The sequence below is a fragment of the Sorex fumeus genome, unplaced genomic scaffold (assembly GCF_029834395.1).
Source record: "Sorex fumeus unplaced genomic scaffold, SorFum_2.1 ptg000047l, whole genome shotgun sequence".
Classification (NCBI taxonomy): domain Eukaryota; kingdom Metazoa; phylum Chordata; class Mammalia; order Eulipotyphla; family Soricidae; genus Sorex; species Sorex fumeus.
Window position 1 is genome coordinate 40655540 of NW_026606104.1, and position 69838 is coordinate 40725377.

General features: G+C 52.7%; 2 protein-coding genes across 2 annotated transcripts in view; both read right to left on the reverse strand.

The window, feature by feature from the left end:
• Positions 1–12703: 12703 nt before the first annotated feature.
• Positions 12704–55565, reverse strand: MYOM3 (myomesin 3). The gene is made up of 36 exons (XM_056123537.1): positions 55405–55565; positions 54880–54957; positions 54211–54370; positions 53219–53376; positions 47719–47814; positions 46981–47069; positions 44843–44887; positions 44211–44351; positions 42912–43073; positions 40937–41078; positions 40043–40242; positions 39169–39222; positions 38697–38824; positions 38061–38244; positions 36228–36399; positions 33933–34054; positions 33445–33632; positions 33092–33218; positions 31623–31801; positions 29819–29933; positions 28134–28290; positions 27693–27802; positions 25944–25988; positions 25284–25420; positions 22948–23092; positions 22413–22472; positions 22052–22119; positions 20644–20754; positions 19004–19091; positions 18591–18629; positions 18256–18364; positions 16637–16800; positions 16428–16464; positions 15969–15991; positions 14353–14408; positions 12704–12967 (listed from the first exon to the last, which is right to left on the reverse strand). Exons 1-36 carry the CDS (start codon positions 55563–55565, stop codon positions 12704–12706), a joined length of 4314 nt encoding a protein of 1437 aa, XP_055979512.1.
• A 10882-nt stretch (positions 55566–66447) lies between these two features.
• IL22RA1 (interleukin 22 receptor subunit alpha 1) overlaps positions 66448–69838 on the reverse strand; it is an 18961-nt gene continuing 15570 nt past the window's right edge. Inside the window, exons 6-7 of the mRNA XM_056122938.1 lie at positions 68432–68553; positions 66448–67359 (exon numbers count right to left, since the gene is read on the reverse strand). Of these exons, the coding sequence (XP_055978913.1) occupies positions 66448–67359; positions 68432–68553 (1034 nt within the window). The remainder of the gene's footprint in view (positions 67360–68431; positions 68554–69838) is intronic.

Below are 69838 nucleotides of genomic sequence, written 5' to 3' on the forward strand. Positions count from 1 at the left end.
AAGGCGCCATCAGGCTGCTGATGCACTCGCCTCTCAGGGACAGATTGACCTGCTGGCGGCACCATACCCCCTATATATTTCTTTTTACTAATCTTTCAGTTCATCAAACACCATTTAGATGGAGTCAAATTTTTAATTTGGTCTTCAAAAATTCTTTTTGAGATCTTATTGCTGATTTTTTTTTACAGAGTTGTAAATAAAGTAGGCAGGTAGATGAGGGAAATGCCCCCATGGTCATGGAATTCCTGAAGTTAGTAAAACCACCCAGCCCTTAGGTCCTCAGGACCCACATTATGGCTACAGCAGCTAAGACCCGATAAGACTTCTTTACCTGTAGCTAGCCCAGACCAGAGAAAGCTGAACCCATCCTCCAAGAGAAGATTGAGCAGGAACAAAGGTCAAGAAAAGGAGTTTCAAAGAAGACCATTCCAACTCTACCCCCTCCCCACCCCCGATCCTTGGCAACCACCCTAGTAATGGACTCTTACCTAGCTAGAAGTCCCACATAGGACAGCTTGGGAAAAAAAACCCTAAAAAAAAAAGAACAACAAAAGAAGGGTTTGCATACATTGTCTGAGACGATGTGCTGTTTGTGCCTATGTGGCCGAGCACATATGTCACCTATATCTCCCCTCTTGAGATGTGGACTGGGACTCTCTCCACCTTTGGAAGCCCATGTTCTCTCTTGAGTGCATTACTCACTTTTTTATCTCTCCTTTCCCTTCCTCTCCCTAAAAGTCTCCAAATAAAATCTGTTATTACTTCACTGCTCATCAAGTGGGCATCAGCTGTGGTTTGATGGCGACCTAGTGGGGTTGGCAGGGCTCTCATCCATGCCATGCACGGGCTCATCACAGACTTTATTAGTCCTTCCCAGCCGATCCCAGGGTGGCAGAGGTGGGTCAGGAGAAAGTGATCCTCTTTTTCCTCTCCGCCTCACATAAGTCACCTGTGGGGGCTCACCGACTTTAGGAAATACTGTCAGAAACTTCAGGAATGGGTTAGTCTGAAAATATATCACTATTAGTGTCACAGGTCATGAAGTTGTTTTTTTTTACATTTTGGCTTCCCCAGAATAAATGGAATTACAGAGTGTGCATTTGGTCAATGTGTGTGTGTGTGTGTGTGTGTGTGTGTATGTTTGTATGTGTGTAGTTTTGTCTCATAGTAATGTTGCCCAGAGAGGTATTTGGCACACTATGATTCATTTTTAGTGTCATTATACCTATTAAATACTTCTGTAAGGGTGTCTGGTCCCATGGGTCTTTGTGTGAAATAGGCATCTTATTAGGGATTGATTCATGTACTGTTAAGAGATTGCAGGCCCAAAACGGAGTCACTTAGGCTATCTCCTATATTAGTAAACCAAGATTTAGTTCTTTTCTTTTTTGATTTTTTTGGGCCACACCTGGCGAGTATTCAAGGCTTATTCCTGATTCTTCACTCGGATCATTTCTGGCAGGCTTGAGGGATCATATGGTGTGACAGGATCAAACCTGGGTTGGCTGCATGCAAGGCAAGAGCCCTATCTGCTGTTCTATGGCTCTGGTCCCAAGACTTGATTCTTAGCTTTCATTTTCAGTCTCTCCCAAGAATGTTCTCTTAAACTAACCAATGTGGTCAGTACCAATGAACTAATCTGTTTGATATACCTGCTGTGGTCCCCAAAGGACGGTGGTCTTATTGTGAACAATAGTTCTTCGCTATTGTAATTTCCTTGTCCCTCCTACCTATAAAAAAGAGTCTCACTTGTACGGAATTCTTAGGAATTCCTTTTTATCTACTAGATAGAATGCATTGTTTAATAAAGCCACTGTGATCTTTAAAGTTTACTCTGTTGAATTGTGCTTTGTAACAGTGCTTGCACCATAAAAACCCCTGGTATTTTATGAGATCAGGCAAACAAGGTCAGGCCCTTCTCAGAATGAATCAGAAGTTTTCCTTTGTTGGTCTTCAAAGGAAATCTACCAACAAGGGCTGTAAGTGGAGGACAGTGGAAAGGGACACGTGGAATGGCTTTGTGATGCTACAGATAATAGTTTTGGTCTTGTCACTCTGCCACTTAAGGAGTGGCTTTGCCCTCAAGTGGGAATGACTCCTTGTCATGCGCTGAAGGGAATTTAAGCTCTGTTGGATGTTGGTTGCCATTATTTACAATTGGCTAGTCATTTTGCTCCTAACACTCCCCCATACTGATCTCAACTTTAGTCATCACTGTTTCCTCATCGAGTCTGCCGGTGTCCATACCTTGCTCTTTCTGCTGTTCCCCTAAGAATGTCTTTATTTTGTTTTATGAGCTACACCAGTGGTGCTCAGGGTTTACTCCTGGTTTTTGCACTCATGAGTTACTCCTGGCAATGTTTGGGACCATACGGGATGCCGGAGTCAAATCTAGGTTGGCTGTGTGCAAGACAAGTGCCCTACCTGATGTACTACAAAGGATGTCTCTTTGTTTTGTTTTGATTTGTTTTGGGGTCATACCCAGCAGTGCTCAGGGGTTACTCCTGGCTCTTGACTCAGGGATCACTCCAAGTAGTCCTTGAGGGTACCATATATGGTGCAGAGATTGAACCTGGGTCAGCTGTGTGCAAGGCAAATGCCTTACCTGCTATACTATCTCTCTAACCTCCAGATTTTAATAAATTAATTATTTAATTTTTGGTTTTTGGGCTGTGCTCAGGAATGACTTCTGCCTCTTCCCTCAGGAATCACTCCTGACAGGGCTTAGGGGATCGTATACGGTATTGGGGAATCAAACCCAGGTCAACCACATTTAAAGCAAGCACCCTGCGTACTGTACTATCTTTCTTTTTTTTCATAATTTTATTTATTTATTTTTATTCTTATATTATTTATTGAATCACTGTGGGAAAACTTACAAAGTTTTCAGGTTTAAGTCTCGGTCATACAATGATCAAACACCTTTCCCTTCACCAGTACTCATTTTTCACCACCAAGAACCCCAATATACCCCCCTCCCAATGCCTGTGAGGCAGATGATTTCTACTTAACTTTTCTCTACATTGATTACATTATTGTTTAGAATTTTCCCCCCCAACAATCAGAATTGCTGAAAAGGCATTGTGAAATACTTTGTTTTCTATAGTTGGTTATGAGAATCATATAATGATTTTGGATTTCTGCAAAGAGCCAGATAATTATGAGATTGGTTTCTGTGCATCTGGTGTTATGGCTGTGCTGTAGGGCCCATCGTGGGGTGTAACTTGTGACCTCGGTAGGGCATGAAGGACGAGCCAGTACCGCCCCCTTCCCATGAGACTGCAGTTGCCCTGTCACTGCCGGCTCATACCTGGCTTTCCTATAAGCTCTGAGGTGGCGGCCACCTTGCTGCTGGGGGGGTGGGGTGGGGGGGGGAGGCAGAAGGGAGCAACACCCTTTCCCTCCCGTGGAGGCATAGTGCTGTAGTTTAACGCATGATCCATTCACTTTTCTGCTGCAAGCTGCCGGGCTCTGGATTAAGTTCTATTGCCTCTGGAGCCATGGCCGTGCCAGAGTGCCGCTCATGGGGGGGCAACTTGTGACCTTGGTAGGGTGTGAAGGACGAGCTGGTACCGTCCCCCTTCCCATGAGACTGCAGTTTCCCCATCACCGTCGGCTCACATCTGGCTTTCCTATAAGCTCTGAGGTGGCAGTCACCTTGCTGCTGGGGAGGAAAAAGGTGGAAGGGAGTAACACCCTTTCCCTCCCGGGGAGGCATGGTACTGTAGTTTAATGCATGGTCCATCCACTTTTCTGCCCGCAAGCTGCCAGGCTCTGGATTAAGTCCTTTTGTCTCTGGAGCCATGGCCGTGCCAGAGTGCCGCTCGTGGGGGGCAACTCGTGACCTCGGTAGGGTGTGAAGGATGAGCCGGTACCACCACCCCCCTTCCCATGAGACCGCAGTTGCCCCGTCACCGCTCATACCTGGCTTTCCTATAAGCTCTGAGGCGGCAGCCACCTTGTATGCGATCCAGATGCATTTTTGCCAAAAGCTACTGGGTTTCGAGATTTGTTTCTGAGTCTCTGGGATCATGGCCGTTAATCACCTTGATCAGGAGCCAGAGAGGCCATTAGTAGGTGGCGACTTGGGGTCTCGTTGGGATGGGGAGGAAGGGCCGGTTCCACCCCCATCTGGTGAGGCCCCACATGTCTCATCACTGAGGTCCCAAACCTGACTGTCCAGTGGCCTCTGGAGGATGGCTGTCACTGGGCCGCCAGGGAGAATAGGCCAAGGCACAAAACCTATTGCCACCTGGAGTGGCCCAGCGCCAGTAACCTACTGCAGGAACAGGACGCATTTCTGCCAAAAGTCTTTGGGTTCCGAGATTCATTTCTGAGTCTCTGGCATCATGGCCCTTAAGCAGTTCGATCAGGAACCAGAGAGGCCTTGCTTCCAATTATATAGCTGAGCCGGAGATGGTTTGTGGGTGTGTCTCCCACACACCTAACTTTTGGCCGTTTACTTTCTTGCTAAACTTTACCCCAAATTTTGGGGTCTGGCCAAAGGCACAGCAGCAATTTTGGGGTATCTGAAAGTCTGACGGTGCCATCAGGCTGCTGATGCACTTGCCTCATAGGTACAGATTAATCTGTTGGCGGCACCATACCCCAGACTGTACTATCTTTCTAGGCCTCCAAGATAATATTTTAAAGCAGCTATTAAAAATATACTCTTTGCTATAAGGGAAATATATTTGTAATAAAAGTGATACAAAAAAATGGAAGTCTAAGGAGACTTTAAAGACATTTAAGTTGGGTGGTGGAACATTGCATGACTGAAACCCAATCATGAACAGCTTTATAAGGCTCTGTCTCACAGTGATTCAATAAAATAAAAAGTTAAAAAAAATAAACATTTATGTTGGGACCAGAGAGATAGTTCAGTGAGTACAGCATTTGCCCTGCATGTGGTCAACCTGGGTTCGATCCTGGCATGCTCGCCATAGGGTCCCACCAGGAGTGATCCCTGAGAATGGGGCCCCAAAATGAAATAAATAAAAGAAAATTGTATGTATAAATATATAAAATAAATTAAAAAATTAAGTTTGGGCTGGAGCCGTAGTACAATGGGTAAGGGCATTGCCTTGTATGCAGCCCACCTGGGTTCCATCTCCAGCATCCCATATGGTCCCCCAAGAACTGCCAAGAGTATATGTCTGAGTGCAGAGCCAGGAGTAACCCTTGAGCACTGCTAGGTATGGTCCCAAAACCAACCAACCAACCAACCAAACAATAAAACCCCAAAATTTCAGTCTTAGGGCTAGAGACCTAGCGTAGATTAAAGCACTTGCCTTGAATTATTGATGACAAGCAATATAAAATAAATTATTGAGGGCCTGCTATGAGGGCAGGCTTACGGGGTGGTTGGGAAAATTGGAGACAATGGTGGAGGGAAGGTGTAACGGTGGGATTGGTGTTGGAATAGTGAATGCCTGTAACAAATAATAATGAACAACTTTGTAAACCACCGTATTTATATGAAATTTAAGTGGAAAATAATAAAAAATAATAAAGCACTTGCCTTGCGCACAGTCAACCAGGGTTCAAACCCTGACTCCTTACGGTCTGTAGTCCAGTTGAAAAATAGCTATGGTCAATCAAAACCCAGCCACCATCTGTATGTATAGATGACACTTTCCACATCTAAATGGTCCAGGCTAGTATGCTGCCAGAAGTGAAACAGCTCCTAAATACACAGGTGGTGAATTGACTTTTCACCTCCCAGCACTGCCTACCAGCTTCCCCACTTTTCCTGTGCATTGTCTGTTTTCAATATTGGCCCAGGAATTCCTCTTCTAGAATCTATCCTCAAGAACTTTTCAAAGATGTGGCCAAGATTTGTAAACTCGGATGGCCAGCCTAGTATTACGAATGGTCAAAAAACAATTGAAAATGATTTCTGGCAATATAGGAATAACAATACATGCGAGGCACACAAAGGTTTTGGAATACATTCTGAAAAGAAAATGCTTTTGATCTCATGGCATATGCAAAATTCAGAATGTAAAATTCCACACAGGATTTCTGAACTGTTAAGACAAGCAGGAAGCAAGACCAAAAAAATGTTAAGTGGTGTGTGAGTCAGAATTGTTCTCAGCACCAAGAAACTGCCCACCTGGCATCCAATGCTTCTAACACAGATGGGGGTTATGGAACTCTGAAAAGTCAACTGGGGGTCAAAGGACCCCGGTGCACAGTGTGGTGCTGGCAGGGCCGCACATCTGGAAGCCTCTTTTCCTTAAGACTCTAGTAGGCTGCGTGACTGGTCCCAGGTTCCATTTCATGCCTGGGCAGGAGGGAGGTGAGTGGGAGCACCATGTCTGAGATGTGTGTCTTTTTTGATCAGGAACATCAAGAGACAACCAAGGTGCCCCAGCAGATTTCTACTGAGAACTCTGGGCCAGAGCATGTCCTCTGGCTGCCTGCGAAGGCTCTGGGTAAGTGGAGGTTGCCTCTCAGCTAGAGAGTGGAGGTGCCCATGGCAAAGGGGCTGGACTGCAAAGTGAGATTCTAAATTGTGTCTTTGACTGAGTTGTTTCTGGATATATTTATTTTTTAAAAAAGTCATTTTGCCTTGTCCAATTTTTCCACAAATATTTAAAACTAAATAAAAATAAATACAACAGATGCTACTTAAAATCCTTTTGTGGGCTGGTGGGCTCTCTATCAACCCCCTGGCCACCCCCACCCCCCGAAATGTGCAGAAAGAACTTTAGGATTCTATGGGCTTGACTGACTCTAATACTTTCCTCAGTTGATGGCCTGTACCCTCCGTCTCCCCAGGAACCTTTAGGAATGGGGGTGGTGGGAATCTGTCACTGGTTTTGCTCTTCTGGGGGTACTGTACTCATTGGCAAGTTGCCCTCCTCAAATTCTTACTGCACTTTTCCCTTAGCAGATATGAAAAAGGGTTAAATATTCCAATTATGTCATACGCTGAGTAAAGCCAAGTACAAGACTTGGATTTTACATGTTGCTATGACATCTAAGTTCAGTAAAGCCTGTGCTAAATGAATGCAGAGCCAATGAATCATTGGTTATTTGTAATTGTTCACACTACTGCCATTACTTGATAATTATTTATTGCGGGCATCTATGTTGCCATTCATTTCAATTAAGATAACTGGAAAACTAACAGGGAATATAAACTGCCTGCTAGAGAGGAACTCTGCTCATTTGCCCGTATTCACTGTCCTTGCCTAATTGCTAGTTACATTAGTAGTCTGGTTCCAGATGAATAGACATCTGAAGATTTGTTCCCATGGGGTTTTAAAAATACATGATTATGGGAAAACTTCAAGAATGTACAAAAGTGAAGAAACCATATACAGAATATTAATATGAACCTCCATGTACCCATCTTTCAGCTCATGAATTGTCAATGTTTTCCTCCTTTTTCTTTTTTTAACTGACGCATTTGAAAGCAAACTCAAGGGCTCATTTTACCGTGAACATTTTCTATAATTGGAATGAAAAGGCTTTTGTGTGGCCCTGTTTCTCCTTAGATCCGCGAGTGCAGGAAGCATATAAAATCCGCCCTGGGCACGGGGATTTCTTGGAGACGCAGGAGAGGATGGGGCACATTCCTCACAGGCTGTGCAATTTGTTTTGTTCTCAACCCAGATACTCCTTCACTAAAATTCCTCCAGCCCAAGATTTATACTTTTCCCAAATGCTGAAAATAAAATATCTGGCTTCCTGGAGCTAGAGACATCTGGGTTATGTTCCTTCTGAAAGTATTCTTGGTATAAAAATGTCACCCAACTTGCAGGAAGCAATCTGAAAATTTTCAGGCATTGAAAGAATTTCACTGGAGCTGGGTCTTAGGCTGAGTGGACAGAGGTTAATGATTATAGAGGCGAAGCCTTCCTGCTTCCTGGCACGGCTCTTGCTCCCTAGACTCTTCCTGTTCCTTAATGCCTTAGGCCTAGGATTTCACATATGGTTTTGGTATGTGAAAAGAGGCAGAACGGGTGTGGGGGAGTGGTGGTGGGGTGATAGCGTTATGAAAACCCACTGGCTGGCTGGCTGTCCTCTCTACATTTTTCACATCCTGCCCAGAAACACAACATACTGGGAGATTCTCCAAGAGTCTGGGAGAATCCTGGAACTCTGCTTGATGACAGGTTCTACCAGAGAAGAAGAACAAAGGTCCTGACTTTATGAGACCTGGTTACCAGGGACCAGGTTGGAACCACTGAGATGTTTTCCAAGATGAGTCCATGGGAATTGTTGATAAGGCAGAGCCAGAGCGGTTAAGTCAGTGGGATACTACGGGTGGACCAGGTAGGAGTGGAGGCCACTGGGAAAGGGAGACGATGGAGAAAGCCAGTATTCTGGCTCTAGCAGGCAGATGAAGTGAGGGCAAGGGGTGCCAGCTCCCACTGACTCTGGGCTCAGGACCTATGAACTAAGTCAAGAGGAAAAGACCCTCTGGGGAGGTGGTTGATGAATAACTCTGAGTTCTTTCAGCTCAGAACACTCTGGACACAAGATTTGTGCCCCCTCCTCTCCGCCCCCACCTACATACCTATAGCCAGTTCTTCAAATCATCAGTTGCTTACAGGTCCCTACAACTCAGCTCCATTCTGACACTAACTCTAGAGAACTAGTGTCTGATTCCACAGGTTTAAGAGTTTAGTTCCATGAATGTGCCTTCACTTTAGACACTGGTTTACCAACTGTATTTTGACTGACTAGCTCTACCCTAAGGGTTCCCATCATTGCCTCCTCAAATTGAGTAAGTTGGTAGAACAACTCACAAAACTCAGGGAAATACCCTACTATCATATACTGGTTTGTTATCAAGATGATGACAAAGAAGATGAATGAACATCCAAAGAAAAAACACACATGGGGGTTGGGATGGCATGTGGCAACCCTTGACCTCTTCGGGGGCACCACCCTGCTAGCACCTCAGTGTGTCTACAAACTTCAAAGTCCCCAGACTTCATGGCTTTAGTGTTTTGATGGAGATTTTGCTCCTGAGGTATGGTCAATTGGTCATTAGGGAGGAATTCAGCCTCTACCCCTCTCTCCCGTCCCTGAAGGTGGTGGGATGGAGAACATGTGGGAAACGTCTGAAAACTCTAACCCTCTAATCATGCCTTTCTGGGGACCAGCACCCACGTGAAGGTTTCTGAGGGCCTCCAGTTTCTAGTCAACCCATTAGCATATAAAGACACATTGCTCTGCAGATTCTATGGGTTCTAGGAGACTTGTGACACAAGTCCTGACAGGAAACTGGATCAAAGACCAAATATTTATTTATTTTGCATCATAATATCCTTTGACATGGTTCCCCGTACTTTAGTCTACCTGATTGGTACTGGAGGCTTCATTGGGACCTTCATCATCTCTGACCCATCCTTAGGACTGACCAAAGTCTCAGTAAATAAGACCTTAGTGGAAAAGCTGACCTAGCCTTGGGTATAGTATGGTAGGAGCAAGGGCAAAGGAGGGGAGTAAATGCTGGTGATGGGGACTCAGGAAGCACGCCTGTCTTCTGAAAATTCTATCAGGGAGATTGGACAAAGAGAAATAGTCCATATTCATTCCAGCAGGGATCATTTCCTACTCTGAAACTGACTTGTCATCTAATTCTGTAGCTTAACTTATCTCCAATGTCTTTTGAGCAGTTTCTTTGCATGGAAACCCACTGTCCACCAATAGGGGCATTCCTCACAGCATGCATTGTCAGGGTCAACAAGAGGGTTAGTTTCTCAGAGAAGAACTTTCAACAAATTACTGCCCACTTAATTTCCAGACTGGGTTCATCACAGCTCCTAAGAAGAATATTTTATCCCTCTGACAATGGGTTAAAAAAAACTTCATGAGATTGGAGCAATAGTACAATGTGTAGGGTGTTTGCCTTGCATGAGACCACCCAGGTTCAATCCCTGGCATCCCATATGCTCCCCCAAGTAATTCCTTAGTGCAGAGCCAGGAGTAACTCCTGAGCATTGCTGTGTGTGACCCAAAAAGAAACAAAACAAAATGAAACAAAAACCCTTCATTTACCTATCTACTCATTCTTAATCAATTTTTCAAATGTTATTGAGAATATTGGCATGACTCACCTCTAGGTTCTTGACTCTAGATAACCCCACAAAGGCAACACAACAAAACAGAAATCCTTTCAAGCAGAACCCAGGGAATCTTGTTTTCACCCCAACTCTGCCATTCACCCTTTGTGTTCTCGGTGGCTCTCTGTACAGAGAGGGGTGTCTGTAGAGATTGATGGAGAGGAGATGCCCCATAATTGTCTGAACATTGTGCCATATGAGTCACTATCATTATCAGGACCTCTGCCTGACTTCCCATGGGGGTGACTGCAGGAAGGGGAAGGGAAGGTGCTTTGTACAAAAATGAAGTCGATGACCTTTTTTTTTTTTTATTGATGCAGGAGGGAAATCAAGTCTCTTCTGTGAGATTCCAAGCACAGAGTAGGAGAGTGGGCTGAAGGGAGGGGTTATCTTCACAACATCATCCCAACAAGAGAAAATCAAAGGAGAATCAGTTCCGGGAAGTAACAATAAAAATGTTAGTGTCAACTGGAAGTGTTTTCAAAAAGCGACATTTCAGCCTTGTGGTATTATACACGAACACCCGAGGCCCAGAGGAAGGGAAGAAAATTCCCAAGATGGCACAGTGAGTATGTGACTTCAAGTACAGGTGTGTTGGGTTTCCAAGACCCAACCTGTTCCCTGTTCCTGTTCCCAGGAAACAGTCAATCACCTACTTCTATTTTTTTTTCCTGATACTGGTGGTTTGTTTTGAGATCACACCTGGCAGTGCTCAGGACTTACTCCTGGTTTTATGCTCAGGGATCACTCCTGGTGGGACCATATGGGGTGCTGGGGATTAAACTTGGGTCGGTCATGTGAAAGGCAAATGCCTTACTTGCTGTAGTATTGCCTTGACCAACTTCTTTTCTATGTTGTGGAGTTTCTTTTCTTTTTTCTTTTTTGTTTTTTGGGCCACACCAGGTGTTACTCAGAGGTTACTCCTGGATCAGCATTCAGGAATTACTTCTGGCAGTGCTTAGGGGACCATATAGGAGGCAGGAGATCGAACCTAGGTTAAGCCGTGTGCAAACCAAGTGCCCTAGCCACTGTACTATCTCCTCTGCCTGCTTCTTCTTTGAAGTAAGTGCACACCATTGTACATTGACTGTGCCCGTAGCTTGAAACATGGCTGTGCCAGTTACCCATCATGCTGTCATATGTGTGTTGGTGGGAGCTATACAAGTGATTCATTGCATCCTTTAATTTAGAAGACTGTTTAGAAATCAGAGGTAGGTGTTGTTCATAGTATTGGGAGTATAGGGAGTTTTACTTTCTCTTTTATTTAATTGCCAAGTTTATCAACATTTTTGCAACAAACATCTATAATTTTATAACTCTCATCTCCCTTTCAAAAAATTTACAACAAACATCTACAAGTTTATCACCTTCATCTCCTTCCAATTTTTTTTTAAAGTAAAGGAAGTGGGAGGGAAATGCAGTGCCCAGTTTTGTACTGAGATCCATTGGGCAAGGCCCACCAGTACCCATGCCACAGAGACCTGTCCAGCTTTCCAGCCTGGCACCCAAACTATGTCAGTGTCACCGCATCTCTGTGTCTGCTGTCATCATACCTGAACTTGACCCATGCCTGCACCCCAATACCCCTGTCAGGGTCCAACCCCTGTTCTGCTAATTCAAGAAAGGTACATTAAAGCCTACCCTCCCCCATTAGCACCAACTTCTATCTCCCTACTCAATCACTTGTGCCTTCTATTGAGGCCTGCTTTCGAATCCTTGTCACCTCCTTTTTCCTGGACTAACCTGTACCCAGGTCTGTCTCTCTTGTCGGGCTCTGGTCAGGGCCTGCATCTTTGCCATCTCTGTTTCCAAAGCTACGCCCACTGGGCACATGCCAATGAATGTTTGTGGAACATAAGTGAATCAAAACTACAGTATCCTAAAAAAGAAAGAAAACAAAAATGACAGTGTCCTAATGAAGGGGTAGATAGTGTGATCGAGCCACCAAGGAAACTGTTTGACGGGCTGGTCCAGGGGGGCTTAGGCTAGAAGGGACCTTGGAACTGCTGATGAGCACCTGTAGACAGGGCTCATGAAACTGCCCCAAGATTTTTTCATCCTGTAGGAATTCCTGAAACTTGGCTAGAAGCTCCTACTTCCTCATTCCACTTCCCCCCTTTCACTTTTGGTTTTCTTTTCCTCTCAGCCTAGGTCTCTTCTCCGTGAACCTTTCACTGCCAACAGTGGTATTGTGATGGCGGTGGGGATTTTGTAGCATTATAGGCCTTTCCCTATTAAATGCCAGGAAACACCTGTTCAGATATTGTCCCTTGGGGGGCCAGATTGCCTTCTGTTGAGAACCACTGGTATGGGCCTTAGAGGGTTTTCATAAACAATCCGCAGGAGTAGGAGTTCCTACTTGACAAGTGAGGAAAGCAACACTCTCAGAGAATTAAAACTGAGCACCGTTTCTCATTCTGAATTTGATATGGATGCTGTTGTCCCCTGAGAGCCCTGGCCAGGTCCCCACCTTTGCTCTTTGGTGTATCACCTCCAGCCTTCCCCTCTGTGTCCTGCTTCTATTTTGTCCCCTTCCTCCCCCGGGGCATCCCATTGTCCCCCTGGTTGGCCTTACTGGCCCATGTGGACCAGACCTCCTGGTCATGGCGAACAGCCTCTCACATCTTCTTTAGTGCCTGGGGCTCCTCCCCATGTTTGAACACGCCTATGGTGACCTGGCCTGTCTCTGAACCATACTTGTTCTTGACAAAGATGCCATAGCGCCCGCTGTCCTCTGAGTTGACCTTCTCGATGGTGATGGTGACCTCTGACCCCTTCACCTCCATGTGGTAGCGGTCCAGAAAGTGGACAGGCTGGTCATTCTTCAACCAAGCGATCTCAGGGGCAGGGTCTCCTGAGATGACGCAGGTTAGGCACAGGGTCTGTTTGAAAGGACAGGAAGGGAACGCTTCGTCATGGGCTTGTCATAACCCTTTGCGTTTTCCTTCACTCCCCAGAGAGTTCCAGAACAAGTTGTTCCTTGTGATAAGTTCATCTTTTGTGTTTTTATTGTAACCCATAAAGGGACAAGGTTGAGAGAAAGACCATCCCATCTTTAGCTTTTCTACAGAAATTCCAGTTAGACTTCCAGGCCATTATGGGCTTCTGATCTGACCTGGAACACCCTGAACTTTGCTTTATTGCTTTCTATTGCATATATGGTATTTTGAGTTTGCCATGCAAACAAGGATTATTGCTTTAGAGACAGACTTAGGAATGGAAAGTTTCCTCTATCCTCCTTGATTTCTTGGGCCACACCCGACAGTGCACAGAAACCACGCTCAGATCCAAGCTCAGGGGACTGTCCTGGTAATGTTTGGGCGCCATGCAGTGTCAGGGATTAAAAATGTACCACCTGCATGCAAAGTGTGTATTTCATCCTTTTGTGCTACCTCTCTGGTACAAATTGTTATGGTAGGTTTATTTTTTTCTATGTCTGGTGCTGGGGATTGAACCCAGGGCCACACACATTTAAGGCAAGTGCTCTTCCAGTCAGTTATGTGCCCAGCCTTGGAATTGAAAATTCTAAAAAGAAAAATGATTTGGAGGAGGTGGTACACCTGGCCTTGCTAAGGACTTGTTCCTAGTTCTATACTGAGGGATCACTCCTGGCAAGGCTCAGGGGACCATATGTGTTGGTGGGCATTGAACCCAGTTCGGTTGCATTCAAGGCAAGCACCCTACCTACTGTTGCTCTGGCCCCTTGAATTGAAGGTTCTTGAACAAGTTCTTATGCACAGCATTATAGTTCATTGTGTAAATATCAGAACCTGAAACTGGCTCGCTGGGTAGAAATCTCAGCTCTGCTTCTTCAAGCTGTGTGCTACATGGGTAAGGCCCTAACTTCTCTGAGTCTGTTTCCTTAGCTCTAAAGCATGATCGACAAATTCTCCAACACATGGTTGCTTTGATTGGTAAAGAGTTAAAATAGGTGATACAGATGGAGCAGTACTTGACACAGAGTGAGTTAGTGCCATAAAAACAGACAAACATTTTCTAGGACACCAGACACACTTAATTTCAACCGAAAGGTACATGTAGGGACCATTTTTGTTAAACTTCTGTGGAAACTGAAGTTCACAGACATAAGACTGTGATGTCCAGGGCCACCGAAGGAGAAGCCAGATTCAAGGCTTTCCCTCCTCGAAGCTAGCCAGAGCCCGCGCCTGTGGCCTGGTCTCATGGTACTATACGCTCATGGCCTTTGCTGGCCACTTACGGGACCTGTGTAGGCCTGCTGGGCAGTCAGGGCTGGGGGTATCCATACCTTATCCTCCATGATCGTGGCTACATCGGGCAGACCCCTCACCACTTTGGCACGATCTGGAAGGGAAAAAACCCGAGAGCCCCAGTGACTAATGTTTTCTTGCAAGTTGCTCCCTGAAGCAAGTTCCCCAGTGTGAAGGTTTCATTTTCAGGTGATGCTTCTTTTGTTCTGTGGTCATGAGAAACTCTTTCCATGCTTCTGTGCTTTTGTAGACAGAAACTGGGGGGCACTCTGGGCTCCTGTCATTGCCTGGACTTGGAAAGGAAGCTCAGCACATAAGAGGTCCAGGAAGCAGGAGGGACACCAGAAAAGTGGATGCAGGAAGCTGCTGTGGGTGGGCAGGAGAATGTGGTCACAGGTCACAGACACTTGATTAGTTCCTCAGGCTGCAGGTGAGCCAGTGGGACCAGGGTAGGGGTTTGAGGGTTTGAGGCTGGAGGCAGTGAGGACCTTAAGTCTCGGAACAGCAGTGCATGAACCTGGAGCAGAATGGGGTCTGTCCACGGGAGGTGGTGCGCAGGATCTACATGGTTTGGGGAGGTACAAGAGCTGGACACTGTTATAGTGATGGGTCCCAGACCCTTCATAGTGGAGTGCAGCTACCATCTGCTTCCCTTGTCTTCTTGGACCCTAAGCCCAGGGACCTCTGTGCATGGCAGGTTGGAGGGCTTGTAACCATGGCAGGTACACCAGACAGGGGGTTCAGGCTGAAGGGCTCTCCTGAGCCCCTTTCCAAGGGCCCCTGCCTAGACTGCTTCTTACTGCACAGAGGACCCCGCTACTCCCTGACCCCTTACTATCTTGTCCTCTTGCTCTCCACGGACACACAGGAAACCCTGGTGACGGCAAGGCCGACTGCCTGCTCCCAGTGCAGGCCCAGCCAGTAGGTAGTGCTCCCCATGTCTCTCCATGTCTCCATGTCTCTTTGTGTCTCTCCCTATCTCTTAGTGTCTCTGTATCTCTCCGTGTCTCTCTGTGTCTCTCCACGTTTCTCCGTGTCTGTGTGTCTCTCTGTGTCTCTGTATCTCTCAATGTCTTTCTGCGTCTGTGTGTCTCTCTGTGTCTGTGTGTCTCTCCGTATCTTTTTGTGTCTCTCTGTGTCTCTCCGTATCTGTTTCTCCATGTCTCTGTGTCTCTACGTGTCTCCATCTCTCCATGTCTCTCCGTGTTTCTCCGTGTCTCTGTATCTCTCCATGTGTCTTTGTGTCTCTCCATGTCTTTCCGTGTCTCCAAGTCTCTCCTGGTGGTCCTCTCTCTCAGACACTCCTTCTGATCTTCATGTGGCTGGGGCTTTTGATGACGCTGGTGCCGTGCCCCCTTCTGGATTTGGAGCTGAGTCTCGCGTGAGGTGAGGCCCCGCCCTGAACCCTGATGGCCAGAACCAGCATCAGCTCTGAGGCCTCTCCCCAGCTCCCTTCCCTAGGCTCCTATCTGTTGGGTCCAGCCGGCCATCTTCATGCTGCCACTACCAAGTCTTCCGCGCAGAACTGCTCTGTGACAGTCCAGAGTGGCACAGACCCGGCGGGGACCAGGATTTCTGAGCTGCCTGGAGGCACATGCTGCTGGGAAGCACCCTCCAACCCAGAAAGGAAAACACCAGGATATGGGGCACTCACTCTTCTCAATGATGGCTGCAGCCCTGAAAAACACAAGCAGGAGAAGGGTTCAGTCTAGCTGGACTGGGGAGGGGAGGGCAGGTGAGGGAGGGGAAAGGGGGAGGGGAAGGGAAGAGGGGGAAGGGAAGAAGGGGGAAGGAAAGAGGAAAGGAGGGAAGGGGTTAAAAGGGTCAGGTGGGGGAGGGGGGAGGGGATGGATGGTTTGATGGGGGAGAGGAAGGTTAGGTCAGGGGAGATACAGATGTGGGAGGAGAGACAGATAGGGGAGGGGAGGCACAGGTAGGGGAGGGGAGGGTCAGATGGGGGAGGAGAAGGGCAGGTTGAGTTATCAGGACATCAGGGTGGCTGTGTGCACTGTTCATGCCACATCAGCAGGGCCGGGGGTCACACACACACACACACACACACACACACACACACACACACACACGCGCACGCATGCACGCAAAGGAAACTTACTTCAGTCTCTGATGTTCAGCCACTGCATCGTCGAAAGCTGCAGAAAGGAATGGGGAGTTGAGACTCATCCTCGCAGTGCCCAGCTGGACACTGAGGGACATTCCCTCCCTCCTTCCCCCACCACATTCTTGCAATGTCAGGATTGGGTGGGGAGGTGGGAGTGTCTCCAGAGGACCAGGGGACCTTCAATCAGGCAGTGCGTGGCTCACCTTGACCCGAGAGGTCTGCCGAGAGCTGCTGCACCTCCTTGCCGGCTGCGATCTCCAGGGTGTATTTGCCTTTGTCTGCATCTTTGGGGTCCAGGATGTGGAGCCAGATCTCATTCAGGGTGGTGCCAGCCCTCACCCGGTCCCCACTCTCCAGACGCTTCTCTCTGAATGGAAGCAAAGGCCAAGCCACAGGGGCTGGAGTTGGGCACGGGGATGGGGCAACCCCCTGACCCCAGGCCCCTCTCCTGGGCTGCTTCTGGAGGGTCTGGCTCCACACCCCGCCATGTATTGTTGGGGTGCATCTCCCAGAATGGGTTCACTCTGGCTCTGTGCCGTGTCCTGCAGGGTGGACTTAGAGGAGACAGCACTCAGGGCAGTGGCCAGCGGTATCCCAGGAGTCACTGCCTCCTCCCAGGATTTCTTTCAGAAACCAGATTTGCTTCTTGTGTTTTGCTTGAATATTACTCCTAGGAACCCTTGGCCCGGGTCCTGTTGTTGTGCAGTCCCCAGTGTGACGCCTTAAGGACTGGTGTCAGGACTCAGGACACTGGCAGGGGAGTAGACAGACTCCCCGGCTGTCCTGGACAGACCTGGCTTGTCAGGGTCACCAGTGACGTGTGTCAGGCTGCTCCAAGGCCAAGGTGGGTAAAGCATGAGGAGCCCTGGAAAATTCCACTCTCTGGTTCTCACAGGGTCCTTCACCCTGGCTGAGACTCACTGTGTGTCCCTCCAAAGCCCTGGTCTCAGGCAGGCACCATGCCCACCACCCCCCCCCCAGCCTGTACCTAAGGGTACCCTCCCCACCCAACTCTCTGGGCCTCCCTCCTTCCTGCATCCTCCCCCGAGACAAAGATCCTTCTGTGGCCAGGGGTAGTGGGCTGGGTCAGGAAAACAGAAAACAGCCAGGGGGGCTGTGAAAGAACAGGCTCTGCCTCTGGAGAGAAACTCCTAGAAGGGGCCTGGGTATGCAGAAGAGAATCCTCTGAAACATCTTTTCAGCACCCTGATCTTCCCAGCCCCTCCATCTTAACTCTCTCTCTCTCTTTTTTTTTTTTTTTTTTTTTTTTTGCTTTTTGGATCATACCTGGCGATGCACAGGGGTTACTCCTGGCTCTGCACTCAGGAATTACCCCTGGCGGTGCTCAGGGACCATATGGGACGCTGGGAATCGAACCTGGGTTGGCCGCGTGAAAGGCAAACACCCTACCCGCTGTGCTATTGCTCCAACCCTTCCATCTTACTCTCTTGCATGTCTTAACTCCAATGCAAAGAGCCCACCCAGTCCCTGAGTTAAGAGTTTAGAAGAGGTTTCCTGCCGTTCCTGGGCTTCCTATAGAAGGATTCCCCAGGCTCCAGCTTTCCTGTCCTTCCCTTTCCTTCCCGTCCTTTCCTTAGATAACATTTCTGCTGAACTGGACCATCTTTCCCCACCCTCTGCTATCAGTCTAGATTGCCTGAACTATGACGAGGGGACCTGCCCTAGAATGTTCTGGGGGTCTGACAGCCGGTGCCAACCCTTCTCTCTGCAGGGGGCAGAGGGGCACAGGACCTCGCCGAGTCTTTTCCCTTGGGCTCTGTGGCCTGGTGGGGACCCCTCCCACCTGTCTGGGTCCACCTACTTGTGGAACCAGGAGGTTTTCATGTACTCCACGTTGAAGTACTTGACCTTGGTGACGAGCCGCACGCCCTCCTCCGTGCCTTGGATGGCCAGCGGGGTCGCAGAGAGGGCTGAGGAAGCAGAGGGACAGTGAGTCTTCCCCCAAGGATGCTGTTCGGGGGCCCAGCCAGTTAGCTTTGGGTGTGTGTGTGTTGGGGCAGTGTTGGTGGAGGAAAGTTTCTGTGTTTTTAAGGTTGGACATGGAAGCCCGCCCCAGGTTCAAGGATGCCCCCTGGAGACCGCTTGGCATCAACAGGATCAGGTGGGGGTGGGGTGGGGTTGAGGGGTGCTGCTTACCACCAATCCTGCCCAGCTCAGTGAAGACGGCGTCCAGGGCTGGAGGGAGAGGGAGAGGATGGCAGTAGGGGTTGGGGAGGCCTGGGCAAAGGGCTTCCCCAGCTCTCAGAACCGCACAGGGGAAGACAGAGGGGGAAGGAGTGGTCAGTGGGGTTGGGGGATCAGAGATGGGAGCTCACCTGCTGGGCTCTTGCAGGTTGAACCAATCGGGCCGAGGGGCCTGAGCATACCATTGAGCATGGGCATTGAGACCCTGCAGACCAGGGCCCTGCCACTCCCTGGCTGTGCCGCCTTGGGCGGGTCACTTAATTCTGTGCCCCAAGTGCTATGTATGGGGACCCTTAACTCTACCACCAGATTAGTTTCTGTCTTTTGGGCCAGCAGCTTCCCTTGCTCCTCTTGTCTGCACCCACCTTCGCCCGTGAGGTCCAGGATGGTGTTGTCCTCCCCTCGCTCATCCGAAACGACTGCTTGGTAAGTCCCCTTGTGCTCAGCGGACATCTGGAAGGAAGGGTCAATGCTGGGAGGCATTGACGTGGGTTCCAGAAGGAGCAGTGGGTAGCAAAGGGCCAGGGCTCCAGCCTGCCTGAGCTCGTGGGCTCCCAGGCAAGACCTGGCTTCCAGGGCCTCATTTTACCCGTCTGGAACGAGCTCCTGAAGGCTCCTTCTGATGTAGGCAAGTAGATTAGGGAAGCCTCCCCCCACCCCCCCCCAACCAAATCATGGTAGTGAAATTTCTGGGAAGTAATAAAGTCACCAGTTCTAAGCCTGACCCACCCTGTGGATACAGACAGCAAGATCTGTAAGATCTTCCCCTGCAACAGACCCTGAGGAACCTGGACCCCTCCCTACAGAAAGGGCCTGAAGGAAATTACTGGAGAACTCTCAATTCCTTCCTCAGCTAGCCCAGACCAGAGAAGGCTGGATCCATGCTCTGAGAGATCTAGCAGGAACAAAGGTCAAGAAATGAAGTTTACAAAGGGGACCATCGACCACTCCCATCTCTGCCCCCTTAGCAACAACCATAGCAACAGACTCTTATCTTGCTAGAAAGCCCCACTTGGGGGCAGCTTGGAAAAATCCTATAAAAGACACCTTTGGTGGGGAGTAATAGGACAGTGTGGAGAGTGCTTGCCCTGCATGTGGCTGACCAGGCTGACCTGGGTTCGATCCTTGGCATCCTATATTGTCCCCTGAGAGAAGCTTGCCTTTTCTTTGAGCAAGACCTCTCACTTTCTGTCCCCTTTCCCCTGCCTAAGATCCTCCAAATAAAATCTGTTTTACTTCCCTTCTCATCTACTCCTGAAATTTTTTTCTGCGAGGTGTGACAAGAACTCCGTATCCCTGAGTAAGGCCTAGGATTGACTTTTCTTTCCTGCAATGAGCAAATCCTCATCGCAACCTGAATCCTTGGCTCCCTGATAAATCAGGTGGTGGGGATCAATTCCCATGCCAAGGGGCTTTTGACCGGTGCTGAGCAGGGGCTCATGGCAGACTTTATCAGTCCTAGTCTTTCCAGCTGGATCTTGGGGTGGGAGAGGGGGATCAGGAGAAAGTGACCATCTCTCTCCTCCCCAACTCACATAAGCCACCCATGGGTGCCCACTGACTTCCCTTCTGGTTCCAGAACCCTTAGATTCCAAGCTTAGGGTTTGTCTGGGACTGGGGTCTGGTGGGGGTAGGAGCTGAGGGCAGAAACAGATGCCATCATTTGGGGTATCAGGCAGCTGTTGTGGGGGCCCAGAGCCCATGACTGTGCTTGCTGAGCAGGGCAAGCCTCCCCCAGCTTCCTTGTTGCTGGGGGTGGGGACCCTCTGCCTTTCTCCTTTTTTCACCCCAGGACATTGGGGGCCTTTCTGGCACATGCTTGTGATCCCCAAATGAAGCTCGGACCAGCACATTTGCAAAGCAAGAATTTGGGGGTACACTCTTAAAGCAAGGTCCAGAGGGCAGTGGGACCCTCTACTGTTGTTGTTATTATTATTGCTGTTATTATTATTGGTTTGGGAGCTACACCTGGCAATGCCCAGGGCTTACTCCTGGCTCTACTCACCTCTTCGATGCAGAGAAGCCCCGCTCCAGTCTGGGGGTCGTACTGACCTTCTGGCAGCTCTTTCTTGTCGAAGAACCACTGGAAACGGGTCTCCTTCTTGGTGTTGGTCACCTGGAAAAGGCCGGTCGGGATACTCCATCAGAGATTCTCCTTTTTTTTTTTCCTTTTGGGTCACACCTGGTGCTCAGGGGTTATTCCTGGCTCATGCACTCAGGAATTACTCCTGGCGGTGCTCGGGGGACCATATGGGATGCTGGGAATCGAACCCAGGTTGGCCATCTTGGCTGTGTGCAAGGCAAACGCCCTACCCGCTGTGCTATCGCTCCACCCTCAGAGCTTCTCCTTTTTAAGGGTAAATTCAGCTCATCTGATTTTTAAGAAACAAATGTGATTTCTTTCTCTAGCTCTGCACACATTTATGTGCTCCGGTGAAGTCTTTGTCACTGCCTTCCTCACACAATGGCCTCTTCTACTGGCTTTCAGACTCAGTTTTCACTATTGGTATTTGCTTTGCCTATTAATCCCTTCTCCACTCCTTTTTTGACCCTGGAAAATATCTGTGTGTCTTGAAGAGTCAAGTTAGATCTCCCTTCCTCCAGGAAGTCCTCCTGAAGCATCTCATCAGGTTAACCAATCACATCTAAGCACAATGTTTCTTTTCCAAGTATTCAGCTTTGAAACATGGGGGCCTAAGGAGACCACTTCTTCACCTTGTGTGCCCAGTGTTGCTGTAGGTAGGTGCTTTGGGAAGCCCCACATGTATCTAGGATTCTAGGGTGACTAGAAGAACCATCAGTTTTGACGTCACACAGACTTGGTCAAGCCTGGGCTCTAGACACCACATCTAGCCCTGAAATCGCGAGCTTATGTTCCAATTTCTCATCCATAAAATGAGGATATGATGCTGACTTATTAGGGGCAGATGAAACAGTACAGCAGGGAGTCCCCTCAAATGCAGATCTCTCACTTGCTCCCAGCCCAATAGCCTTCCCCTACCCCCAGCTCTCCAGAACCCCCTTTCTTGGGACAGTGGAGAGATCAGGCTGATCCAACTCACTAATTCTGATCCTTGATTTTTAAGGGTTGATGTTTATTTTCTGGTTAAATACAACCCCTTGGGACCAGAGAGATGGTATAAGAGTTACTGTGCTCGCCCTGGTTCTATCCCCAGCACGGTCCTCTGAGCATCACCAGGAGCAGCCCTGCAGCCCCAGAGCATTGCCAGGTATGACGGGGCCCCTGAGGACCACGGGGTATCTTGGGTAATTTTCCCCCCTCCCCCCCTATAATAAGCACAACTTAGGCGGGCTGCTCTGTGGCCTAGGATCACAGGCGCACATGGTGTGAATGGGAACGGGGCATAAGGACAGTTACACCCCCTGGGGTTGGAGGCAGAGTGGGGATTTGCCTTGCACGTCAGCAGCACTTGACAGTCCTCGGTGACCTTCCACTGCAGGAACTCCTCGAAATAAGGACCTGGGAGGGCAAAGCAGACAGGCGCTGTCAGAACCGAGGCCGGGGCGGGCCGGGGCGCCACCTGGTGGCGAGCTGCGGCAGGCCGGCTGGAGGGGCGGCTGTGCAGCGGCGAGTCAGGCTCCCCCCAGCTCCCGCGTCAGGGCCGAGCAGTCAGGCTTCAGGCACAGGGCTGGGTCGAATTGCAGTGACCCTCCTGGAGGTCCCCAGGGACTTACGCACCCCACTACCGCTGCCCCCCAGCTCTGACCACCGCCGGGTGGCACCGGCTTTGCAGCGACCCCGGCAGCCCTTACCCTGTTTTCTCTTCCAGTCTCTCCTCTTGGCATCTGCCTTTCTCAGAAGTTTGTCAAAATCTGTGAACACAAAGGGCCTGAGACGGGGAGCGCAGGCCAGACGAGGGCAGCACAAGGTCTGAAGGCCAGTAGCCCTCAGAGCTGGGCGTGCTGCTGGGGTGCAATATAGGGGTGCAGTATGGTGTGGGGACGTGCTGCGGGGGTGCGGTGCAGGGGTGAGCTGCTGGGGTGCGGTTTGGAGGTGCAGTGCAGGGCATGTGCAGGATGCGGGTTGTAGGGTAGAGGTGCGGTGTGAGGGGAGTACCGCAGGGGTATGGGGTGTGATGCCAGGTGAGGGGTGCTGTATGGTGTCAGGGGCATGCTGCAGGGGTGCGGAGAGTGTTACGGGGTATAGTGTAGAGGTGCGGTGTGAGGGGTGTGGTTCCGGGGTGCAGGGTGTGATGCCGAGTGAGGGGTGAAGTGTGGGGGTCGTGCTTCAGGGGTGTAGGGTGCAGTGTGGTGCCGTAACACAGCGGGCAGGGAATGAGTGGCTGACCGTCATCCACTAGTGTCAGCGTGATCTGGTTTTTGGCCTTTCCGTCTTGGAGCTGAGCCGTGTAGGAGCCTTTGTCCTCCTCAGACAAGTTCTGGATGATCACTTCCACTAGGCCCTTCTCTCGGACAAAATTGATTTTGCGGTTCTGCAGAAAACAAGCCAGGAGAGTCAGAGTCTGCCCCATCCTTGCCTTTCCCGGAGATTGGAGCAGTGGCACCCACATGAGGCTGCTGTTTGCCTCAGAACCAGACCCCTTAGAGACCATGGGGAGCCCAGGATAACCGTGGCTGCTTCTGTCCACTGGGGTCTCTCCACGCCCCCCCCCCCAGCCCCTGGGGTTGCCCTGGGGATTGGTCAGCTGGCACAGGAGAGTCATGGGTGCTTAAATTGAAGTACAACTAATAAGTCTCCAGCTCTATGGTGCCATGTTTTGGGGTTAGTTTTTATTCTTTCACATTTGATTAGGAAAAACATTCACAAAAGGAGAAAGAATGGGGCCAGAAGCACAATGGGCTGAGGGCATGCTTCCCCCACCCCTTCTTTTTCGGCTTTTTGAATCACACCTGGCAATGCTCAAGGGCTATTCTGGCTCTGTACTCAGGAATTACTCCCGGTGGTGCATGGGGCTACCACAAGGGATATCAAATCCGGTTCTGGGTCCAAAGAGTGCAAGGTAAACGCCCTACCTGCTGCACTATGGCTCCGGCCCCTGAGAGCATGCTTTGCTTGCAGGAAGCCCAGGTTCTTTCCCATCACTGCCTGGTCCCCAAGAGCACCACCAGAAGTGACCCCTGAGCACAGAGCTGAGGTAGTCCCTGAGCTTCCAGATGCAAGTTTTTAAAATTTTGTTTTTTGGGTCACACCTGGAGGTGCTCAGGGCTTATCCTGGCTCTGCACTCATCATTCCTGGCAGGGCTTGGGAGACCAATGGGGTGTTGGGGATCAAGCCTGGGTCAGCTGCGTGCAAGGTAAGTACCTTACATGCTGTACCTTACATTCTCTCCGGCTGCTCCAGATATAAGCCATGCTTTGAAACTTTTGTTTTTCACATTCAGACCTTCTTTCCCTCTGGCTTCATTTGGACATAAGATTTGAGGGCTCCACTTAACTTAATTTTTCTCTAGGGGCAACCGTTGTCCCAGTGCTGGACAATGAAGGGTCTGGACTTTGCCACCCTTCCTCCAGCATGGACAAAGGTCATGCTTCATTGCTTAAATAGAATGTTTCCATCTGTATTCTTTTTTGCACCAACCTGATCCAGGGATGAGCAGTCCCATTCTACAGATGCAGAGACAGAGACCCAGGGGTGGCAAGCCCTGCCCAGGAACACACAGCTCATGGGGGACAGAGATGAGTCTGAACCCTTACTTTGAGTGCTATCTCCTTGCTCAGGGCCATTTCCTGAACATATAAAGTATACTCTGATGGGTCCTTTTCATCTGGAGGTGAAATTTATCAGGAACACAATCTCATGATTGATCTTTATGACATTGAAATGATCAGATTGGTAAGTCGAAACAGGTGAAGATAGGAAACTTAAATAGCTCAGTCTGATACAATTTATCAGCACATATGCTGAAGGCACACCAGTATAATATCATTCCCTGCATTTTTCTTTTCATGAGTGGCTAAAAAAAAGTACCCTGCCATGTAATATCACAAGGTAAGATGTGAAGAAATAAACGTGCTGGAAATAAACGTGCTGTTCATTTCAGGAATAGGTGCTCAAATGTAACTTCAGGCACACTGGCCTGATTTATAAGGAATTGGTTTGAATTTAGGAGAAGATCCAAAGCCATTATGTACAAGAATTTAAGCACTGGTAAAGAGGCTAATAAAAATAAGAATAAAAATGCCCTATGCAAAGTGTATTAAAGCTGGCATCTCAGAACTACAACCTAGAACATAAGCATGAATATAGATTTCCCATATGAAGAGTGGTGGAACATTCAAAATTGTGGGGTAAAGGCAGGAGTGATAGTACAGCAGATAGGGCACTTGGCTTGCACGTGGCTGACCTGGGTTTTATCCTTGGCAATCCATAGGTTCCCCTGAGTCCTGCCAAGAGTAATCCCTGAGAGTAGAGCCAGGAGTAAACCCTGAGCACATTAGTATGTGGTCCCCCAAATTGTAGGTAGCATGGGAAATTCTTTTATTTGTGGGAGTGTCTCTGTCCCTGGAGGTCACCCAGCCTCTGGGCCTCCCAGGCCCAAAAGCCAGAAGTTCTTTCCTCCACCTCATACTGGGGCAGTCAAATTATATGATCATCATCTGAGCTGACCACTAGGGGGAAGTGTTGAGTTGTGAACCAGCTCCCCAAGCCCAGAGCCAATTACCGGTGAGCTGAAGATCTCTTTATCGTTGAAAATCAGACGCAGCTCAGCCGCTGGAGATAGCTTTTCTACCTCCAGCCAAAGCCGCACCTCTCCTTGCTCGAGGACGTCCACGTTCCAGCCGGAGATGAGCTTGACCACTGAGGGCAGAGGACAGGACTGGTGGGTGGGGCACCAGAGGGCACCCACTTCCTTCCTACCTCGCACTGTCCTCCAGTGCACTCACCGCCTTGCCTTTCACTCGCAAAGTGACATGGGGCTGGGGGGTGGGGTGGGGGTGTTTCTAGATGGAATGAATCCCAGGCATGCAGCCCTTCAAAGACTCAGGCGGCTTGTGCCTTCCTGGGTGGGTGCTAGGAGTGGAACCGAATGCTGGCATGCACTCTACCACTTGAATTGTGTCCCTGCTCCTGGGACATCATCTGGAAGAGCTGCTGGGTGATTCCCCAGGGGCACCTGAGTCTGTGCCCCTGGGGCTCCTCGTAGCCAATTGAGAGGAGCAGAAGTTTAACTAAGCCCAAATCTAAGAAAAAAATTATGCTCACCCGCCTCAGCTCCCTGCTGACTGTCCTCTTCCCTCTCCACAACCACCTGGCCGGCCCTTCCAGCCCCGCTGACCCCCCAGCCATCAGCTTCCAGCCATGGGGCTCGGAAACTACTCACCTGGATTTCGGATCTCGTGGCTCAGCTTCTTCAGCTTGTTCAGCTCTGGGATGGGGAAGCGCAGGGAAGAAATCCCAGAGAAAAAGAGGCAGAATTTGTGAAGTCCAGAGGAACCAGCCCCAGCCAAGAACAAATTCCTCCTCAACTTGGGGTTTTTGCTTGGCAGGGCAGGTGATGCACAGGGTGGGCCATGGCCCTGAGAAAGCTGTGGGGCTGCCTGCTGGCCTCTGCTTATGCTCCCTGTGCCTTCCTGCCCCCCTCCAGAGAGCAGCACCCACTGTGTGTCTGATTCTTCCTCTTACTAGTCCCCGCGCTGGGTTGAGTACAGAGCAGTACTGGCCTCCTCCCAGCCACGCTCTCCCTGTCTCACAATGGGTGCTTCGTCTGGAAGTCTCTAGTATACCTCTGCTGGATGCCATCATCTGCTAAGGGCAGATGGTATTGAGTTAGTCCCTCTTGCCACGCTGAGCTCTAGACCTACTATGAGCTCCTGGTACACAGTGGGTGCTCATTAAGTATGTGTCACAAGGATGAATGGACCAGACCAGAGCTCATGCCTCAGTTCTTTTTTTTTCCTTTTTGGGTCACAACCGGCGATGCACAGGGCTTACCTCTGGCTCTGCACTCAGGAATTACCCCTGGGGCTGGAGAGATAGCACAGCGGGTAGGGCGTTTGCCTTGCACGCAGCTGACCCAGGTTCGATTCCCAGCATCCCATATGGTCCCCTGAGCACTGCCAGGAGTGACTCCTGAGTGCAGAGCCAGGAGTAACCCCTGTGCATCGCCGGGTGTGACCCAAAAAGAAAAAAAAAAAAAGGAATTACCCCTGGCAGTGCTCAGGGGACCATATGGGATGCTGGGAATCAAACCCGGGTTGGCCGCTTGCAAAGCAAACGCCCTACCTGCTATGCTATTGCCCTCATGCCTCAGTTCTGCTACAAGCCCCAGAGGCCTTAGCAGGATGAGACTGTATTTATGGTTTTATTTTTTTAAACCAACTTAAAAAAGAAACCCAAATCCCAATTCTCATTACTCTTGTGAAGAGCTTCAGTATTCATAGAATTATGTAAGGACATTGTTGTAGGTGGGACAACCAGGGATTATAGCGTCCCCTTATAGATGAGGAGATTGAGCCCTAGGGAGGTGACATAATGTCAAAGAGCCCTTGAATGGTGGAACCTGAGACTCTCCAGCTTGTAAAGAAAATGCAAGCGACTCATTGCAGTCAGCAGGGAAGACAGTTGTGCAGTTCCCCACTGCCAGGCACTGAGCCCTGCATTGGCCTTGGTTCAGTTCCATCATCAGCATCGAGTGTGGACGAATGACTGCGTTGACACGACATCTGCTCACTGGCTTGCCACAGTCCCTACCACTCCCTATTGCTGGCCTTATTCCCCACAGAATTTGCCATTTGCAAATTCTCACTACAGATGCAAAGTTTCCTTAGGCAACAGGAAGCATCTTTGTTTTGATCAAAGATAGGAGGAGGAAAGAGATGAGGAGAATGGGAACCCTGCCAGCTGGGAAATTTTACCTGTTGAGTCTGCTCAAGGAATCCTAGGGCTTCAGCAGTCCTTGGCATGTGGCACTTGCCTGGTGGCTATTCATGAATTGACGGACTGACTGGAGTGGGTTGGGCACCTACATCTCTGTTTTACGTATGGTTTTTCCTTTTCACCATTCCCTAGGGCCTGTGCTTGGGATTGGATCTGGGCGTGTGTTGTGGGGGTAGAGTGAGGTGGGGGTTACCTTCCTCTGTCAGTGTGTGACTTGCGGAGATGTCTTCATCAGCGTTAGTGACCACGACTGAGTAGGTGCCCAAATCCTGCAGGTCAGGCTCCTTCAGGATGACCTTGGACCTGGCAAAGAGAGGAGAGCATATGGCACTGAGCTCTTCACCCGCAGGCCCTGGAAGGGAGCAGGAAGCAGAGGGGGCTGCCTGACCAGCCCTCCTTGGGGCCCTGTGCCCAGGGCAGCTCTGCCTGCACCTTCCACAGAGCTATTTAGCTGAATCTCCAGACAGGCTCTTACTGGCTGCACTGCCCATGTCCCTGTCCTCCCCCCGACCCCCGCAAAGTGTCTCTTTGGGTAGGCTCCAGTGTAAGAGGAATATGGGGGGGGGTGTCTGCAGCCAACACCCCCAGCACTGGGGACCCTGGGCTAACTGAGCCACTTCTAGTCTGTACTTACTTGTTTGCCCCATCTTGGATTTGGACCCTCTGGGGGTCCGGTGGGCCCTTGTAGTCCTTGGACCACTGAAACTCGGAGGAGTCTGGGGCTTCGGGGGCTTCGAAAGCCAAGTAGATAAAGCCATCTTCATCCACCCCAACCTCGATCTCCTGGGCCCCTGCAGGGAGGAATTAAAGGGGCAGCAGAGGCTCAGAACAGTAAACTTGATCACACCGCACCCCTGCTCGCCCGCTCACTGGGTCACAGTCACAGCCCCCAGCCTCTGTGGCCTCCCCGTCCTGCAGGATCTGGTTCCTCAACTTAAACGTCACTGCCTCTGAGGTGCCCTCCCTGGCCACTCTGCTGCAGCCACTGCTGCCCACAGGTCACCCACTTTTATCAACTTCAGAGCGGTTCTCCCTGTCTTCAGGGGGGGGTGTCTGCTGCTTTACTGTCCCTCCACCCCGCCTCCTTCACTCTGGGGTGGAACCAGGCTTTCCCTGTCTCGGGTGAGGAGGCGGGAGAGGGAAAGTGCTTTGAGTTAGTGGCTGTGTGTCTTATAGCAATGATGTCACTTAGTCGTCTACCTCTGAAAAAGCCATTTTATCAGAGGGGCACTCAGCAGTGCCTAGGGGCTACTTTTGGTTCTATGCTCAGCGGTTACACCTGGCAGTGCTTAGAGGATCATGTGGTACTGGGGATGTGGGACCCGCATCCAAAATGTGCACTCTAGCCCTTGAGCTGCCTCGCCATCACCGATGAAACTTCCTTAAAAGAGATCAGTGATCCCTCACTCAGGTCTTGTTGGCAGAGCCAGGTCAGTTTAAAGGACTTAGTGCGGTATAGAATGGGGTGTGCACATGTGTGTGTGTGTGTGTGCGTGTGCGCGCGTGCGCGCATGTGTGTGTGTGTGTGTGTGTGTGTGTGTGTGTGTGTACCTGGGAAGTTGAGGTTGCAAAATAGGCAAAGTTCCTTGTGATATCTATAATAGAGCTAGGTATTATTTTAATTACCCATACTGGAGTTTATGAGTATAGAATATGAGTGTATGAGTTTGTGGATGCGGCATATGAAGACCAGAAGCCCTAGTGCAGAGCCAGGAGTAAGCCCTGAGCACAGCCAAGTGTTGTCTAAAGACAAGAGCAAACAAACAAAAATTCTGGGGGGTGGGAAGATAGTTCAAAGTTAGAGCACATGCTTAGCATGTACCAGGCTCTTTTCCAGCCTGGCACCAGCTGCCCCATCCCAGGACTACTGGGTGTGACTCTGGTGGCTCCTGAACTCTGCTAGTAGTGCCCTGGCCCTCCTATCTCCCAGATCTGCTGTAGATCCCACCAGATCATAAGGAAGAAAAATATTCTGGGGCTGGAGTGATAGTACAGTAGGTAGGGCATTTGTCTTGCACATGGCAGACCCAGGTTCAGTCCCTGGCATCCCATAGGGTCCTCTGAGCGCTGCAAGGAGTGATTCCTTAGTGCAGAGCCAGGAGTAACTCCTGAGCATCACCAGATATGGCCCAAACCCCCCAGTCCCCAAAAGAAATGTTCATATTTTGGAGTTCCAAGAACTGGACGGCAGTCGGGGATGCAGGAGGGGAAGGGAGCATTGGGTGGAGTGTGAGTGGTATCTCGAGACCCCCAGTCTCCTTCATGTCCTGACACCTCCTCGCTCCATCCGCAGTGGTGCCGTTCCTCCCTGACCCCTACCTGGCTTGTCCTCCAGGAGCACTGGATCAGAGGGCAGTGATGGTCTCCCAGGCCCAGCTGAGTTCACTGCCTGTACCTGGAACATGTAAGTCTTCCCTGCCTGCAGGTCAGAGATCTGGGGGACAGGGGAGAGGAGTGAGCACAGAGAACAAGAAAGATCCATTCTGCCTGCAACTCTGGCCAGGCAGCAGGGAACCCAGGGCCAGGACAGCCTAGGAGCACATGGTTTCTTTGTGCTCAGGCCCCAAGCACAAAATTTAATTTTTTTAAAATTAAATCACCATGAGATTTAACACAGTTCTCGGAGAGCCTGGCAATCTACCGAGAGTATCTTGCCTGCACGGCAAAGCCTGGCAAGCTACCCGTGACATATTCAATATGCCAAACACAGTAACAAGAAGTCTCACAATGGAGACATTACTGGGCCCGCTCAAGCAAATCGATGAACAATGGGAGGACAGTGCTACAGTGCTACACAGAGTTGTTCATGATTGGGTTTCAGTCATTCAATGTTCTAACACCTATCCATTCACTAGTGTACACTTCCCAAAACCAATGTCCCCAGTTTCCCTCCTTCCACCCATCACCCCTAGTCTGTCTCTATGGCAGACACTTCATTTTCTCTCTTCTCTCTCTGTCTCTGTCTCTCTGTCTTTCTCTGTCTCTCTGTCTCTCTGTCTCTCTCTCTCTCTCTCAACATCTAGAACTGAGTGGCGAGTGTAGGACTGAGTGAATGTGGGCCAACTATCAACGTGTGGAAACAGGGCCTGGTCACTAGACCTGTCTTGCCATGGCCTGACCTGGCCTTGTGAGGTGTAGAGAGATCATTGCCCCTCATGTGTCTTCCTGCCAGACGTTCAGTTGTGGCCAAATCTGTACAGGAGCCTGACCCCGAGGGACAGAAGCTGCAAAAGTAAGGGCAGGTCCTGACCTGAGGTTTGTCAGGTCAGAGTTTGGGGGATCTGAACTTTTTCAAAATAAAAAGGTTGATTTTTTTCAGATTATAAAAGAAGCACACTGGGTGTGGTGGAAGCAACAGGGACTGTGAAAGGCTCCTGATGACCCCCCTGGTCCCCTTGTGGATCAGACTAAAGGCGCAGGAGCCCTGTGGGAACAGTCAAGATGCTGGAGTCCGGCTCTGGCTCTCAAACTCTTCCCACAGAGTTTCTGCAGCCAGTTTTGCACTTCTCTAAAATTCAGAGAAAGCTAACGTGTGGTTTCAAAGCCACACCATCCTGCTGGCTATGGGGCTAGCTCAGGGGAACCAGGTAAAGAATCCTCTGGAAGGCAGAACCACCTGAGCCCCATTGCAAACTGTCCTCACCCATATGCCTGAGACAGAGGCACCCACTGAATGTGCTGAGGGACCCGATATCCACGCCGGTGGATAGATTCAGGGAGCACCTCTAGCTCCCAACAACTGTAACCAGGTGTGACTTTCTGTGGATCCCAGGGGAGGGGAAGCTGTGACTGCCCTTTCTCTTCTGACTGGAAGGCAAATCAGCCATGCCCTGGGAAGGCACCAGTGACTCGGCGTGGCTTCTTTTTTTTTTAGAGTTTACATTGTTGATTCTCGTGCAAGTGAAGGAACCTATCTGCAAACATGTTAATTAGCATATGATATGCACATATTGTATGTTAAGAGACATCACTGTTTATATAGCATGCCTCTAATGACTATTGTGGATCATGTACATGTATGTAATGAAGCATAGATATCCTGCCCTGGTTCTGCCATGTTCCCCAGTGATGTGGGTGGGGGGAGGGCTGGGGCATGGAGGGGGATGCAGGGGCAAGAACTCACCCTCAGGTGGGTGCTGGAGACGGGGTCTGGGGGGATTGGCTTCCACTGCTCAGAGCCTTCTTCCTGGACACTGACGCGGTAGCCCGTGACAGGCCCGGCCCCAGTGTAGAGCGGCGGCTCCCACTGCAGCATTAGGGAGGTGGCCCGCACCTCGGACACCCGGACATCGTACGGGGGGCCTGGTGGACAAGAGGGAGATAAGGAGTTGGGCCTTCAGGTGGCCACTGGATCATCTGCTTGAGATTCAATCGAGAAATCAGTCAGTAGCTCATCGTCTGTCTGTGACAGTCTGGGCAGGGGTGCTTGGCCAGCTTTGACTTCTTGACAAAGTTTGGTCTCCACCAGAAATAGGCTTCAAAATCCTCAGTTTGCTTCCTCCCAGAGAATCCAGGTCCTCCTCATTCGCAGGTTCACACCCCAGCTCTGCCCTGCCTAGCTCTGGAGATTCAGGGGAGCCCCTTTACACAGGCGCCTACCGCTTCATTGATAAAGCAGGAATAGCAGGGGCTGGGGAGAGAACAAGTCCCCAGGACCGCATGTGGTTCCCCTAGCATGCCAGGAGACATGTGATCCCTGAGCACAGAGCTGGGGGTCAGCCCTGAGCATAGTTGGGTGTGGTCTCACCCCTCCCCCACTCAAAACAAAACAAAACAAACCACTCAGAAAATAACAACAACAAAAACAAACAAACTAAACCCAAACAGAATCCAGTTTAGAATGAGTACTGGTTCTAATCAATGCAAGTATTCTGAATACTATGGTATTCAGGACGTGATTTATGGAACGTGTCAGTACACATTTTGCACCCAACCCATGGGACCTGTTTATGGTGGTGGTTGTCTTAAATACCATGCACGGTAACTGTCATCTACTTGGACCCAGGTTTTATTTATTTACTTATTTAGGCATTTTGGGTCACACCTGGCGATGCACAGGGGTTACTCCTGGCTTTGCGCTCAGGAATTACTCCTGGAAGTGCTCAGGGGACCGTGTGGGATGCTGGGAATCAAGCCCGGATCAGCCGCGTGCAAGGCAAATGTCCTACCCGCTGTACTATCCACTCCAGCCTCTTGGGCCTGGGTTTTATGCAGAAAATGAAACTGAGTGAAGCAGAAGCGTGGAAGGTGGGGACACCCCTGGTCTGCAGTCAGGTGAGGGGTGCTCGACTGCGAGAAAGCTTAGGGTGAGATTGGGGTGCAGGTGACCAGCCCTTCCTGTTTGTTCAGATCAAAGCACTTCCCAGGACCTTGGACTTGGAAGGAAGAAAGCAGCAAAGTCCCGCGCAAACTGGCACAGATTGGTGACTCCAGCGGGGTGCCTTCAGGTCAGAAGGAGAGCTCATGTGGTATGCTGAGCTCAGGGTGGTTTGTCCTGGGCATCTAGAACTGAGGTCAGGGTTCACTGAGCTGGTCTGTGTCTGAGAGTACAGAGTGAGATGGGGAAGGGTGGGGAGGTCCCAGATTTTTCACCTGGTTGGGGCATGGTCCACTCTTTACACTCAAACAGGCTGCTGGGCGCCGACAGCTCCCCAACTCCTGCCCAGTTGGCAGCCCGGGCACGAAACTCATAAAAGTGGCCCTCCAGGAGGTGGCTGACCTGGATGGGCAGAAACAATCGGTGAAGGTGAGCAGGGGAGCAAGAGGAAGAGGTTCAGGGGTAGAGAGCTTCCCAGGGCTGGAGGTCAAGGGGACTTTAAACAAGATTGGTTGGATGGGACCGCCCATGAAATGAGATGGACTATCCAGGCAAGGGGGAACTTCCCACAATGACCGCTGGTGTTTGTGACCCAAGTCCTGACCCACGCTGGCAGTCGTGACCTCACCTTGCAGACCCGAGGTGGGGCAAGCTGCTGGTTTACCGGGTGCCAGTCCAGCTCCTCTGAGTCATGCTGGTCCAGGAAATAGCCCAGGATCTTGCCCCCTCCACAGCGCTTAGGGGCTTTCCAGCCAATGACCATCTCATTCTTCCCGCAGTTGAGGAGAGTGAAATCGTATGGGGCAGAGGGAGTGGCTGCGGGAGGGAGGAGGTGAGGCTGCTGGTCCCTGGGGCTGGCCGGGATAGCCAATGACCATGTCCGGGGACTGTGACTTAGCTAATGGCACCTGCCGGTCACCCTTACTCTCCCTCAGGTCACTGGTACTTCCTCTCCCCAAGGACGGTGATTTGGGGTGTTCATGGCCCTCTCATGGAAACCCGTGTCCCACTGGTGTCTGAAATTGGACCCTCTGAGATGCCACCCAGAAGCCTATCTCGCTGCCCATCCTGAGGTTGTCCTAGAGGCGCGTGGGCAGGGCCTGTCCCTGGACTCACCTAGAGCCTGCTTCACCCTGATGGGCTCCGTGGGGGCTGAGGGCTCCCCGACTCCAGCCTCGCTCACTGACCTGATACAAAACTCGTACTCCTTCCCCGTCTTCAGCCCAGGGATGGTAAATCTGGGAGAGAAATGCGCAGCCTGGAGGGGTGGTAGGACAGCCCAGGGACATTCCTGAGCTCTCCACAAGGACCTTGTTGGGCAAGTGGTGACCTGCATGGCTGGATCTGAGAGTCCTGGACCATCACATTGTCTTGACCCCACCTCAGAGGGAGAAGTCTTAAAGAGTTTAGACAACGAGGCTCTTCCAGAGTCTGCTATCCAGTGGTAAATACCCTTCTATACGGAGCTGTGGAGGAAGGGCAGCAGGCTCAAAGCTGCGGCCTAGGGCCCCGGGGACTTGATAGTCTATGTGAATATGATGATCAAATCATTCAGCATGGCCAGGAACAGTCGTAAAGCATGTAGGGTGCTTACCTTATGTTTGGCCGATCCGGGTTCAATCCCAAGCACCCCATATGGTACTCTGAGCACCACCAGGAGTAATTCCTGAATGTAGAGCCAGGAGTAATGCCTGGTATGACTCCCCCCAACCCCCCTCCCCCCGCAAAACCCAAACAAACCCAAATCACTTAACATCCCTTCCAAGAGCCCCAGGGAGAGTCATCATCCTGAGACACAGAAGGATATTCCAGATTCAGGCAAAGTATCCTTCTTGTCCTGTCCCTTCTGGATGAAACCTAAGCTGTGGGCCTCCTTCCCCTTTGCTCCTAGTCACAATTTCCTGCAGCAAATCTTACTGTCCAGGAGCTCCAGGGGATCTGGGAGTCACTCTAGTGCACAAGGCTGACTGGGCTTCACAGTTCTCCCAAGGCCAGTGACAGGGAGAGGGGTGGCCCAGGTAAGTGTGTGTGGACAGCTCTCTGCACGAGATGCTGGGATGGCAGGTGAAGCAAAGAACAGCCTCTGAGGCCGGGGGTAGTACTCACCCAACGTGTGCAGAGCAGGAGGAAGTTGAAAGTTGCCAGGTAGGAGATGGGGGTCTGGAGGGGAAGTTTGGAGCAAACTACCCAGTCCCTTCAGGTTACAGGGTAGAAAGGGGTCCCCCAGAAGGAAAGCGGTGTGCCCAGAGCACAGTCTTTCTAGGAAGACTCTGGGCCAGCGCCCAGGTTTGCTGAGTCCCAGCCTAGAACCAGGTCTTGTGTTCCTCATTCATTCATTCAGACAGGCCATGGGCACCTCTGATGAGCCTGCTTTCGTGGGGTGACATGATGGCTCAAGGTACCCCCCAAGGCCAGTGGGGAAACCTACATGCCACCACCCCAGGCAGTCATCTGGACAGCAGCATTAGTTGCCAGTTTTGAGCCATTTCACTAATGGCACACACATGTGACATAGTCGGGGAGGTGCCACACACAAAGTGGTCTTTCTGCACTCCCCTCAGCCCCTCTCCAGCTGCACTCCTGCTTCATGAAAGCCCACAGAAAGCAGCGGGGGGCATTCTAAGCATAGCCTGGCTCCGAGCTCCTCAGTCAAAACTCTGATGATTTTTTACTTGGGAACGCTGGGCCCTAAAAATCCTAAGGGACTGGAAAGGACCATGGACCTGCTCCCCTTTTCTGGGTAAGATGACCATGGTGTTTAGGTTCCAGAGTAAGAGGAGCTAAGCCAGTGGTACTTAAGGCCTGTCCAATCCTGAGAAAGGGGCAGAGAGATGTCACCAGGTGAACCCCTCACCCCTTAGACCCTCAAAACTAAAAGAAACCACGTGTCCTGAGGTCTCCGAGCTCACCAGGCCTGCAAAGGCCAAGGCCACCAGGTGAGGGAGGAGCTGTAGAGGGGAAGGGAGTTGGTTTTCCCTTCTGCCTCCCCCCAGGCTTTGAAGGTAAGTGAGAGGGAGCCTGAATGGAGCCTGAGTCAGGGCTCACAGTGGCACCCTTAGCCTCTAAGCTCTGGAAGGGGCAAGACCTGGTCCTTCAGCTCCCCCTGCAAATAGCTGGCCCTCAGCAAGCCTTAGCTGAGAAAGAGGCCATGTGGGCAAGTCCCGACTCCTTCACATATGAGCTAAAGGGGCTTGGGCAAGTTTCCAAGGAGCCCATGCTGCCTTAGAAGCTTCATCTCTACAGGAATCAATGAAGGGACAGTCCTGCACTGGAAGGTGGCAGTGGGGCAGAGGTGACCCTGGGTATAGGAAGCACACAGCCTGGTGCCCCGTACCCAGGAGGGCCATGCTAGAGTGGTGGGCTTCCCTGCTGGGACACCTTCTCCTTCCCGGGGTTTTCCTGCAGACTCACTTGCTGCCCTGGATGGGCTTGTTGTTGACGGTTTCCCACTCAGACGCTCCCACCTCCCGGGAGTAGATGTAATAGCCCAGGAGCCCGGGTTCTTCCACAGGAGCCCACGTCAGGGACACGGAGGTCTGCGTGTCTCGGAGCGCTTGGACTTGGGCAGGAGGAGGGAGAGGAGCTAAAAGACAGAAGCGTGGGTGGGGTGAGGGTGCTGAGCGCCCTGGTTCTGGGCGGTTGGCCCAGGCAGGAGTAGTTCTCCCGGCACACAGATGCTGGAGGGCCCTGGGACTTAGGGGGCTCTTCTACCAGCCCAGAGGGATGTCCCAGGCTCCTGAAGTCTACAGGTGCTCTCCTGCTTAGCTACAAGCACCTCTTCTTCATCAATCCTTACAACAGCCTTCTCATATTCCTTCCTCTACCTCACTTTTGCTTTTTTATGCACTATCCAATCTTTACATTATAATTTTACTGTAATGATAATAGTATCTCCCCTTTCATTGATTTCGTTCCCCTCCTTCTTCTCTCCTCTCTGAACCGTGCCAGAACCTTACTCTCAGTCTAGCTCGTGGACTACAGAATCTGTGCCACATCCAATTACCAGTTAATCATTGGCCAAGGCCCTAGATATTTTTGGTTTTGTTTTGTTTTGTCTTCTTGGTCCATACCCAATGATGCTCAGGCCTTGCTCCTGGCTCTGTGCTCAAGGATTACTCCTGGAAGGGGTTGGACTATATGTGGTGCTAGGGATCAAACCCAGGTTGGCTCTGTGCAAGGCAAGTGCCCTACCTACTGTACTGTTGCTCCAGCCCAGGTCTCTGAATTGAGCCTAAATGTTGCCTGGACCAGAATTAAAGATAAACTCTTGCCTACCAACTTATTAATACCTGCTATGAATGAATGAATCAATATTTATCTTCTCTCCATTTCTCTCCCTCCCTTTCCATTCTCCCTTCCTTCTTTCCTTCCTTCCTTCCTTCCTCCCTCCCTCCCTCCCTCCCTTTTTCTCTCTCTCTCTCTTTCTTTCTTTCTTTCTTTCTTTCTTTCTTTCTTTCTTTCTTTCTTCTTGCTTGCATATTTGTTTACTTGCTTGCTTGCTTTCTCTTTTCTTGCTTTCTCTCTTTCCATACAGTATTTCTCAGTAAATGATTGAAGCAGAAAGAATCTAGGCCTTTGAAACCATGCCCAGCAGGGTGCAGCATACCAGACTTTACAGGATGATAATACAACAGCTGGGTTCCTTAAAGGACAACAGGTAGTCTGATCAAGAAGGAAAGAACCCCAGGATCCTGAGGCCTCCAAGAAGAGAAAGGTCTGGAAATTGGGGGCCAGATAGTGTTGTAGCAGGGAGTCTCTGGAAGGAGCACAGGGGAGCAGGGTCAGGGTGTGCTGGCAGGGGAGGCCACCAAGGCCACACAGGCAGATGTTGCGCTGTAGGTGAGTGCTGTCCTGCCTGATGTGCCAGGATTCAGGGGAGATCCAGAAAGGATGGGGTCTTGCTCAGGGGCAAGGGTGAGGTGTCAGCAGAAGGCCTTTACAGTGGAGGGGTCATTTGCTCACACTCAACTTCTAGGCTGGTCCCAGCTGGATTCTGAAACCCGGGAGAAATGTCTGCACTTGCCAGAACCTGCCCATTCACAGGAATTTCTGATGTCTGAAAATGACAGGACTGAGGGGTACTGGCAAGAGGTGGGGGCTGTGTCCAGCTTCCACCCATGATCCCGGGGCTCCCGTGATCTAAGGGGCCAGAGGCAGGGGGACTGGGCATGACTCTGTCCCTGCAGCCACGGGGCCCAGGGCCCAGGGCCCAGGAGACAGTCCCTGCACCCCTCCTGCAGGTACCTTGCTTCCCCTTCAAGGTCACAGGCTCGCTGGGCTCTGAGGGGTCGCTCATGCCGTACTGGTTCATGGCGCGCACTTTGAAGACATACGACTTCCCTTTCTCCAGATCCAAGAGGGCGAACCTCGGGGACCTCACGGGCATCTCTGAGCTGATGGCCTCCCAGGTGCCACTGCCGATGACAGACTGTGACAGGGGGAGAAGCTACCTTCAGTAGTTGCTCTTTTCTGTGGGCACTTCCCACCCTATTTCTGAAATTTCGGTCCCCGCCCAGGTCCCCCCTAGAACATGCACACTCTGGGTCCTCTGATTCCTCCAACCGTTCCCTAGATGCCCACTGACCTTCACACATTTGATACCCCCAGACTGTCCTGGCCAGGAGGAGGTGCTTGACCCTAAGTGGGACCCAGTACCCGGCAGACTTGGAGGGGAGGAGGAACCGGGGACACAAGGCTGTCCCTCTTGTTATTGCTGTCTGTGCCTCTTCACTTTTGTGTTCCCATGAGCAGCTTTGGACACTGCCAGCAGTCCCGGGCTCCTCAGACGTCACGTATTGCAGGCTCTCTTTTTGTTTGTGGCCTCCTAAGAGGGACTTCATGGGCCCCTTTAGGCTTACTTCTGGTCCTGGGGTCTCCTACCTTCTCCACCGAGTATGTTAGAGGGGACTTGCCCCTGGGGCTCGGCTCCTCCCAGCCCAGGACCACGTAGGCCTCATGGGTCTCCACGGCATGGACGTTGGTTGGGGGTGAAGGAATGACCACAAAGTCTGCAATCAGAATCGTCCAGGGTAGAAACAGCTGAACCCTCAGAGATAAGGACTCCCTAATCTTAGCCCCTTAATTTACAGACAATAGTACTCAGACTCAGAGAGGGACGGGAACTCACTTCAGCCGCTCAGGACTCCCGATGTCCTGCCAGCGCCCCCCAAAGATGTTGCCTCTTCCATGAGAGTAGAGCAAGCTGGGCCATGGCCACCCCCCAAACCCGGGACTCCTCAACTGGCTGCTCCACCTGCAGCCCTTCACCCTGTGTGTGGACAGTTGCTTCTCTTTCGTGTCATTTGTGTCCTGGGCTACCTGGACCTACAGAGGAGTAGGAGGTGCCACATACCTTCAAAGTCGTCTGTACTGACTGTGATCTTGTTTCCCAGGTCAAAGGGGATCTCTAGGAAGAAGAAGGGGGTGCAGGGTTGAGGTCAGCAGGGGTCATGGCAGGGCCTGATGTCCTGGTCCCATGGCAGCCTTTTGGCCTTTGGCTGAGGGCCTTGCCAGATTTTCTCCAGGGTCTGAAGTGCAATGCTGTTGCCTGAGACCCCAGAGATTTTCTGTCCTCACGGGACAAATCGGGACAGAGGCAAGTGACCTGACAGAATGCCTGGGGCAGGTGAGTTGGGAGGCAAGTGCCAGTGGGATGGCTCCTCAGAGCTAAGAGGTCTAGATCCCCTCCTGTCTCTCAGACTGGGGGCTGCAGAGACAGGGCTGCTTCCCACCTTCAGCAGGAGGGGTGTGGAGAGGGAGCTGTGACCCTCTCTCACATTATTATCTCCTATGGACAAGTTTACTCTTCCATCTTTTAAGATGTACCTCTCACCTCAATGCTGTCCGTTTCAGAGAACTGGACATGGTTTTCCTCCCTCAGACTAGGATTTCCTGAGGCTAAGTTCCTACCTGGCTAGCTACTGAGAGTATCTCGCCCGCATGGGAAAGCCTGGCAAGCTCCCCGTGATGTATTTGATATGCCAAAAACAGTAACAACAAGTCTCACAATTTGTTGTGAGATGTTACTGGTGCCCACTCGAGCAAATCGATGGATGAACAACGGGAGGACAGTTCAGTGCTGAAGTTCCCACCATCACACTAGAAGCTCCCATGGGTTGTCCCACTGGACAAGGGTTTCCACTGGGGTCTGTGTGAGGCAGTCCTGTACACAAGTGCCCTGACTGACTGATGCTCTGGAACGACCGTAACAGGTCCCCTGGACATACCTGTCTTCCTCTGGGCTTCCACCTGGTCACCCATGACCACCAGGTCTGAGGCCTTGGAGGGGACACTGCGGCCAGTTTTGCTGATGGCTCTCACCCGGAACCGATAGCTCTGACCTTCGACAAGTCCTTGGATTGGGCACCTACAGGTCTCTCCGGGGGCCTCATGGCAGGGCACCCACTGCCCAGACTCTCCCTGGCACCTGTGGGAGAGAGGCGCCACCTCAGTCCCTGCCCATGACTCTGCCCAGAGGCCATCCCCGCCCTCACTGTGCCCTCCCCATGCTGGTTCCACCTCACGCCTCAGCTTAGCTGCACAACTAGAGCCCTGGGGTCAGGGACCTCACAACGTGAGAGGCTCTTCAGGGTCATGCTCTGGATTAGTAGCCTGAGGAGCTCACATGAGGGCTCCAGCATATCAGCATCCTCTAGTTCCACCCAGCACAGTTTGGGGGGCAGTGGTTCCCTGTGGGTCCACACCATGAGCCCCTTATACCCTGCTCCCCCCGCCCCTAGACCCTTGCACAGGTGATGCTATGCAGGCTGCTCCAGGAGCCTTCTTGGGGAGCCCCAGGATGTTCCCTCAAGCCTGCAATGTGTGGGATGGTGGGGTGCCCTGGGTCCCCCTCTCGGTCCCCCTCCATCTGCACTCAGCGAGGAAGCCTATTCACATCCCAGCAGGTGTTTCCAGACCGGTTGTCTGTCTCCCATTGTCTGCTCCCTGGGATCCCAGGGCAGTGGCCGACTCTGGTGGTAGAATGTACCAGACTGGTATTTAGGCCCTTTCACTGCCCCGTGAACATACTGCCTATTTCTTGCCTCATTCAGAATCCAGGCACAGCGCCCCTTTTTCCTGTGGTCCTCACAACTGGGCAGGGGTGGCCCCGTCTGACATACCGCTCGATGGCGTAGCCTATGATGGCATTGCCCCGCGTGTCGCTGGGTGGGGTCCAGCTCAGGACGAGGCAGTCTCTGTTCACGTCCAGGCAACGGACGCTCAGGGGAGAGCCTGGGGCTCCTGCTTTCTCTGCAACAGCATCTGAAATGGGGTGGGGGGTCGGGGGCAGGGTGAGGGGACAGGGGAGCTCTTCCTGTCCACATGCATTTGGCCACAAGTCCCTCCCGCCACCACCCTGAAGCCTCTTTTCCTGGTCTCCAGTGTCTGAAGACTTAGCCTTCCCCTTTCCTGACTGCAGTTGGGGGCTGGAGGCTCGGGGACCCACCCTGGGCAGCAGCTCTGAAATCTTTTCCATTCACGCTGCCTTTTCACCTGAGAAACACAGCATTGGTGAGAGCTGCCCGAAACACCTCTGATCCGCAATTTATGATGTGATGTGATGATATGATGTGATGATGTGACTTTTTCATTTCTGCACATTTGTTGGATATTAATCCTAATTACCCCTTTTCCTCCCCCCTCCCCCAGAGAAGCTTATCGTGCTCTTGCTAGCATTCCTAATTTAGTTAAAGTTTATCTTTAACCTTTCCTTTGTATTTTACCTTTCATTGTCACAGGTCCCCAAGTCAATCTTGATTACTTATTTGAAGTGCTGTGTATTGGTACCTGCTTTTCTATTTCTCCTATAACCTTTTTATATTTTATTATAGAGCATGTTCTTTGGTTAAACACAGAAAGACCATTAATGCTATGCTCCTAATATTTGGGAGTTGATTGACTCTAAAATATATCTACTCCTGGGCATAATTACTTGGTCATAATTACTTGACTCAGGCTTCAGTTGCTGTAGCTCTTAACACCCCAAAAGGAAAGTCCCGCCGTGGGATTGGGATGGACTCGGGGCGAGTGGCAAAGCTACCCTGGCATCGAAATGGGACAGTCTAGAAAGAATAAATGCATGGTCTTGATGCAAGCTGTTATGACGTAAGAGACAGGAGCCCCATAGGGAAGGACAAGCTGAACTGGCTTGAGAACTTAAAGCCTTGCTTGCTCTCAGAGCCCAGAGAACTAAGTGTTGGGATCTTTGTCTCTTACTGTGTTTATCCAAACAACTCCAAGTATTGATAACTTATACCACTAGAGGGAAAGAAAAAAAGCAATGTAGAAGGCCCTGGGAGATAGAGTGTCTCCTTGCTTTAATCTCCCCAAAAGAGAATTTCCTAAGTTTTATCTATGTAAAAGATCTATGTAAATTTCCAGATGTCTTACCTATGTAAATGATCGGTCACACCTATGTCCTTACCTCAACCCCCCTTCAGATGTTCTATATGTTAGCAGCTCTGCATTAAATGGGCTATTTTCACCATCAGGCTTTGGTCCCCAGTCTCCCTGTCTCTCTGTCTCTGCTGAGGAGGCCTGGGGAGGACTGGGGAGGTGGCTACCAAGCGGTCGTTGTCGCAGCACCCACATTTATTTTGTGAACTCACAATGTTCTTTTACCAGTCGTCAGATTTCCAGTGACTTCCTGCATTCAGATAGATAACTGCATATAATGTGGCCACCGTTAAGAAGCCAGGCCCCAGGGAGCCAAGCAACCCTCAACGCTGGCATCATTCCTGTCTGAACCCTACAGCAAGCAGATGGGGAAACTGAGTCTCACAGTGGTGGAGTGACTGACTCCAGCTCATGACGAGGAAGAGTGGGGATGTCAACTTGGGTCGGTTCGAAGATCAGGAAGCTGAAATTACCAGGACTGAATTTGGCCCAACCCATGCTCGGCCATGCTGCAGGTCAGAGACTCTTGCTGGTCCTGTCGGCAGGTCCTGGGATGACCCTCCCCCAGTGCCCCCTGGGTTCAGCAGGGACATGGAAAACACTGAAGAGGGGAGGTTGACCCAAAGTCCCCCCACAAATCTGCCATCGGCAGAGCCCTGGCCGGAGTCTCCAGTTGTACCCCCGCCCCCTCCCCCTCACCTCTCACAAACACGTAGGTGCTCTGCTCACGAGGTCCGGAGGCTGAGGGCACCCGCACCGTGTAGAGACCCTCATCCTCCTTATGGGCATAGGTCACCTTCAGGGAAGCCTGGCGATTTGCATAGACCATCTGCCGCCGTTCTGATGGCCTGAGCAGCTTCCCTGAAGATGGAGGGACCCGTGAGCACCGAGGAGAATCCCAGGGACCCTAGATACTTGGGGGTCCAGACAGAGGTGGGCTTCTGTGGCCATAGCCCGGGGATCAGCTGGGAAGTTGGGGAGGGGGCACCCTCCAGGGTTCAGGTGGCTCCTAAGCTTCTTTGCTCAAGACTTGGGATGGGGTGCAGGTAAGGGGTTGGGGGTGTACCCAGGGCATGAAGGTTTAGGGACATGCTGGGTGAGGAGGTTCTGTGAGAATGGTAGTAAGGGGGGTGGGCCCTGGGGGAGGACCAGGGGTTCTAGGGCTGGGATGGGGGCTACGGGGCAAGTGGGTAGGGATTGTGAGTTTAATGAAAGGAGTGGGGTCTTACTGGGGGGGCTCAGGAGAGGGAGGGGACTCACTGAGAGTTGGGTGTCAGTGCAGAGAGTAGAGGGCTCCTTGAAAGGTACAGGGAGGGGTGGGATGGGGACCCGGTCGGTGGGGTCTGGGAGAGGGAAGGTGGGGATCCAATGGAGGGGCCAAGCTGGGGGCCCTCCCACCCTCTGCCCCACTCCGGGCGCCTCCCTCCTGTCAACACGGCTATTCTGGAAGATGGACGGGCTGGAGGACATCTCAGCCTGGAGATGGCAGCTGCTGCCCGGCCTAGCAGGTGCCGCCTCCTCAGGCCCAGAGCTGCGGGGGGCCGAGCTGGGGGGGCGCCGGACGCCCTGTCCTTGGGCTGCAGGCCCGTTTGCCTCTCTGGAGGAACTGCTTATCCCTGCCGCCACTCGCCAGCCTCGACCAGCGCCCACAGGCTCACTTGGAGAAGCCCACACAGGTGCCCACCCGCCCTGAAGCCTCCCACCTCGGCTGCCTGTGCGCCCCACACCCAGCCACTGCAGACCCCTCAGACAATGACCCCAACTACACTTTGTCTCCACCCCTCTCCCCAAGGGTGACCCCCAACTCATGCCTGCCTTTGCTACCCTCACCCAGGCCCTTCCCATGGGGTCCTGCTCTAAACTTCTCTGGGGGTATTCCCGTTCGGTGTCAGGGTGGGCTCTGGCTGACCTTCCCTCCCCACTGGGGGTCCCAGGGTGGATGAGGCCAGAGCACATCTGTCTCTGGGGGCCAGAACTGGGGGAGGGGGTGGTCCTCACCATCCTGGAACCACTGGATGCTGTGCTCAGCATCTAAGACGTCTTCTGAAAACAAGCAGCTCAGGGAGAAGGGCTCTTTCTCTCGAGCAAAGACAGGCGCCAGCACCGACGTGAACTCCACCTCGGGGCCCAGCATCAGTCCTGGGAGCGGGGATGGGGCAAGGACTTAGGGAAGATACCTTCTGAGGTGGCCATTGGTCTTAGCTGGAGTGAGGCACTTCCTGGAGCCCCTCATTTCTCTGGACCACGATTCCTGGTTCTAGTTCCTGGAATGTGGTTTCACTAGGAAGAGAGTCTGGGGGTGGGGAGACAGGCTTGTCTAGGTGAGTGGAGTGTGGGGAGGACACCGGAGGGACACAATAGTAGTGGTGGGGAGCGCATCGAGCCATCTCTCTGCCTCCAGACGACAGTTATTTGGGGTTTCGTGTTTGCCTTTAACGCCCAATTCAGCCCAGTAAAGCTCTTTAGCCTTGGGACCTCCAGAAATCAGCTTGGAAGTATTAACAGTTCAGAGGGAACCATCATGTGAACAGAACTCTGTGGGCAATCAGGGTCTCTGAAAGGGGCTGTGGGTGGGTAGGGCCCACGGTGACTCCCGCCCCACACTCCCGGGCCTCAGCACCCCTCCTTACGTTTAAAGATCTCAGAGTCGAAGCCAGCATCCTTGCCCAGGTAGGCTGAAATCAGAGCCAACAGTTCACCACGGTTCAGATCCCATGTCCCTCCCAGATTTAGGGACCCTAAGCTTGGGTTGGGCCTATTTGTGGTTTGGAGAAGGTTCTTTCACTGGTCACTGGGTTCAGTGAGTGTTCCCCCCCCCCAAGGCAGTGGGGTTCTAAAGAAAGGGGCTCATATGAGCCAACCCTCAGCCAAAGTCCAATGAAGCCCAGAAAAGTCATTACCAGGGTCAGCCTGGGGGTCTCGGGGGTGGGGAGGACACTGGGGAGCCTGGGAGAGTGGAGGTGATATAGTATTGCTGAGTGGTATTTGGAAGCTGCAGGGGACTTGGGGGGAGGCTGGTGTGCATGGCTTCCGGTCCCAATGGGCACCCTGTATGCTTACCAGCCTGCTGGCCCCCTTCAAATCCTTCCATAGATAGGGAAACTGAGGCAAGATTGCTCAGTTAGCACCCCAGCAGCTGGGAGCCATGCTTTGACCCTGGTCCCCAGAATGGCCTTCCTGAGAGAGAGCCCCAGGATTGGAACCCAGAGTTCCTGGATGCAGTCTGCATTCAAGGGGCACTAGGAGAGGAAAAATGGGTCGGGTGCGGTGCTGCGGACGTCTGGGGCCAGAAACATCGCCGGTGCATCCCCAAGTGGTTTCCCTTGGGGGCTGGAGGATGGGAACTGCACGAAGCAATGGGAGAGCAGAGGGAGGCAGGGCCTGACCTTGGCCTGGACTCTGGGCACAGCCTATAGGGGCGGCTCAAATTCTGAAGGGAGCCTGGCCTGGCAGGGGGGACAGCTGCCTCCCAGGAGCTATTTGGAGAACAGGGCAGAGGGGTGGAGAGGCTGTGAAGGACAGTTTGAAAAGGTCTGATGAAGGTGGGGGGGCTGGATTGCAGTGTGTCTGTTCCCCGGGAGGAGTGGATGTGGGTGTGTGGGTGTATGAGTGTGTGTAAGTTGTATGTGTATGAGCATGTGAGAGTATATTTGACTATGTACCTTGGTGCGAACAAGTGTATGTGTTTGTGTGTGTGTGTGTAGTGAGTGTACATGAGTATGTGTGAATGTATGTGTGTGTATACATGTGTGAGTGTATGTGTGGTGCATGAGTGTACATGAGTGTGTAGGTGTGCATGTGCATATACATGTGCGACTGTATTTGTGGTGTGTGAGTGTACATGAGTGTGTGTGTGATTACATGTGTGTATACATGTGTGGTGTATGTGTGGTGCGTGAGTGTACATGAGTGTGTATGAGTGTGTGAGTGTATGTGTGTCTGTGATGTGTGTGTGATCGTATGTGTGTACACATGTGTGAGTGCATGTGTATATTCATGAGCAAGTGTGTGTGAGAGAGTTGTGAGTGTGTGTACATACGTGAGTATATGTGAGTATGTGTGAGCACCCACACCCACTTTCTCTTAGGCCCAGAGAGAGGGCGAGGAGCAGTGTTATCTTTGGGGAGGGATAGCCCACATCTGAGGGTGCTGGTACCATGCAGTGCCAGAGATCAAAACCCCAGAGCCTCATTTCAGATCGTGTGCTTCTCCCTTTGAGCCACCCTGGCTGGTGTTCCGGAGTGCAGGGTTGCCTCCTGGTGCTCTGCTGGGGTACCCAGGGCATGAGAGCTGCTCTCTGCGGGGGTTGCTGGGTGCCCACATGCACCAAGTGCTGCAAGTGGGCGTTTCAGAAGCATGTAGCTTGCTCAGCCCTACACGCTCACTTGCAGAACACCATCAGCCAGATGGGCCAACAGGGTCTGGGCCTGGTAGGATTGGGCTTTGGCCCCTGACACCCTCTTAGTGCGGCTGGCAGGGCCAGGCCACCCTCCCAAAGTCCCTGAGCTGGATATGGCCTTAATGACCCTGATGCAGAGAGAGCTCTGGTGCGATTGTGGGGAGCGGTGGGGGTGCCCAGTCTGGGAGGGAGAGTGGAAACTCTTTCTGAGGGAGGAAGCTCTTTCCTTGAAGCCCCGGGGATGTGACAGTTGTCACTGCCCTGGGCATGGTATACACCCCCCCCCCCGAGTCTGAAGCCTTCCTTAGGGCGCCCCCACCCCTGGCCTCTCCCCTGGGCTGGCCTGGCCTGCAGGGCAGGTGAACTTACTCCGGACAAGGACCTTGGCGAAGGAGGAGGCCTGGCCATAGGCGTTCTTTGCTGTCACCGAGTAGGTGGCTGCATCATCCACTGTGCACCTAAGAAGACAGGGTGTCTCCAGACCAGCTGCTGGGGTCCTGGGACATGTAGGCCCCCATCGGGAGGGGAAAGAGGAGCCGCAGGAAAGCCTCAGAGGGAGGCTTCAGCCTCCTCCAGGCCCTGCCTCAGAAGGGCTGGGCACTGCCCTCTCCTGCCTCTAAAAACTGGAACCTGCACCAGCCGACCCCACCCTTGGTAAAAGGGCTTTGAGAATTGCATCCTTATTTCTGTAGCAGTAGGATCAGAGAGGCCAAGGGGCTTGCCCAGAGTCACAAAGCAACTGTGATTCAAACCAGTTTCAAAGTGCTGAGCCATCTCCCAACCTGGCTTCCAGGCCTATCCAAAGCTTCAGGTAGGAATCCAGGGACAGCAGGGCATTGCCTTGAGCCTTCTGGACCCTTGTGTCCTCTCACGTCACACAGGTGGCACAAGAACATGGTGGGCACTGTCCCTCACCTACCCAGAGTGCAGCAGTGGCAGAACGCAGCCTTGGCAGCTCACGTGACTCACCAACCAGTACTTTAACAAGCACCTCAGAAACTCTGGAAGATGCGACTCACTCAGGACACAGCTTTGGGGAGTGAACTCTGCTTTGGCCTGGTACTTGAGAGGCTGGGACCCCGGGCCTCTCTGGGCTCTTAGCCTCACCTCCTAATCTCCAGGGTCAGCAATCCATAGTTGTTGTTGATTCGGATTTTTCCAGCAGGGAAGAGGCGAGGATCAAGTCGAACATCATTTTTGTACCTGTGGAGACATGGTGATCTGTGGCCCAAGGTGTGGTTGTGAGTGGAAAAGCCCTGGAGCGCATTAGTCCTGGCTTCCAACCTCAGCCTTGTGCTGCTTCCTCGCCTTCATGATTCTGGCTAGCCTTTGGCTGCTCTGCACCTCAGTGTCCTCATCCATAAAATGGGCTAATAATAGCATCTACTTCATTGCTGCTGCGACAATTAAATGGGATTTAAAGTCTTTCTCTGGCACCCTGAATTGATGCCCAAGGGCTCATTCTTCTGAAGAGAGAGCTGGAGTTTTAGGGTGCTTCTCAGGGGTACTCCCAGGGAACAGGACCAGCTCTCCCCTCCTGTTGAGGGGAGGTTCCGAGTAAGGAATTCCATCCCTCGCTTCCCCAAGATTGCAGTCCTTTTTCTTGACTCTTGGTTGAATCACCTGAAGAACTTCCAAAATCTTTCATGTTCACTTTCAGAACATGAGTCTTTGAGGATTGGCACCAAAAAAGGTCTTTCACCTCTTATTGTAAAGGAGCAGACTGGATCACCGAGCCTCTCAGTGAGAACCTGCTTCCTCGCCTTTCTGTGGGGTGTGGCCATGTTCCTAAGTTTTATCAAGGAAAATACATGTCATTTGGCCACTCCTGAGGACACCCATTGTCCTTTTGTATTTCTCTCTATCTCTGGGTATGTATGAGACGGGAGGCTGCGGTCTGCCCTGCTGGTGAACCAGGACTCTCAGTCAGCAGGAACAGGCCTGAGGTTTTTCTTTTTTTGGGGTGGGGGGAGGTCACACCCAGTGATACTCAGGGGTATCTGAGTATCTGCACTCAGGAATTACTCCTGGCGGTGCTGGGGGGACCATATGGGATGCTAGGGATTGAACCCGGGTGGGCTGGGCATCGAACCCAGGGGACCATATGGGATGCTGGGGATCGAACCCGGTCATCAAGGCAAACACCCTACCCGCTGTGCTATAGCTCCAGCCCACAGGCCTGAGTTTTGAGGAATCAGGGGGGCTTGTCATCATAGTAGCCCTGCTCTAGCTCTCTCCAGAACTTCATCCTTTGGGGCTGGAGAGATACTGCATGTGGCCGATCCAGGTTTGATCCCTGGCATCCCATATGGTCCCCTGAGCAACACCAGGAGTGATCCCTGAGTGCAGAACCAAGAGTAAGCCTTAAGCACTGCTGGATATTGGTCCCAACCCCATCCTGCCCTAAAAACTTTTGTCCCTCAATACATCTGAAAGTATACTCTGTGTGTGTGTGTGTGTGTGTGTGTGTGTGTGTGTGTGTGTGTGTGTGAATAAGACCCTGGGATGAGGCCATTGAAACTTTTGTTTTCAGGTGGAGGCCCAGGATGAAGCTCAGCACCTGCCTTGCATGAGGCTATAAGCTTGATCCTCCGCACCACCCCACAGGCCAAGTGTGTCACTGTCACTGTCACTGTCCTCCTGTTGTTCATCGATTTGCTCGAGTGGGCCCAGTAACGTCTCCATTGGAGACTTTGTTGTTACTGTGTCTGGCATATCGGACACGTCACGGGTGGCTTGCCAGGCTCTGCCGTGCAGGCGAGATACTCTCGGTAGCTTGCCGGGCTCTCCGAGAGGGGCGGAGGAATCGAACTCGGGTCGGCCATGTTGGCTGCGTGCAAGACAAACGCCCTACTGCTGTGCTATTGCTCCAGCCCTAGGCCAAGTGTGATCCTGTGTTATTTCCCGGGCACTGTAACTGAGAGTGAGAAGCCCTGTCATCACAGCAACAAAGGGAGAGGAAATGCCCCAACTCGACACAAGCCCCCATCCCTAGAACCAAGACCCTTCACTGGTGATTCCCAAGGTGTCTCAGCCATTTTCCATGTCCCTCTGCACCCTATTTTCTGTGAACTCTGGGGTTTCCTCCTTGCATGGAGCTAGCTTCTTTCCACAGCCCACAGAGAGGGGTGTGTGAGCCTGGGGGCTAAGTGTGTTCAGATAGAGAAGGAAAATCAGTGACCATTATGAGTCCCAGTGTTTGATAATGCCTGCTGTATGACTTTGGGAAAATCTGTCCCTCTCTGGATGCCTGTCTTTTCACGAGGCTCTTGAATGCTGTTTGCCCATGGGGATGACTGAGGAGGACTCAGAAGCCTCAGCCTAGTGAGTGGAGCCAGAGCTCCCTGGGTACAGAGGCATAGCACAGCCTTCCTTTGACCTGGCTCCCCCACGCCCTGTTTGTCTCCACGACAACCAAACAAGGCCGTGCCTACAATCTGCCCAGCCTCAAGGCTGTGCCCACTTCTAAAAGGAGCCCATCTAAATCTCCTGTGGGGAGGGCAGGCCAGGTCTGGGTGCCAGTCTTCCCTAGGCCTGGGGGCCAAGGTCAGGCCCTCCCACCTGCACCTGTCAGGAACATTCCAGAAGCCTCTGCAGAGACAGTCTTCGCTTCTGCTGGTAAAAGCAACAGCTGTGGCACAGGCAGAGACCTGTGCTCTCATCCTCCCCAGTCCTCTGGGCCTCAGGCTCGGCGTGGGGAGCAGCCTCAAAGGCGAAGAAGAGAACTATGCAGAGGGGCCCATGTTAGAAAACGCACGTACACAGACACACACACACACACACACATACACACTCTTTCAGTGACACACATTGTGTGAGCACCTGGCCCAGAGAGGCCCTCGAAAAAAGTGAGGTTTCCTCACTTTTTTATTTTCAATTTTCCCACTTATTATTAGTGTTATTAGTACTATTATTATTGTTATTATTATTATTACTTTGTTATTATTATTATTCAGTGCTTGGGGATCAAACTCAGGGCTCCATCCATGCAAGGCAAATGCTCTATCACATCCAGGGCCCCTCTATCTACATATTTTGATGTTAGGTTTTACTTTTTGTTTATTTGTGGGGAGTGCTCAGAAGGCTTGGGGTCCTCTCACCGGGATTCTCGGCCAACCAGGCTGGCAGTTCAATGCAAGGGCTGGAGGATGCTGTCCTGCTCAGGCCCTGTGGAGCTGAGACACCCTGAGACACCCCAGTGAGGCAGGGCCTCCAGTGCTGCACCTCAGTGATGCTCACGGGACCATGCGTTGTGGCTTAGAGCCAAGGCCAGACACTGCAAGGCGAACGCCACCATCCCTGGACTCTTCCTCTGAACCCTAGGATTTATTTATTTGATTTTGTTCTATTTTGCTTTGTTTGCAGCTGCACCCAGCTGCACTCAGTGTTTATTTGTGGTACTGGTGATCGAACCAGCATCATTCACATATGGACAAGCGCCTCACCCAGTGTGCTGTCTCTATGAACCCTGGGATTTACAGCCTGGGTGGTTGACGGAGACGCCAGGTAGAAGTAGAATTGTGGCCAGGGTTCACCTCTGCGGCATAACCGTGGCCACACTGGCCCTGGCTCTAATGCTTGCTGTTGCCCCTGCCTTGGGAAGTATCTGTGTAGCTGAGCAAAATGGACTCTTGTCCCACAGCCCTGAGACCCAGTCCCCCCCAACTCCCTCCCCCTTGCTCCAGGGTGCGAATCTCTCCCAGGGCTGGGCACAGTTCTGGTCGGCCCAGGAGGAAGTGGGCCCTGCCTGGGGCGAGGAATGTGGAAGCCAGGAGTGCCGGCGCCTCCAGACTCCCTCACTGTCCACACGCAGGAGGACCTTGGCCTCCTCTACCCGTCAGGAATGCACCGCTCCTGTGTGGCAAGCTCGGTGGCAGGGCGGCGGCAGGTCCCCTCCCGAGAGGCTCCCTGGAATGCCTTAGATGCAGGATCAGTGCCAGGGCAGGCCAGGCCGTTCAGCCAGGGCAGGACAGCTGAGGGCTGACCTCTACTTAGCACAGGCCGGCTGTCGGAAGCTACTTGCTGGCAGGAGATGCCTCTGTCGCCCCAGAGCACGGGTGCCCAGCACGGTGCCCGGCATAACTTTTGGAGTGAATGCTAGCTGGCTGTGACCAGCCTCAGTGCCAGCTCCCTCAAGACACCTTTCTCTGGCTGGGGATGGAGTGGTAGAGCACTGACCTGGCACGGGTGAGGCTCCGACTTCCTTTTCCCGTTCCCGTTACGACAACACTATTGCCTTTCTCCATCGCTCCTGACCTCAGGGGTTTCTATTGGATTTCTGAAGCTTTGTGTGTGCTTGAAGGGGGCAAACGCCTGTGGCAACCACTTTCCTTTCCCAGCCTCCGGGCTGGGACACAAGAGATCTGAGGTTGAATCCCACTGCCCACTGGCTGTGTGTCCTTAGACAAGCCCCACTACCTCTCTGAGCCTGGGTCCCCCTTGTGCAGTGGGGACACTCATCTCTTATTCAGGAGAGACCTTAGGCTCCCGTGAGAGGAACGTTCTGGTGGGTTCACGTCCAGGAAATTGTTTTTCCCCTTTGTGATTTCTGCACTTTGTGTGTGTCTCTTCTTTGCTCCTGTTCGCCCTCAACATTTGCTTTATGTGTCGCCTCCTCTGAGCAGCCCTCCTGGATTCTCGAGGCACAGGCTACTTCCTTCTCTTCACCTCCAGTCTCCTCTCTAACATCACTTGTCAATGTACTTCTCTGTGGTGACATTTCTCTTCTGGGCTGGGAGTTCCCTGGGTTGCGATTGCCTCTGATTCATTCTGAGGTTTCAGTTGTCCCTGCCCGAGTTGGACGTGGTCTGACTCCTGGTGAGTGTTTGTTGAAGTGTCCTCCTTAGCTCCCAATGTACTTCTCTTGGGGGACTCAGAAAGTAGGGGTTCTGCCACGTGAAAGACTCCCCTCCCCGAGTGGTGGGACAGAGAGTCCCAGATGCAGACATGCCCACCTCCCTCTCTAGCACACAGGCCCACGCCCCGCTCAGCCAGCCAGGGGGTTCTGGCGCTCTGTGATGGCCCCAGGAAGGTCCTCTCCTGGTTTCCCAGCAGCACCTGGAGCCTTCTGAGAGCTTCTACTTGGCTGTGGCACTGAATCCTACTGCCTGCCAATCAGGCAGAAATGGGAAACCGAGGCAGGACCCTCCAGGTGAAGTGACCAAGTTCTGAGCTACTAGAGGAAAGCTGGGCCTGGAGTTCAGCCGTCTCCCTGGGGTCCCCCTTTTAGGCTCCGGAGCCTATTTTACTGCCTCCCTCCCCCTGCCCTGTCCCCGGCTCCTCCCCAGGACACTTAGCTCCCGCCAGGTGTCTTTCATGCCACCAGAGTCATATTTTCACAAGGGCCGGCTCCCCAAGAGCCCAGCATCCAGCCCCCATCTGGCTGGAAGACAGCTAAGAATAACCACGCTTGAGTCTCCCCAGCAGCTGCAGCTCTAATGGGGGGGGCGGTTGGGCAGGTCCCACCGGGTCTGTGGGTCTGCAGCCCTCTTCTGTGGGAGGCACTGGGCCCCCTGGAAGCGGCAGGGCTGTCAGGAACGCACACTCAGGGCTTGAAAGCCAGAGCCAGGGGCAGCTGGGGGCCCCTTTCTCTCCTGCTGTGGCTTACCAGGTGACCTGGGGTGGAGGCGAGGCCTGGACGGTGCAAGTCAGCAGGACTGTGGCGCCTTCCCAGACGGCGTGGGAGCGCAGCGGCATCCAGAACCAGGGCCCGCGGCCCGAGCACAGCTCCCTCAGCTCCTTGGACTCCCGGACCTTCGCCTCCGTCTGGAGATGGCAGCGGGAAGGGGGCGGTGTGATTCCAGGGAGTCAAGGGGCCTGCTCGGTGCCCCGTCTTTGCTGCTGCCCTCCCCCCCAACACCAGGCTCTGAAGTCACACCCAAGTGGCTGGAGCCCCCTCCCCACTGGCTGGAGGCTGGCCATATGAGGGTGGCCATATGAGGGCGGAGGGTGTGCAGAGCTGGAGAGGGAAGCCCGGCAGTCCTCCCCGTTTCTGTCTAGCCAAGGGGTGGCGTCACCTACCTGTGAGGCGAGGAGCAGACAGGTTAGTCTGTAAGGAGGCCTGACTTCTGTTCCTTGGCCCCAGAGAGGGGACGCAAAGGAAGCTTAAGGCTCCCTGACCTTGGTCAAGACCTTGGTCTTTCCTGGGTACAGCATGTAGGATATTTGCCTTATATGCTGCTGCCCTGGGCTTGATCTCCAGCACCCCATATAGTCCAGGGGTGATCCCTGAGTGCCATTGAGTATGGCCCCAAAATTTTAGTTTTTGGGTCCCTGGCATGCTCAGGCTCTGTGCTCCTGGCTCTGTACTCAGGAATCACTCCTGGCAGACTTGGGAACCGTATGCGGTACTGGGACTGGAACCTGGGTTGGGAGCATGAGAGGCAAGAGTCCTTCCCACTGTCCTCTCACTCCGGCCCCAAGCAGCTCTTCCAGGGTCCACCCCGCATCCAGGATCCTCAAATTCCCACCTCCCCATCGAGAGCAGGTCAACCACACATGTCCTCTCTGACTTGGAACCCATGGCTGGGCCCTTTCCTGGAGGTGTAGCTGCCTTTTGAGAAACGGGGTGGGAGGGGGGTCCTCGGCCCACAACCTCACCCGCTGTTGCAGCGCCTTCCGATCTCGGCGCTGGCGCAGTAGCCGCTGGGTCCGCAGGACGGCCTTCTCTGTCCTTTCCCAGTCATTGCCGAAGCCCACCCGCTTCTGCCCTCGTTCCTCCAGCTCCACGGCGGAGCTCCGGCGCCTCAACCGGGCCTCCCTGTGCAATAGAGGCCATCTGGGCTGTGGGCTGAGCTGGGAAGGGGACCCTGGGTAGTCCCACCCATGCCCTGCACAGTCTGCAGCACTCAGAATCCCTGAGGACCGAGCACCTTGAAGTCCTCTCTTGCCTCCCAGCACCATGCATGGGCCCTGCTTATAGCAGGTGCATAGAAGAGACTGGATACAGCTCATGGGGCTCTTTGCATCAGCCCCTGCTCCTCCTGTTTCTGGGACAACTTAAGGAACTCACAGAGTGACCAGATTGATGGGGCAGGGCCCCATGATTTCATGAGGTGCGTGAGTGAGACCAGGGCCAGCACGTGGGCAGGTGTCTGACGCCTGGACTGGTGACTGACTGCTCCAGCTGCCTGTTCCTGAGGGATGGGCCCTCATATTGGCTGTGGACCAGTCCATGGTGGGGGAGGAGTGGGGGTGGGTGGGCTCTGCAGTCAGACAACGTGCTCCTTCCCTGGGTCGGGCCCCTCCTTCTGAGGGTGCCTGACTTACCGCGATGTCTCAGTGGCTGTGAGAGCCAGGGCCGCTGCCAGGGCGTAGTCTGCAGCGCTGAACTGCTGCTCTTCCTCACTGCCCCCAGAGAAGGATGTTTGAGGATCCAGCTCCCTGCATCCACCTTCCCCTCCTCAAAGTCCCTGTCATTTGCCTCAGACTTGGGACACTGGAGCTGGCAAGGCAGTGCCTCCCTCCTCAAACGAGGATTTCAGAAGGCAGGGCTTCTCTCCTCAGACTGGAGCTCAGAGGAAACAGGGCTGTGCCTCGACCCTCAGACTGGAGTCTCCAGAGAGGACAGGATGTGCCTCCCCTCCTCAGATTGGAGTCTCCAGTGAGATGGGGCTGTGCCTCCCCCCTCAGACCAGAGTCTCCAGAGAAAACAAGGGCTGGAGTCTCCAGAGAGAACAGGGCTGTTCCCCCCCCGCCCCCCCCCGCCCCGGACTGGAGTCCCTAGAGAGAACAGGACTGGAGTCTCCAGAGAGAACAGCATGTGCTTCGCTTTGGGCGGGTCACTGCCCCCACCTGCTGCGGTAGGTTCGCCTCCGCACCGAGGAGCCCATATGCAGGTGGTGTTGCCGCTCCTCTTTCTGCTCCTCCTCCTGATGGTGCTCCATCCTGTGGACCTCCACTGTTTGGGGGGCCTGGGGCTCCCCCCCACTTCCTAAGCTGTGCGGCAGAGTCATGGTGACCACCTGCCGAGAAAAAGTGCATGGTCACTCTGGGGGTCTACCCAGGGCCTCCCTAAATTGGGGGTGGGGTGTGAGAGAGGGGACATGGATAAGGTGACAGGGGTGGACTTGGAAGGCAGGCTGGCTGACAGATCCCCTTGGACTCCTGCTGTGGCCTTGCTCTGGCCTCCCCGAGTGGCCTGGGGCAAAGTCTCCCCTTCTCGGAGCCTCCAGACCTCAGTGAGCACCTGGCCTGAGCGCCAAGGGCAGTCTGGGACTCAAGGTGACAGGTGTCCCAGCTCTCATGCCATGCTGGTTTCCTCCCAGGAAGCTCCGCCCCCACTGCCCCACTCTGGTCCGGTTTCGAGGACCATCCTGAGAGTGCTTGAGCGGTGTGAAGGTGGGTACAGCCCCCCAGTATGGTCCCAAACTCTCTTCCCAGCTAGCAAGTGGGTGAGCTGGCCTGAGTCTCGGTTTCCCCAGCTGTGAAATGGGTCTCCTGACTATCCCAGCCTCGTGGGGCTCAGACATGGGCACTGAGCAATGAGCTGACATGACAGTTGGGCCAGACGTTCTTTCTCTAAGAAGCCCAGTTCATCCTGAGGGAATTTTCCTCCACCCAGACCATGGTACTTCTCTGTCTGCCACACTTCTGCTCAGATTCAGAAAATTCTTCCTTTCACCATTTTGTGATTTCCTATCTGCGCAGCTTGACTCTCTGTAGGAGAATGGGATGTGTTGAGGACCCATGCCATGAGTTTTTGAATGCGTTGTTCCTGGTCCCATCAACAACCTGATTGTACGTGTGTGTGTGTGTGTGTGTGTGTGTGTGCGTGCGCGCGCACGCGCATTGGGGGTATGAGGGGTAGGGGTCAGACTCTGAGCAAGGAAAGCCTGTGTGGGCATGGCCCCGTGGACAGGATACTACAGCACTTGCAGTATCCCATTTTGCTCCTGAGAAGATGGACACACCCATCTTCTGGCTGGTTGGTGGCAGGACCATAACCAGCACTGGGTCTGCCCACCTCTGAGCCCTGGGTTTCTTAGATGTCAGGCCTGGGCTCGCGCTAGGGGCCCTGCCACTCTCTGACCTTTCCCCATCCATCTGAACATGCAGATGCCCCTCTGTGTTCCTGGAGCCAAGGTCTGGGCATCCCACAGCCCCCAATGCTGTTAGAGCAGATTGGGCGGGAGGAAGTAGAGGGTCTAGGGAGTAAATTCCTGGACCTGAAATGCAAGCATGTGGGCTGAGGATGTTGGGGGCCTGCAGCCTGCTGGCTCTGGGGTCATTCCCAGTTTTGATGTTGGTGTCGCTCTCTGTCTCAAGGGCCTCCATGTTGCTAAATCTCTAGGATGCAGGAGGGTTCCTCGAAGTGTGTGTGTGTGTGTGTGTGTGTGTGTGTGTGTGTGTGTGTGTGTGTGTTGGGGGCGTGAGGGGGAAGGAGTCGGTCTCTGAGCAAGGAAGGCCCATGTGGGCATGGCCCATGTGGGCATGTCCCTGTGGGCAGGAAGCAGGAAACAGAAGAGAACACGAGCTGCTCAGCACCATCCTGTGCGTTCGGACATCAGCTCAGCCCAGACTCTGCCTCTTGGGGGGCTGGAGGGAAACGGGGATCCCCAAAGGGCATGGGTGCACCTGATGATCGCCTCTCAGAGTCTGTGACGTGGGAGGTGGGCTTCCTGGCCTCCTGGGAGAAGACCTGGACCAGAGCCTTCTTATGGGGTGTTGGGGGGCCCAGCGGGTCAAGGGCCAACCTTGCAGGTATTTACTTTCTCCACTTCTTCCTGAAAGTTGACTGCCGGTGGGTGTCCCCAATACAATGGGGACACTGGGCTACTGCAGTCTTAGTCAGGGCCCAGGCCACACTCAAAGCTTCCTTGTCTGCCTCTGGACAGCTCAGAGCCTATCAGGAGTCCCCTTGGCTTTCCTGTGTGGCCCTTCCCAAGTAAGAGGGTTCACCTGCACCAGAGAACGGCGGTTCCCATGTCTGGCTGCTCCTCCTTGCAGCCCCAGAGGCATGGGCCTGGCAGGGTAGGCTCCCGGGTTTTCCGGGGAGTCGGTAGCCCTGACCCCGGCAGTGAAGGTTAACAAGCCCTGGCACAGCTGCCCCTGGTTCCCTCCGACACTGTCCCAAGGAGCACAGCTGGTGGGCCTGGCGCCCGGCCGCGACCTCCTGGGCCTCTCGCAACCAGAGCCTGGGCTGCTGGGATGAGCCTCCGGTTCTTTTTAAAGCACTGACTGAGCCGGGGATTAAGTCTGAGGAACCTACTCTGCCCTCTGCCCCGAGGCAGCGAGTGCTGGGTGGGGCCTGAAGGGGGGCCCGGGGGGTGGGGTAGGAGGGAAACTGCCCGCTCCCCACTGGGTGCCCTGTCCTGGGTGCAGGACTCTGCCACAGGCTGTCGGGTCGCCTTCTGGGTCCCTCTATGTTCCTCAATTCCTTCGGGGAGAGGGGGGCTTGACAGGAACCCCGGGGGCAGGGAGTACCTCCTGTTCACCACAGAGGTTGTGTGCAGGCCCCCCCGGGTCTTGGGGGCGGGAAGGTGGGGAGAGGGGGGCCGGGTTCGGAGCAGCCCGTTCAGGCTGTCTGGACAGGCTGGGACAGGCGGCTCTGCCAGTTTTTGAGTGACCTGAATTCTCACCCTGCTGCAGCCGAGAAACTCGGAACAACCAGTGAGGTAGCACCTTCCATTCGGGCCTCAGTTTCCCATCCGTAAGCCAGGCTGGAGGTTTTTACACCGACCCCTCCATGCGATCCTCCCAAGGGCTCCATCAGCTTCCCTCCTGCAGCGGGACCCTGACCTGCCAGGGCTGTCCCAAGTGTCTGGGATCTGACTCCTGCTCCACTTCCCAGGGCACCCCGAAAACACTGTGGTTCCACACCCCTGGGACTCAGCGCAGAAGTCCTCAGCCACAGGGAAGGTGGGATGGGGGTGGGGCATGGAAAGGGGGATATCAAGGGTCCGCTCTCATTTTCACTCAGGAAATAAAACACATGTCTACTTTTTCTTCCCAAATCTCCCAGGCCCCTTACACACACACACACACACACACACTCATACACACACTCTAGCACATACTCACAAACACATACACACATCCATAGACAGTACTAACACACATATTCATGCACACTCACATGTGTACACACGATCACACACACTCACAAGCACACACACTCAGATACTCTCACACACACACTCACACCCATCACATAGCGGGCACATCACTTCACAGTGGAAAGCACGGGGTCTCCCTCTCTGGGGGCGCCCCTCTCCACCCTGTCCCCAGAGGCAACTCACAGAGGAAGCTGGGTCCACTTAGGAGTTCCTGGGGAGAAGGTTCCTGAGGTTCCGAGAGGAGATGGGCTCCGCGGGGCAGGAGGAGAATGTGATCCTGGAGCCTGTGCGGCCTTAAATAGAGCGTGAGACAGAGTCCGCAACAGCGTGATGACAATGGATGGGGACTTGGGGGGGCGGCGGGGAGGGGCCGCTCTCTCCTCCCAGCACTGCTCAGGCGGGGTGACAGGTGCAGCTGTCCCCCCTCCCCAGCCCCTCCTGCTCCCCTCAGCCCCACCCTCTGCGAGTCTCAACCATGCCCAGGGAACGGACCTGATCTGATCCACTCTCCCCTCCACCTCCAGCACTGGGACCCATGGGATAGACACCCGGCTTCTTGGATCTGATGTCCCTTCTGAGGAATGGGGTGAGCCTGAGTGCCCACCCTTCATGAAGGTGTGGCAGGAATGAGAAACCCACACTCGGAGTGGGTCTGCTAAGGAGGGCTCACGGCCAACCTCGCGCAGCACCCGGCCACTGTCCTGAGTGAGGGCCAAAGGGGGATACCGGCTCTCCATGTCTCCCCTCACCATCCATCGTGGTCCCTGGGGGATCCTTCAACCCAACCCCTGTGACACCTTTCTCATGTTCATTCCCAAATGCCCTTTGTAGGTCTTGGGGGCTCCGAGGATGCAGCGGGGAGTAAACGTCCCAACGGGAAGAAAGCCCCAAGCTAGTGAAGGCCAGTCTCAGCCAGCTCCCGGCTAGCACACAAGGCGGTGGCCAGCCCTGGCTGACTCCCAGGGCCTCAGGCCAGCAGCACGGGCGTTACTCTAATTAGTGCCTCAGCGACTACTCACTGGAAAGAGAGGGGGGAGAGAGGAGAGGGGGGAGAGAGAGAGAGAGAGAGACAGAGAGAGAGAGAGAGAGAGAGAGAGAGAGAGAAAGAAGAAGAAGGAGGCGGAGGAGGAGGAAGAGGGGGAGGAGGAAGAAGGACAAGTATGGGAAGGGAGAGGAGGACGGAGGGTAGGAAGGAGGAGGCAAAAGAGAGCAGGGAGACAGGTTGGTTGGGCAATGAGGGGATAACACAGCTCCATGTCTCGACCTCCTGCCGTCTTTGAAAACCTCCTTCTAGGTACCCCAGCTTCTCCCGCGGAGTCCCTGCCTACATGACCGACCCTTTTCAGGGGAGAACAGACTGGCTCTCTTCTGCCTGGTACTGACAACCCAAGAGAGACTTAGAGATCTTCACAGCAGGGTGAGCCAGACCTGCAAGGCCAGCAGAGGGCCTCAGTCCAGCAGGAGCCAGACAGGACCTGCCCTCTGAGGTTGTCTTTCCCCAGGCAGGATGTGTGTGTGTGTGTGTGTGTGTGTCTGTCTGTCTGTCTGTCTGGGATACTGTCTGCCTTTTGCTGCCAGAAGAGAGTCTCTTAGAAAGCAGACAGTGCCCGGCAGAGGCTGGAGAAATGAGCGTGCCACCGAGCACTCCTCAGCTCTCTGGCGGTCAAGAACTTCCCTTTCACCTCCCTCTGGGGTGGTGTGGGTGTCACCCCTTGCTGACCAAACCCCGAAGGCCACTCTCCTCTGCAGGCCCACCTGAAGAGCAGTCTAGATGCGGCCAGCCCTTATGCCATGGAGGTGCTGCACATTGAACTCTATAAACCTTGGTTTAAACCTGACTGTAGGACCTGTACTCACAAGGCCCCAATCTCCTTTCTTACTTTAAAAAATCATATTTTTCATGTTACTTATTTCACTTTCATTGTTGTGAGGGAAAATCCTGGCAGTATTGGGCCTGGAGGAGCACACACGGGAGTGCTAGGAGGGACGAGCAGGGGAAGGACACATGTGGCACCAGATGTTAAACCCAGAACCCTGGGGCCGGGGCGATAGTACAGAGGGTAGGGCATTTGCCTTGCATGGAGCTGACCCAGGTTTGATCCCCTGCATCCCATATGGTCCCCTGAGCACCGCTGGAAGTGATTCTTCAGTGCAGAGCCAGGAGTAACCCCTGAGCGTTGCTAATTATGGCCCTCAAGCAAAATAAACCCAGAGCTTTGCACATGCAAGGCAGGTGCTCTGACACTTGAGCTATATTCCTGGCAACAAACTGCCTCTTTTGTTCACTAGATTTTCAGCCCTCAAGAATAGTGCCTGGCACACAGATGGCTCTTGATATATGCTTGTTTAAAAATAAATGAATCCACAACCTCTCTCCTTCTCTTCTTCCTTCCTTCCTTCCTTCTTTCCTTCCTTCCTTCCTTCCTTCCTTCCTTCCTTCCTTCCTTCCTTCCTTCCTTCTTCCCTTCTTTCCTTACGCTTTCTTCCTTCTGTTCAAGTGTAGACAGCAAGTAAGATTCTGGGGTTGGACTGTCAAAATTTGAATTTTGATTTACCAGGTGTATGACTCAATATCAGGGTATATTTTAATCTCTCTGTACCTCAGTCTTCCAACTGATAAATGAAGAATAATAAAAGTACTAGTCACGATGGGGTGCAATGAATAAAACAATCCATAAACACAAGATGAACTGACGAATACCTATCTTGCAGAATAGTTTCAGATTCAAATGAGATTTAAAAAGAGGTGGAAATGCCTGGTATGGTACTCAGTCATGTTCTGTCATCTCTGACAGCATTCTTCAGCCTCTTTATACCCACAGATCAACACATGTTTTGCATATTTGGTCATAACTGGCAGTTTTAACTAAGGCAGGAGATAGGTGTTTTTCAACCTTTCTATAGCTATGGACTAGCACTGCAGATGTGTGGATAAAGAATGCTGTCTAGGAACTGGAGCGATAGTACAGAAGTTGGTTGTCCTTGCACACACCCAACCTGGGTTCGATCCCCAGCATCCCATATGGTTCCCTGAACACCACTGGGAATAATTTCTGAGTGCAGAGCCAGGAGTAATTCCTGGTAGCATTGCGAGTGTGGCCTAAAAACAAACTTAGAATAAACTTAGAATGCTCGTCTAAAAAATGTTTTTTGTTCGAATTTTATTGCCTTTTCTGGCCAGAATTTCTAGGCTTTTAATTTTTTTTTTTCAGTGACAAAATTGCTTTTGACTTCTGGCTCCACCTGGTGACCATATAGAAAACTTCCTGGCCCCATCTTCCTCACACTCAGTCTCTTGCAGTTCCCATTCTTCTCATACCTCCAGGTCAAAACATATCTTCCTGCTGTTCCTTCCTCCTTAGTGTGGGAAGGAAAAATGGGTTCGAGCATCCCAGCATGGGGCTCACAGCTTTGTTCCCCTTAGTCCCAGCATGGGCCAGTGGGGTTCCTGACCCACTTTCTGGTGGGATTAGTGGCAGGGGGTAGTGACATTTGTTTGGTCATAAGCCTGGAGGCACAGAGGGACTGATGCTCCAGGACCTGCAGAGCCCTGGTCCCATCAGCCGTTGGTCCTGGGTGGATACTTGGGCAGCCATCCAGGGGACTGAAATACTGCTTCCTTGCAGCTCCCCCAACCCAAGTCAAGGGGGAATTGAGGCTTGAAGCAATGGGCAGGAAATTGGAAGTAAAAGTACCACGACCCACTCTGGAAAGCAAGATGGCAGTCGCCTCGGAGCTTTGTGGAAAGCCAGGTATGAGCCGGTTGTGACGGGGTGACTGAAACCTCATGGGAAGGGGGGCATTCCCGGCTCGTCCTTCACACCCTACCGAGGTCACGAGTTGCCCCCCATGAGCGGCTCTCCTGCACGGCCATGGCTCCAGAAGCACAAGGACTTAATGAAGAGCTGGGCAGCTTGCGGCAGAAAAGTGAATGGACTATGCATGAAACCATGCCACCATGCCTGCCCGGAGGGGAAAGGGTGTTGCTCCCTTCCGCCTTTTTCCCTCTGGACACGGCCATGGCTCCAGAGCCACAGAAACCAATCTCATAATTATCTGACTCTCGGCAGAAATACTTCCAGGCTTAATAAGTAAAATACCAGAAATCCAAAAGGCGGCTGCCATCTTGCTTTCCAGAGCGGGTTGTGGTACTTTTACTTCCAATTTCCCGCCCATTGCTTCAAGCCTCACTTCCCCCTTGACTTGGGTTGGGGGAGCTGCAATAGCGGCCGCGCAACAACATTTGGTTCTTGTAACCAGCTGTAGAAAACAAATTATTCCACGATGCCTTTTCAGCAGGTCTGATTTTGGGGTGTAAACTCTGAATAATAATGGTGCATCTTTTGTCGAAACAATGAATCTAATCAAAGTAGATAGAGTGTTAACTAGAATTCATCTGCCTCACAGGCATTGGGAGGGTTGGGAGGGGGCGTTTATTGGGGTTCTTGGTGGTGAAAAATAAGTACTGGTGAAGGGAAATGTGTTTGATGATTGCATGACCGAGACTTAAACCTGAAAGCTTTGTAACTTTTCCCACAGTGATTCAATAATAAATAAATAAATAAATGGTCACTGTCCTTCCATTGTTCATCAATTTGCTTGAGCGGGCTCAGTAACGTCTCCATTGGAGACTTTGTTGTTACTGTGTTTGGCATATCGAACACATCACGGGGAGCTTGCCAGGCTTTGCCGTGCGGGCGAGATACTCTCTGTAGCTTGCCGGGCTCTCCTAGAGGGGCGGAGGAATCGAACTCGGGTCGGTCATATTGGCCGCTTGCAAGGCAAACGCCTTACCCGCTGTGCTATCGCTCCAGCCCAAATAAATAAATAAATAAATAAATAAATAAAAAGTACCACGACCCTTCCCTTTGCCTGAGTGGGTTAACAATCCAGGTGACTGGGAAGGATCTAGTAAGCTCCAGAATGTTCTAGTGCTGAGGCTGTTGTACATTTCTCCTGGAATAAGCAGATAGGAGAGGCCTGAGTGGAAACTTTACTATCTTCATTGTCCTTGGCCCAGTCCGAGGCTGTCCTGTCCTAACATTGCATGTCGGGGACTGATGTGGGGCAAGCAATTTCTCTGGGCCACATTTTCCCGCCTGTGCGCACTAGGCTCTAATTCTAGCTTTTGAGGCTCTAATTCTATGGAAGGCAAACAGGAGGAGGGGTGAGCAACAGTGACAGGTGCCGGCACCAAGACCGAGCGCCTCTCCCCCTTCTTCTTCTTTTTTCTTTTTTTTCCTTTTTGGGTCACACCCAGCGATGCACAGGGGTTACTCCTGGCTCTGCACCCAGGAATCAGTTCTGGCAGTGCTCAGGGGACTATATGGGATGCTGGGGGATCGAACTCGGGTAGACTGCATACAAGGCAAACGCCCTACTCACTATACTATCACTCCAGTCCCACCTTTCCCCTTTTTTGCTCTCCTCCTGGTGCTCTTGGTATCTGACCACCCTGGGCCGGGCTCTGCCTTGCTCCCTGCAATCAGCACCTTGGAGACTCGACTTCTGACTCGCCAGGGCTGGGCTGTGAAGATTCCTGGTAATGGCGCCAGGGCCTAGGCTTGTTAGGGGTACCACAGCCCAGTCAGCTCCCAGGGGCCTCAGACTCTCAGAGCAGTTTTGCAGCCTGGAGTCCTGAAGCATGTGTAGCCTGGGTCGTAACTGTCCCATTGGGGAGGATCACAGGACTCAGAGTCACTCAGCTCTCTCCTTAGTCCTCAGACTCTGCCCTCCAAGAGCGAGGGAGTTGTGGGAAGTCTGTCACCTTGATGAGCTCAGCAAGCGTTGTGGCCCTGTGAGCAATTTATGTTGTTTGTCCCCAGTGTGTGTGTGTGTGTGTGTGTGTGTGTGTGTGGTGGGGTAGGGATCACTCCTGGTTCTGTGCTCAGGGAGCACTCCTGGTAGTGCTCAGGGGACCATAGGCAAGGTCAGGGATCTAACCTGGGTCATCCGCATTCAAGGCAAGAAACTAAGCTCCCCTCCCCCCAATACTGTCTCTCTGGCCCCTGTTTGTGGCTTTTGATAACACCTGGGACGGCTTCCCACCTGGTGGGAAGCTTCCAGCTGTGAAGCCATTCCTTGTAACTAACCCGGGACAGACAACCTTCCAACGAGTTTGCCTCAAGTGACATGAAGCAGACTTGTTAGCAGAGGGTTGGGGAGGTGGGCAGGGAGAGCAATTTCTAGCCAATAGTGGTAGCTGCTAGGGGAGAATTTGGGGGATAATGGATTGGGGGTGCCCAGAAGGACAGCCTACCCCTTAGTCATGGAGATATTGGTTCTAAACCACTGACCCTGAAGACATGTTAAATATTAATTTATACCTTGATAAGAACTCTACCACCTGGAGCAGGGCGGGGAAGGGAGGAGAGGGGGAACCTATCTGGGTCCAGAAAAAGGACATCATATTCACCTGGAAACTCAGTGAGGTGACCGAACTTGGAACAGGATGTTCAGGAAGGGCTTTGGGACGGGATAGCAATGGGAGCATTCGCCCCTCACAGAAGGACCCCCCCCCCTCAGGCTCCATTAGCCTCATGGTCCAAGAATACAAGCGGGTGTGCAAAATTTATTCTCTTGAGAACCAAAAGGGTGAGGTGTGTGCGCCCACTGTGTCCTGGGGTCCTGGAGGATCCTCTCATTCCCCACAGTGGTCAGGAGCCGCAGAGGTGCACAGAAAGGGTGACTCCGGGGAACAGAGCAAGAAGCTTTCCTTCAGGAGTAGAGCTATTCTCCAGTGGGGTGCTGAGGAGGACCACTGAGAATACTGCTCCCCACCTGCTCCGCCCCCCACCCCCAACCAAACCAAACCAGCCTTCATCTGTAGTGTCAGACCCCATTCATCTCTGGACTACTTCCAGGAGACCCTGCCATTCTGTCTTTTGCCTCTTCCTAGGCAGGCTGGTCCCTCTGTATTGATCTGGAGAAATTCTGAGGAAAAGTGGAAAGCTCAGGAAGACGTGGGCACTGCATCATGAGTTCCTCCACGGCCCCTCCCTCCCCCCCAAGCACACACAATTAAAAATTACGACAGGAAACAGCTCTACATTGCAGCCTGCCCATGGGCAATGCCTGATTCAGCTCTCCACAGACACATTGAATTTCCTCCTCACCCACCCTGAGGCCTGGTGTCATCCCCACTTAACAGAAGAGGAAGCAAAGGCTTCCAGTGGTGAGTCACACAGGCCTGAAGTCCCTAGCAGGAAGTTGTGGAACTGGAATTTGAACCCAGATGGGCAGAGCCCAGGGCACTTTCCACTTAGTGAAGTTACAGTTTGTGGTTGTGTCATCTTCTTGTGTTTCCTGTGGGGCACAGCCTGTCGCCAGAAATGGAGTTCAGTGGGAACCCCAGCCAGGGCTGGGTCTGAGGCTGCAAGCCCCACAGCCCTGGGCCACCGTGTCTGACCCTGGCAGACTTGCAGGTTGTGCTGGTCCTGCTCCAAGATGCCCTTCTCCAGGCTCCTTTTGGCATCTTCGGGAATCCCAGCGTAGTTGGATGCTCAGATGGAATGAGGTTCTGGAACTGTCCAGAAGTGGGGCACAGGAAGCTCGGCGTATGCGCGTGACCCTTCCTGCTTGCGCCCGTGCACTGGGCACACACGCCACGCTGGGAGCATGTCGTGGCTTCTCCACCAGAGTCTTGGTGCCTTTTCATGCTCATGCATGGGAGAAACCCTAGAGCTCTCTCCAGGGCACCCTGGGAATGGCCCGGTGGGTGTGGGCATGCCAGGAGGTAAGACTGGGGCCAGGAGGAGGCTCCGAGTCTATCCGGATATGCTCAGGGCTCCCACTGCACGGTCAGTGCCAGGTCTTTGAACAGAGTGTCCAGCTCTGCTTGTGGCTTTGACCTGGAGGCCTGGCTCTTGGCTTCAGTCTCAGACACTGCATCCTCATCCTCTGAACACACCAGGGACTCCAGCAGGCCCCAGGGAGGGGGACCCTGGTCTGTGGAGGAGCATTTGAGGGAAGGTGTGTGTAACGGAAGGGACCCAGGGTGCCCTTCGATCTGGACAGAGGAAAGGAGGGGCAATTGGTCCTTTAAGTACCCCGATGTCCCTGGCTCCCCTCTGGGCAGCACATTTGGGTCTATGTAAATCCCCCGATGGGGCCCCTCCATGGCCAAAACAGTCATCCCTTTCAGAGAGAGGCCGCTGGGGCTGCAGCGTCCAGAGGATGCCTCTTTCTGGAACTGACCATCAGGCTGGAGGTACTTGCAATCCTGCGGTGTCCCAGGCCGGGAGTCTTTGCCAGAATCTTCCATGAACATTCCATAGGAGGAAGGCCAGCTGGTCGCAGGGACCTGAGGGCTGCAGGACAGCAGCTTGGCCTCAGATGCAGCTTGTGGAGCATAGCCTAGGGACTCCGCCTTGGGGGTTGTCTGAGGTGTGTAGGCAGAGGGCCTGACCTCAGTGGCAGCCTGTGGGGCGTACGAGAGCGGAGCCTTCATTGGGGGAGGTGGCATAGTGGGGGCCTGCAGGCCAGAAGCATCCTGCTGTTCGAGGTAGACCATCTCAGGCAGGCTGTGCAGCGCGGGGGCTCTTGGGGGCTCCATGGGCCCCAAGACTCTGATTTGGGAATACTGCACTGGCTGGGCCGGGCTGCCAGGACTGCCGACCTCGACGAAGGCAGGGATCAGGACGTGCTCCTGGATGAACCGCAGAGATGGAGAGGTCAGCAGGCGCTGGACGTTCTGTGTAGGAAGAACACAGCATGAGGGCTGGAGGTGTGGACTAGATGGGGGGAGGGGGTGGTCAATAAGGCCAGGACCATTTATTGTGGCCATTTCTTGTTCTTTTTCTTTTCTTTTCTTTCTTTTTTTTTCTTTTGCTTTTTGGGTCACACCCAGCAATGCTCAGGGGTTACTCCTGGCCTGGCACTCAGGAATTACTCCTGGTGGTGTTTGGAGGACCATATGGGATGCTGGGAATCGAACCCAGGTTGGCCGCTTGCAAGGCAAATGCCCTGCTGTGCCGCTGAGGCCATTTCTAAAGTCTGATTTATCTCAGAGGGAGTTTGTGGCTGTTTCTCTAGTAGGCAGGACACCAGGAAGCAGATGACCGGGATTTGGGGTCACCCGTGGGTACAGTCTGGAGGATGGAGTTATGCTCCTGATTAATAGAGGATCCAGAGGAAAGAATGGGAGAGGGGAAGCCAAGAAAGTGTACAGGAAATGACTTGGTATGGGTGTGGGAGGGGGAGGGGGAGTGTCCTTTTGGTTTGACCTTGGGGGCCACACCTGCTGCGCTCAGGTCTTACTTCTAGCTCTGAGCTGAGGGGTCACTCCTGAGTGGTGCTCAGGGGAACCTTATGCAGTGTTGAAGTTGGAACCCAGAACCGCACCTTACCTGCTGTCCTACCTCTCCGGTCCCACGGCTTACATTTGAAAAACCGTACTACATACACTTGGCAACTGGAAGATGACATTTTGGCCGAACCCAGGGACAGAGCTGGGCCTGCATTCCTAGTGGTGGCACCTGGCTGCCCCTTTGGACACTGTGAGAAACTCTGCACGGCCCCAGCACCTCACAGCCCCCCTTGATCAGTTGCTCTCTTGGGTCTGTGCTGTCTGTCGGGCTCCTGCTGGGGGTTCCCATCCATCCGCCCTGCTCTGAGCACCCACCCACCCGCTGATCCACCCGAGGCCTGCAGGGCCACATGGAGCTGGAGGAACCAGGTCTAGGTACTGCTCTGTGAGCTTTGAGGAGAGCCAGGATCCCTGGGACCCCCCGACCCCTCCCCCAGTGGTAGGCGGGGCTGCTCACCAGGGAGCTGGGGGGCGGAGGTGGCTTGGTGATGTATCTGTAGCTCAGGTAGCAGAGCCCCGCGACCAGGAAGCCCATGGAGAAGAGGATGACGCCTGAGAAGGGGAAGGTCCAGGTCCGATCTGGGGGAGCAAGGCAGACAGAGTAGTGAGGGTGAAGTGTGGGATTGTGTGGGCTGGACACGTGGTCTCTTCTGCCCCTCCCCCCTCCCGCATGCCAACCCCAGTCTCAGGCCGGGTTTGAGGGGGCTTCTTTTGGTTTTCGTTTTTGTGTTTTGAGCCATAGACAACACTGCTCAGGAGTTACTCCTGGATCTGCATTCAGGAATCACTACTGGCAGTGCTCGGAGGGATGCTGGGGATCGAACCTGAGTCAGCTGCTTGCAAGGCTCCTGATTCTTGGGATCTCTCTTCTTCTGTTCCTGGCTTCAGCTTAAGCCCGGGAATTGCTGGACCTCCACTTCCCACCCACTCCTCACGCCTTCCTAGAGCGGTGGTGTGAGGGTCCTTCTAAGTTTCCTGGCTGCTGTGTGGTCTCAGGTAAGTAGCTTAACTTCTCTGGGACAGAATTAATTAAGTGGGATGATGCTACTCATTTATAGGATTAATATAAGTATGAAGCGGGGAAGTTCAGTAGGGTAAAGCATGTAATGCAGTGGTTGGAAAAAATAGGCTCTTTAAAAGTAGTCAGAATTTCTATTAGACTTTATTTTGAAAAGTAAGTTACCTTCTACATGTGAGCAAGAAATAGCCACCAAATGTGAGTTCTTGATTTCTTTTTTTTTTTTTTTTTTTGCTTTTTGGGTCACACTGGGCAATGCACAGGGGTTACTCCTGGCTCTGAATTTAGGAATTACTCCTGGCAGAGCTCAGGGGACCATATGGGATGCTGGGGATCGAACCTGGGTCAGTTGCATGCAAGGCAAATGCCCTACCCGCTGTACTATCACTCCAGCCCCCCCCAAATGTGATTTCAATGAAAGTAGCTACAATCTCAGGGGGATAAAAACAAGATTCTTTCCTGACCTAGATCAGGGGTTGGTGCTCACCTTGTCAAAACACAGGGAGGGCACAGGGAGCTGTTGGGGCTGGCTGGTAGTTATCTAGCTCAGTCGGGGAAGTTGGTCTCAGATCAAACACATGTTCCCAGCTCAGTTCATGGCAAAGTGGGTTCTCCTTTTCCTACTTCTCTTGCTAAGTTCTACTCTAGTCTCCCTTCTGGCCCTTTCTCCAGGAAGGGCATCTCCAGGAAGGAAGACCCTGTTCTGCCACCAGAGTGTTCCTTGAAAACAGAAGTGCTGGGAGTAGGGGAGTGGGTCACTCTTGGTCTCTTGGGTCAGCTGATGAGTCAAGTTTCAAACAACGCTAAGGCTCAGAACCTTCCCCAGGAGGATTCTATCAAGCTGTG

Bases quoted from the DNA above. Each gene is read 5' to 3' on its own strand.
- MYOM3 (XM_056123537.1), bottom strand. From the start codon at position 55,565: ATGACTCTGCCGCACAGCTTAGGAAGTGGGGGGGAGCCCCAGGCCCCC. The intron at 43,074-44,210 runs GTGAGGACCACC...CTCCATCTTCAG, and splicing joins CATCCAGTGGTTCCAGGATG to GGAAGCTGCTCAGGCCATCA. The intron at 41,079-42,911 runs GTGAGGGGGAGG...ACCCCATTTCAG, and splicing joins CACCTACGTGTTTGTGAGAG to ATGCTGTTGCAGAGAAAGCA.